At 42.1% G+C, this 72,089-nt stretch overlaps 1 protein-coding gene and 1 long non-coding RNA gene across 2 annotated transcripts; one reads left to right on the plus strand and one right to left on the minus strand.

Annotated features, from left to right (window-relative positions):
• Positions 1-9,875: 9,875 nt before the first annotated feature.
• LOC147152085 (uncharacterized) lies at positions 9,876-15,858 on the minus strand. Its single transcript, XR_015085734.1, has 3 exons — positions 15,651-15,858; positions 13,543-13,605; positions 9,876-10,612 (listed from the first exon to the last, which is right to left on the minus strand). It is a non-coding gene; the product is annotated as an uncharacterized LOC147152085 (long non-coding RNA).
• Positions 15,859-26,336: 10,478 nt separating this feature from the next.
• cysltr1 (cysteinyl leukotriene receptor 1) lies at positions 26,337-39,559 on the plus strand. Its single transcript, XM_086022511.1, has 3 exons — positions 26,337-26,421; positions 30,392-31,466; positions 39,080-39,559. The coding sequence occupies exon 2, from the start codon at positions 30,401-30,403 to the stop codon at positions 31,463-31,465; it is 1,065 nt and encodes a 354-aa protein (XP_085878637.1). The 5' UTR covers positions 26,337-26,421; positions 30,392-30,400; the 3' UTR covers position 31,466; positions 39,080-39,559.
• Positions 39,560-72,089: the final 32,530 nt, after the last annotated feature.

Raw genomic sequence — 72,089 nt, forward strand, 5'->3', positions numbered from 1 at the left:
GAGCTTCACCGTTTGGTCACACCCATCTGGAGAGAGCAATTGACTATGTTTAAAATGTGTTCCTCAAAGAATCCATAAAATGTCTTAAAAATAAATGTGGGAATTGGATCCAAAACGCAGGTTGTTGGATTTACCTGGGAGAAAACTCGACCAAGTGTCCTTGCGTCAACCAGAGCAAAACTTTCCAGTGTTTCCTCAGGTAAATGTGATTGTCCAGGTTTACTGAAACTTATGGTTTGACGGGCTAAAAAAACGGATCTTATGTTATTGATTTTACTTCTGAAGTGGTCTGCAAAGTCCTCACAGAGAGCGCTTGTTGGTCTCCGATTCCCCAGGACCAGCTGTGGGCGGTGGGGTGGCTCCCCGCCCTCCTTGCCGCGGGACACTACTTCGACCCAGCTTGCACCAAGAAGCGGCGTCGAGCAGGATGGCCCCGGGCAAGCAACCGGGTCCCACCTCACCGTGTCTGAAGATCCAGCCGCCTCAGCCGTCATTGTCGCCGTCAGGAGCCCACTAACACGCCTCTTCATGACCACGGCGGAGAGCTGTGGGAAACAGGTCGTGAAACAGCCGATGACCGACTCCTTTTCCTGGAGTTCATCTGATAGACAGTGAACAGCCTCCCGCAGGTCAGAGATCGTTTTATTTGCCTTTTCCAGCATGGTTTCTTGTTCGTCGCTGTTGTCTGTCGGCATTTTAATATGCCTGTCTTAGCCCCAAGCTAGGCTATTGCCGGCGGCGTAAGCTAGCTGTATACGAGCTAGCCCGTGAGTCCATATGCAGTTTACTATATTCAAAAAGTTAAAAAACAAGATAAAATTGTCTCAAAAAAGTAAAAACGCACCACGTAGGTGAGGACAACTCCAAGGGAAAAAGTGCAAGAGTGCAAGATCCAAAATAGTTTGCGACGATTAATGGACAATGTGGAGGCGTGAACCGACGTGCAGCGGAGTCCAAGTAAGTGATGCTACACAGCCCCTCATCATCATTTAAAATGATCCGCTCATCACCAAGCTTTGCAAAAGCCTGATAATGATTGTGATCATTTGTATCAAGTGTGTTCAGGTAGGGAGAGATGGAAAACAGGCTGGATAGACCTGAATAAAATCCTTCGAGTATTCGCCAACAGAAGGAGACTTTGAAGGGCCTGTATACAGACCAATAACAAACACATCATATCTTGGAACTTCTTTTATCTTGGCCAAAATTGTCCACAACTCATTTTTTGAGTTTTTGATAGGGATAAACAGTCAATGTTGACCCGGAGAGTCAGAGTGTTGACAACAGGGCATGATTCATGAGACATCTCTGAACAAATAGCATTTGCAATTCCAAAATAGTAGTAACTTCCATCTCCCATTTATTTGACCTCAAAGCTTTTTAAGGTTGACAGAAGGGTTCTCTGGTCTTTTGGCAAATCCAGGCCAAACTGCCTTAAAATTGTTAATAGATCTGACAAAGCACTATGTGAAATGTTGCATTTTGCTGCCCAATCAGACAATTTCTCTTTAAGGTCACTACACAGATCAGATCCTTCAACAATGTTTGCATTAGATTGGCAATGTCTTGCTTCACTGTCACCATCAAGAACCATCTCAGTATCTGATTCTTGGTCACTTTCCTCGGAATGTGATATTTGGTGCCTTTCCTCAGAATCGGATTCTTGGTCCTTTTCTGGATGACATTCCACATCTTCATTAAGATTCCCAAAGACTTGGCTGTCCGTTGTGTTCATTATGATTCTTGAAATTTGAGATAAATGTTCAAACTTGACTGCAAACTACTAGTTTATGTTGAATGTCGATCGGACATGGCACGGCGCACGACTGGTTAGCACATCTGCCTCACAGTTCTGATGACCCGGGTTCAAATCTGGCCTAGCCTTTGTGGCGTTTGCATGTTCTACCTGTGCCTGTGTAGCTTTTTACCAGGTTGGCTACTCTCAACCAAAATTTGGCAATTTTGCCATTTAAAATGATATAAAACGTCAGTTATGTAGTAGTAAAGTAAAACTCGTCTCGGTCTTTCAGTCGATGGGGTGGGCAATTCCGGCCCCTGAAGGCCGGTGTCCTGCCTGTTTTCTATCTGTCACTGCTGCAACACACCTGATTCAAATGATCCTAAAAGGAGCAAGGTCTGCAGAAGTTGGATAACAATCCTGATCATTTGAATCAGGTGGGTTGCACCAAGGTGACATATAAAACATGCATGATACCGGCCCTCAACTGCCGGTATTGCCCACCCCTGCCCTACGCACTCGCACCCCCCGCGGGAACGCGCAAGTGAAGGGCACAAGTGTGCAAGTGTGGCTATTGGGATTGGGCCTTTGTTCTGACCAGTTAGCATAGTAACTGAAACAGCTAGCAAAAACTAGCTTTTAAAAACCTTTGAGCAAAAACTCTTGAGCACAAATTAGCACTTGTGCTGCAAAGTTGTTCCTGTAAATAGAGTAGGCTAATACTGAAATGTAAGTATTCATGTTGGTCTATTAGCTGTTTTTCTTGAAACAATATCAAAACAATATAATTATAAAATAAATAGTCCCGTTTTCAAAAATATTGGTGCCTAAATAGTCTTCCAATTTTGGAATGACTTAAATATGAAACAACTTGAGTTTAGGAACCATAGGTTCATGTTATGACTTCCAGTCGAGAAAAAAAAGGTTATTGGAGAGAAGCTAGTCTGCTACAGTTGACTAGTGCAAGGCACCCCCCCCCCACGCACACACACTTCTCCAGCTCAAGAGGTGCATCACCGTATGCGTGCCTCTTCACTCTGAAAACTCTCCTTGCATGCATGCACGTATATGATCTGGTTGTCTTTGTGGTTTGCAACACATACAGTATATACAACAGATTGTTGCTGCTTAGAGTGTTTGTAAGAAATCCATACGACACATTCAATTCATCCATCCATCCATTATCGATACCGCTTATCCTCACAAGGGTCGCGGGGCGTGCTGGAGCCTATCCCAGCTGTCTTCGGGCAGTAGGCGGGGGACACCCTGAATTGGTTGCCAGCCAATCGCAGGGCACACAGAGACAAACATCCGCACTCACAATCACACCTAGGGGCCATTTAGAGAATCCAATCAACTTACCATGCATGTTTTTTTAATGTGGGAGGAAACCGGAGTACCCGGAGAAAACCTATCATAATATATAAATAGTAATATTGTTTGGTTACGTGTTGATGCGCCACTGATGTGTCTCTGAGTAACGTCACAGTGATTTACCACACGCGCTTTTCTATATTATTAAAGTCTGTGTCCCGGTTGGGATTAAGCAGATAAAGTGTGTCCTCGTGTGAATATAGAACGAATTTAAACAGTTGTCAGGCCGGAGGATCGCAACAATGCAAGAATCAGCATAAAGACGCCGGACCCACTGTGTCTTTATTCAGTTAGCATGTCTCTTTTGGACCTGCCAGGGAGATCAAACTCAAAGTGACGTGCCCGAGAGGTGCCCCCGCCAGTTCTAATATACACCCAACAACCGAACCACACATTACTTGGGCAAGATCCCTAGTGGCAAGTGTGAAGATGGAATTGCCAGCGCCTGCAGTTGGAAACTAGTTAAAACTGTTTTAATGTGTGTTCAATGTGTTCCTGTTTGATTTGATACACAGGTTGCATGTTTCATGAAAACAGCATCCAACACATACTGATTGCCCCATATTGCATTTTGTTGTGTTCGATGCGAACACTTGTGCTGATGCAATTACAAAAACAAATTATGCGTTCCATCACTTGCGAACGGAGCTCACATGCTCTTCAGATGAAAACTACAAAATTAGGGAACCCCTTTTCCCGCTTAGTCAGGCAACGCCTAGACGATGGGGGAAAGTCAGCCGACCTCATTAACATGCCCGGCCTCTATAAAAGGCTGTGCCCTCCCTCTCTTGAAAAGTCCGCTCTTGAAAACTCACTGTCTTGAAAAAAACTCATTCTTGGAAAACTCACTCTCTTGAAAAGCTCTCTTGAACAACCATTTTTTTTAACTTGGCTTTCTAACTCCTCTCCGAAATCAGCCGTGTTCTGACCCGTCCTGGGTTCCTGAATGTTTTCTCTTTTTTTTGTTACGCTTCCCTTTTCGTTTTTGAGGGTCGCCCAGAGCCCAAGACCAATCACGGTGGCTGTGGCGATCTCCATTTTTTCGTCCCGATCCGGTTGGTTCTAGCGCCCACCAGCTTAGCCAGAAAGCAACGCGTCTGCACCCAAAACAGGTACGCCACCCCCAAACAGTGGCCATGGCCATTGGGTGCGGCGCGGCAAAGCCGACCCGCTGTCACGACCAAGTGTCCGCGCGCCTGGAAGGGGTAGCCCAATTTGGTCTGAACCACACCGCATGCTGAGCCGCTGAACCTCTGGAGCCTTTCCAATAATTTTTGTTAATAGGAGCTTCCCTGAATTTCTCAGTCATTAACAAGCAAAGATGGGGCGAAGTTCACCTCTTTGTGAACAGCTGCGTGAGAACATTTCAAAGGTTTAAAAGGGAAGTCAACGCAAGTGGACATGTATCACTTTATTGTTTAGTTATTTTAATGTCGTTCTATATGTAATCAGTGTAAAGTAATTCAATGTCTGCACAAGTACTTGAAGCTGTCAACGAAGCTTTACTTGTCGCTCGGGAAAACAGTACAGTCTAGCATAAACGGAAACATATATATAGTATAAGCAGGAGCCTGTTCGCGGGTGTTGCCCCAGTAACCTGTTAGCAGCTGTTTACGGCATGTTGGATTATTGTCGTAGTCGAGTGCATATTGTCCTTATATGACATCCCACCCTGAGTTTTTTTTTCCTTACACATTTCAGAACTAAACAAAAATTAAATTTCTCAGTGCAAAAAAAATACTTTTCATTAGCAAAAATTCTGAATACATGAACAGCTGTATAACCAGTACAAGAGATCACATTCACTTCAACTATTTTTTTTTCTCACAATTTCCATTTTTTTTTATTGTATTTTATTTTATTTTTTTAATTTTAACAACGCACTTAAATTGTGTCTGTTTTTGGCAGCGTTCTTCGTACACAATTACAGGTTCAGTCTGTCCACCGGCCTGCTCAGCCTGCCGGACCGCGTGAATATCTGTCCATCTTGCGCTCGAGGTAAACACGTCTGGCTAGGTGCCAAGAGGGTGTCCGGTGGGGTTTCAGCCTGTTGGACAGTAGCTTCTGGCTGAGGATGTTGAAGCGGTGGGGTTGGAGTATTTCCAGAAGAAACAGGCACGCACAGCAGGTGACAACGGTTGCGTCTCAGAGTCACCCCCTCGTGCGTCTCGATTACATAGGATCGTGGGGTAGTGCTGTCACAAGTAACGACAGCGGGAGTCCCCCAAGCATTCTGATGATCCAGCTTCGAGAGAACAGAATCTCCAGCTTTCAAAAGAGGTAAAGGTTTTGTGCCATGATGTTGATTGAAGTAGAAAGCTTGTTTTTGTTTCTCCCTTGCATCCTTACTCCTTACTGCATGCAGATCTGGCCATTGGGGTAGGAGGTTCGACTCAAATGTTGGGAGTGTTGTTTTGATCTTTATCCCCATAAGCAATTCTGCTGGGCTTACGCCTGTGGTCACGCACGGGGTGGCACGGTAGGACATGAGAGCGGGTAAAGGATCTTTCTGTTTCAGAATCCTCTTTGTAATTTGTACACCCCTTTCAGCATGCCCGTTGGTTTGTGGACAATGCGGGCTTGAGGTAATGTGCTGGAAGTCAAAGTCACGAGAAAACTCTGGAACTCCTTACATCTGAATGGGGTCCGTTGTCCGAAACAACCTGGTCCGGGCACCCATAGCGAGCAAAGAGTGATTCCAGCTTCAGCACGACCTGTGAGTCAGTAGTTGTTGGCATGTGGAGTATCTCAATGAATCTGGTGAAGTAATCTGACACTACCAGGTAGGTGTGCTTATCATAATCGCAAATGTCGATTGCAAGTCTTTGCCAAGGTCTGCCCCTTAAGAGGAATTGGAGCTCCTTACGCTATGAATGCGTCATCTCACGGCGATTCCGGGCCACCACACGGATGCATTGGCCCAATCTCTGCATTTAGTTAGGCCCTGATGCCCATCATGGATCCAATCCAAGATGTCACCTCTCAAAGGGGCTGTAATTGTGACAATCCCTTTGTAATCTGACAGTTCACTTGTACTCCCTAAAAGCAGATTTTAGTCTGCACTCGGATTCCCCCCCAACGCAAATGAATGAGTACCACACCCCCTAATTTCTTTCCATTATATTCCTAAGTACCCTTTCAATGACTCACCTACTAGCTGCTCCCCATCCCCAAGACACAGTTGTTCCTTGTGTGGAAAAGTACAGCACACTAAGTCAGATTTCACCCAGAAGTCACCATGGCACACAATTGTGAGATTTGCAGAATACAATTTCATTGTTGGTGTTTATCCTACAATCAAATTCCCATTCACAAAGGATTTTCATTAGAAATACTAGTTCTTATCCAAGTATGCCCTTCGTAAAATGACTGGCCATTATAAAAGTGCAGGGCTGAGCATGCACACTTTGCAAAACAATGGAGACAAAGAGTACCTTGAGTGGACTTGAGTGGAAGTTCTGTTTCCAGAGGAGTGGCGGGGGCATGGAGCAGAAGTGGAAAATGTGGGACTATTAGTGTTAGCTGGATAGTAGTCTCTGATGGCAATAGGGACATTTCCTACATAATTTGGCCAACCTGACTTGAGATATTGTAGTAGCATCTTCAAGGTACTGTCAGCTTCAGTGGCTAGCTTTATGGCCTCAAGCTTTTGTGGTGTGGCTGGCATGCTGGTGATGACGGCTGCAATGTAACACTCTACATCTGAATGAGTGTCACTTACCTCTGTTGTGCACTGTAATGGACTATGGGATAGTGCATCAGCTACAGTGAGAGTCTTGCCTGGTGCATATTCGGCAGTTGGCTTGAACCTCATAAGTCTCATCAAGAGTCTTTGGCAACATGTAGAAACATTATCCAGATCCTTTTTGTTCATCAGCAGAACCAGTCAAGTGCTCCAGCCCGACCAGGTACTTCTCAAACCTTTCGCACGCCCAAACACTTGCCAGACATGTCATGTCATGTCATCTTCCAAACCGCTTAGCCTGTACAGGGTCGCGGGGAGTTGCTGGAGCCCATCCCAGCTGACTGTGGGCAAAAGGCAGACTACACCCCAAACTGGTCGCCAGCCAGTCGCAGGGCACACACACAGACACCGTGCGGGAACCGATCCCACACTGCCCGCACACAATTCAGGCGTGTGTACCACTACACCATCAGTGACTCACTTGCCAGACATTCTTTTTCTATTTGGGCATATCTGGTTTTGGCGTCTGACAAGCCGCGAGAGCAGTAAGCGACCGGTTTCCAGTCCCCGTCATGTTGTTGTAGCAGCACGCCTCCAATGCCATAGCTGCTTGCAACTGCTGATACAGCAGTTGGTCGGTTCACATCGTAGAACTTGAGTACAGGAGATGTAGACAGAATGTCTTTGATACGCTCGAATGCCTCCTTCTGCGGGTGGGCCCACGTCCATGTGGTCTTGGAGCTCAACAGTACGTATAAGGGCTGGCCCACTGTTGACAAATGAGGGATATATACTTCCCCAAGTATGTGAACGTGCCTAGGACACGTTTCAGATCCTGGACGTTCTGTGGCTCTGGCAACTCTTTGATGGCTTTCACATTGTCAGGATCAGGTTTTACTCCGGATCTGTCAATCACCTGATCCAGGAAGTGGAGTTGTTTTTTCCTGATCACGCACTTGTCTCTGTTCAACTTCAAACCTGTCGACTTGATTCTCTCCATTACTATGCTTAGGCGCTTATCATGTTGTTCTGGTGTGTCGCCGTACACAAGTATGTCATCCATGTAGATGGCCACTCCGTCGAGATCACTCAGCGTTTCTGTCATTTTCCTCTGGAAGATTTCCGGAGTGCTGGTGATGCCGAAAGGCAGATGCTTGAATGCGTAACTCCCGAAATGCGTAATGAATGTGGTTAACTCGCTGCTTTGTGGATGGAGAGGTATCTGCCAAAAACCAGAGACATACCTCTCTCTCTCTCCACAGCCTCATTTAACTTTTTCGCCAAATGTGGATCGACTTCATGTTTCGCCATGCTCGCCAAATGCATTGTGCACTTCCTCAATGCGTTTCACTAGTCCCAGTGCACACGCTGTCTCGCCTAGCAAGTAGTTAGACGTCTGGCTGTGGATCACATACACTGGAAATGAGTATTACTTTTTCTTGTACTTTGCATTTGCTTGGAATTTTCCAACACAGGGCTGTTCATGGGCAGAATATTGGACTGCACAAGTTTCTGCTCAGGGTCTCTTTGGCACTGATTCCCACCACCATGCGATCTCTGATGTGTTCCTTTCTGTGTGTCCCAAAGTCACAATGTTCTGATAGTTCATATAGAGCTCGAATAAACATTTTGACTTTCTCACAAGGTTGCTGTACCCTGTGGTGGAAACGCTTGCTGTGACCTCATTCAGCAGATTGCCCAATCACAGGTGAAAAAAATAATACATAATGTGTTCTCTAAATGTGCTTTGTCTTATACTTTATGTAATTGAGTGCCTGATATCTTGTCTACAATTTATTACACAGGGAAAGACCATATATCTTGCGGACCTTTATGTTGTTCCAACATGGAGTCCAACATCATGTGACCCCATGATTTCCAAGTCTTGGATGCTGCCTATAATTTCACCATTTTAAGTTAACAATTTAAACAAATATATTATTATTATTATTATTATTATTATTATTATTATTATTATTATTATTATTATTATTAGGGCGGCACGGTGGTCGACTGGTTAGCACGTCCACCTCACAGTTCAGAGGTCGTGGGTTCGATCCCGGCTCCGGCCTCCCTGTGTGGAGTTTGCATGTTCTCCCCGTACCTGCGAGTGTTTTCTCCGGGTACTCCGGTTTCCTCCCACATTCCAAAAACATGCATGGTAAGTTGATTGGACACTCTAAATTGCCAGTCGGTGTGATTGTGAGTGCGGATGTTTGTTTGTCTCTGTGTGCCCTGCGATTGGCTGGCAACCAATCCAGGGTGTCCCCCGCCTACTTCCCGAAGACAGCTGGGATAGGCTCCAGCACGCCCCGCGACCCCTGTGAGGATAAGCGGTATTGATAATGGATGGATGGATGGGTTCTGGTTCTTATTCAAGGTACTTGACGTACTATCAAGAAAGAGGAAACAAACTTAAGGGTTATGCTCATACTGATCTCAGGAGCAGATGTCTACCAGCCTATGGAGTTACTCTAAGTTTTAAACATAATCACGTTACTGTCACACTGGTTACGCTGACTGATCATCACAAAAAAAGGGGCGTGGGGTGCCAATAGTAAGCGCCGTTAATGCGCATTTTACAAGATGGTGTGAAAATGTAATCACTTTTATTTTCATTACTTTTATTTTTAAATCTTTATTACCACCACTTCCTGTCGAAAATGTAAACACTTTTATTTGCAAGTCCCCCCTGCCTGACAGTACCCCTCCAACGGCCAGATCCCCTTGGGCGTTTGAGGATGAGCAATCGATTGCAGACCTCCAATCAGCATCTTCGTTTTGAGCATGTGACACAAGCTCTCTGGAAAAGGGGTTACCTTCTAATCTCTTAACATTTACAACACATTTCTTTAACCTTTGTGGTACAAGCCATCAGGTCATGGAGGGATGAAAAGGTGCTTCCTTTCAAATTTAAGAAACGACAGTGTACATTCAGCAACGTATCAAAACAAAGCCCCGTAGTCAGTACGTCTCAATTATCAGGTTATTTTATTTATTTTTCCAAACCACAGCTCCAGCATTGAACTCCATGCCTTATGCATTAGTGATACCTAGAAGTAGAATCAGCGCACAGCATGTATCCATAGACAGGGGGGGGCACTTTTGGCATCCTGAGCATCTGGCTCGGATATGTATTAATGCTCCACATAAATCATGCCAACAACGTTCTCTTCTCTTCTCCACTCATCAAACACCTGGATCGCCTCAGATAAGTTTGAAATATTGCTTTCCGAGTCGATTTCTGACTGGTTTTGTACACTTTCCATGTTGCGCACTGCTGTTGTTTTCTTGAAATGACGTTACACTTCCGCGTCGTCGCTCGTCAGGATCACACTTCAGAAAAACTATTACTTTGTCAAATACTGTATACGAATAAGAAATTATTTTTTTCATGGTTTATTTTTTTTGTATGATGTTTAATTAATTTACTTAGATTTATTTTGGCGTTTTCTGAAATGACCTCATGCTTTATGCATCTCCCTCACCATGGAATGACTCATTTATCTACATAGATTGTTGCATTTCACAGTGAAGAAAATGCATCCAATTTTGTTTAATTATGCAAATCAAATGTAGAACACATAAATTAACTTCAGTATTTGCCAAATCTATTGCAAAGTAGTAAATATAGTTTGGTGAGATGGAGGCTCATCAAACATGCAGTCTTGTGGTAGCATGTCTTTGAAGGCCCTCTTCTGTCCTTTTCCCTCCCAGTTAAAGGGGCAGGCAAGACTGTTTATCATGGTGGAGGACAGCATTCAACGGATCATCATGTCTGAGTTGGTCTCTCCGACTTATGCCAGGCGGGTAATCTAAAAAGATAATGGGAAAATGGTCGGTGTGCAAATGTAAAGTGTACCATGTCAAATGGACAAGGGATCTGCTTATTTTACAAATGTCATGAATTTTACATGCCCGCGACCCTTGTGAGGATAAGCGGTATAGATAATGGATGGATGGATGGATGGATGAATTTTAAGACCTTTTTATTTAATCTAAAGAAACAATAAAACCATTATTGTGTCAAAACCAAACAACAAACAATGTCATCAAACAAATTAACAATCATTAGTGAAAAAAATAGACAATTACCAATTAACAAAGAAATATCCCGCATCGTTCTAAGCATTTACTGTAGATCAGATTCAACTTTCTATCATTTAGAAATACACTAAGCAACTCACCGAGTATTTGCACTCCTTACTTCTAGTAACCATTAAACGTAGGTGTAGTGTAAGTGAAGGTACACGGACACACTTGTGTCAGCTAGAATGCTAGTGCTAGCTCATGCTAACGACGGTAATAAGCAACAACCTCATTACAATTATTGAGTAATAATTAATATCTCATCATCATTCTTTCTCATATCGACACAATATGAGACAAACTTATTAGACACCCTCATTTTTTGGGACAAATGTATTTATTCAATGAATGAATGAATGAGTGAATCGCGGAATTGACTATGAGCTATTTCTCCACAAATGCAGAAAAATAAATGAACACATTTCGGCTTTTAAACTTCCCACTTTATGTGACTAGTTTGGGAGAAACTTCAAAGCACGATCCATAAATCTGTGGGTGGGGTTGAAGTGTTAGAGTTTGAAAGCAACCCAGACCTTTCGAAAGGTACTTTTGGATGAATGAATAGAAATTGCCACTAATAAGCTCCAAAATGTTTTAAGAAGAGTGAAAGCTGTTATATCCACAAAAAAGAGTGCTATACTATATTCACTTCCTTTAGGTGTAAGGGTCATGTGTCTTAAAACTTTTGTCTCAAGTATATTTTCAACCTAGCAAAACAGAAACATAAAGACAATCGGGCCGTTTTTGTCCCTATTTGCTACTTACCGACCAAAGACGTCAAACACCTGACAATCTTATGTCTCATAAGATTTTCTTAGTTATAAGATTATCCTTATTTCTGAAGTGTGTTAAGAGTGAATTTGTCCCGATAATAGGGTCCGAAACTAGTCGGGCCAACAATCTTCAATATTAAACGTCAATATTCAAGAAGAAAAATCTTTGTGGAGTGAGCCGATTACTCTTGAGCTTTTTGACTTGACATGAACGCAATGCTGCTAATCAAAGAAGCGCCCTGAATGACCAACAATGATGCAGTGTTAAATAAAAGAAAACATGCCCTACCCAATGTATTTTTTTGTATAAACATGGGTTCCCCAGACGGCAGGAAAGATTTGCAGAACCCTCTCAACGCTCCCGCCTCCGGTCCACTTCAAAAACACTAAGCAACCATCGGCAAATACCTGGAAGTGCCTGCGAGTCTTCACGTTTAAGAGATCATGTGTGATCAGGACAGGATTCTAGACCAATGTTGGAGCATCATTTTTATGTGTGGTGTTCTTTGTTAAGATAACCGTAGGAGATCACACACAAAAGGAATAAAGTAAGACAAAATGGCAATGGCTCATAACTCTCCTTATTTGCGTTTTCTTTTGTGCCCTTTCCTCTTTAATTATACTTTTACCTTCGCTGCTGCATACTATAATCGCTTGGACTTATTCGGCATTTGTTTACATAAATAAATTGACTATTTCCAGTGACTTCCATCACACTTGCGACATCCCAGACAAGATAATGCAACTCCATGGATTGTTGCAGGGTCTGGCAGGCGGCGGAGGGAATGTAAACATAAGCTAGGCTGCCAAGCTGGGCTAATGGCTAAACTAAAGAAATAACCACTCAAACCTCTGCTGCGGAGCTTCTACCTCTCTAACACCAACACAAGCAGGGTCGTGATGGCGCACCCTGAGCCACATTGACGAATAGGTTACAGCGCATGTTGGCCGCCATGCGCACCCACTTGCAGACAAATATTCTCAGGCAGAATTTAGGCCCCACTACGTCCGTGAAATCAGGTGATTTGGAACTACAGCTAGTGGGAAACCTGGCTACACGCACAGATTCCCAATGCTTCAATGCAACTTGCGGGCCGCATTCTATAGTGCTGGGAAAGGAACAGGGACGCTGGTAAGAGCTCGTAAGTTCGTCTGGTGCCAACAGTGGCTGATGCATAGCGCTCTCCTTGACGTCTCCAACATGGTTGGCGGCCATAATTTCTGCTCAACCTGAATCGACTTTCATCAGAGGACAGCGCTGAGGCCCACGGTCCCTCGTCCATCGTAAATGCTCCCAGGCCCGTGCAAGACGATGACGCCTGTGCCTGGTGGTGTGGTCAGGTACCCTTGCTGGTTGTCTAGCACGCAGACCCAGCTGACGTAAACGGCTTTGAAAGGTCTGACGTGACACTTGGGTGCCTCTCACCTCCCTTAAACGTGCCTGGAGTTGAGTGGCATTCATCATCCGGTTTCTCAAGGCATTGTTCACAATGTACTGGTCATCAGCATGGGATGTGGCGAAAGGACGCCCACCTCTACATCTTTCTGTGAATCTCCAATTCTCTCTGTAGCGCCATGGTCTCATGATGTCTAAATGTGAACAGCATGATGAGGACAACTGTTTAACACCAGTTCCATTTGAACCAGCCACATTTATTGGTGGACTGAAGGATCAAACACCTGTTGTGAATTTTGCCATTAACAGCAACTTGTGCACAAAGCACTGAAACATTTAACAGTTGGACATGTGCATTCAAATAATTGAATAATGAAGGGCAAGCGTAGACCATTTTAGACTGGCCATTAATAATAATATAATAATATCTTCTATGATGTTTTCTCTGGCAGCATATATATGTACATTTTAGTTTTGTCTTTCCAACCTCAGTCCTGCTGTCATCTTGAAGATCATCTCCATTTCCAGCGTCGTCTTCCATACCTCCCAGCTGTGCGATGCCAGAAAACACCAAGACAGAGAGTGTTCGAATGAGATGGATGAAAAAACATGATCCACACTGTCATATTGTGTAACCTGTGCTTGAGGATTGGTTGGCCATTCATGGGTTCTATTGTGAAATCAATGCATCGTTATAATTGGTTTAATTGTTAATACGTTTTTGACTTTAACTGCAAATGTGGTGTCTTTTTTATAGAAGGTCTGTAGTAATATTGTACCGTTTGTAGGAAAGAATTGGGAGTTCAAATTGACACTGTAGTTTTTTTACTCTCTACCAGAGTTAAATACTGGGTTAATATTAACATTTCTAGTGCTACTGAAAGCCACTAGTTTTGAGTGTTAAAAAGTAAAAGACTAGATGCGTAATATTTTAACACTACACTAGTGTAATGTAAAATCAACACTGACCAGTGCTGAATCATGTAAATTTCAACTACCATCAGAGTTGTTTTAACCCCATCTCAGTGTGAAAATGTAACACTTTCAAAAGTGTCATTTTAACTATATTTAGTGTCGACCAATATACACTTTTGAAGTGTTAAATTTAATTCTGTAGGCGTTCAATTAACACTGCCGTTTTTGCTGTGTGAACGCTGCCAAAACCAATGAGCTCATCATCGACTTCAGGAAAAACAGAGCTCCCCCTGCATCGCGGTTTATCAACGGAGAATGTGTAGTGAGTAGTGAGGTGGAGTCTTTCAGATTTCTCTGCGTCCTCCACCAAGGCATCCGGACCTCTCTTGAACTAAGAACACCATGTTGGTAGTGAAGATGGCCCAGTAGGAGCTTCACTTCCTGAGGGTTCAGGGCTCAGGAGAGAAAACCTGAACACCTACTATAGCTGCTGGTGAACTTCTACCGCTCTCTATTCTGAAAACTGTTCATTGCCTGATTTGTTTTAATCTTTATTTATCTGTCACAGATAAAAAAATCTTTCAAGATTTGAAAAATCCTCATGTGTACCACGACATACTCACCCCCAGATCCTGCTTGCCACATCCATTATCTACACCGCTTATCCTTACAAGGGTCGCGGGCGTGCTGGAGCCTATCCCAGCTGTCTTCGGGCAGTAGGCGGGGGACACCCTGAATTGGTTGCCAGCCAATTGCAGGGCACACAAAGACAAACACTCACAATCACACCTAGGGGCAATTTAGAGAGTCCAATCAACTTACCATGCATGTTTTTGGAATGTGGGAGGAAACCGGAGTACCCGGAGAAAACCCACGCAGGCACGGGGAGAACATGCAAACTCCACACAGGAAGGCCGGAGCCGGGATCGAACCCACGACCTCTGAACTGTGAGGCGGACATGCTAACCAGTCGACCACCGCACGCTCATTGCCTTTTCAAATAAATTGAATAATATTTTAACAGTTTTTAGAAGGTCACTGATAGCGTAGTGGTACACACGCCTGAGTGTGCGGGCAGCGTGGGATCGGTTCCCGCTCAGTGACGGTGTCTTTGTGTGCCCTGCGACTGGCTGGCGACCAGTTCGGGGTGTAGTCTTCCTTCGCCCATTGACGCCAGGGATAGGCTCCAGCACCTCCCTGCGACCCTATATAGGATAAGCGGTTTGGAAGATGCCATGCCATGGCAGTTTTTAGAAGCCTCTGATTTCAAAAGTAGTCATTTAACAATTTGTTGTGATATGTAACAGGTGATCACACATTTAATTGAGTTCACAGTCATAACAGCCCTTTGAAGGAAAGCATAACAACGATGTGGCCCGTGGCAAAAATGAGTTTGAAACAGTTGATGTAAGATGAGACATGGATGATATACTCATTGGTATTGTTAGTTTAAGTTTTCAAAATGAATACAGTAATAGAATATGACATATTGGATAAAATCAAAAATAGTGCATCTTTGATATGCATATGATGTTCAGGGTCAAGGATGTGCTGTAACATACAATATAAGATGACCTATGATGGGTGATCCCAATGCAACACGCACAATTTTCTTATTTTTACAAACTCTTGCATTTTACAGTAAAACCGCCAATAACCCTTTTTGATTTCACAACTCACCTTAAAATGAGCAGAATGTTGATAGTGAAAGTCATCTTTGTATTTTTTCAGTGAATTCCAGAGCCTCTCATCTTTCCAGGAAGCTCTTGTCTTTATCTTCTCTTCTCTTTCTCATAACAGCTTGCTCCAATTCTGATGCCATCATGACTGCTCTGGAAAAGATCCACTCTGTGTCTGAGTCATGCTGGAGGGGAATCAGAGCCAGAGGGGTTTCCCTTCATCACTGGACATTGGGAGTTTAAACCTGTGTCTTTTCCCACTCCACTTTTTGCCAAAAAAGGAACTCTGTTTGAAGAGAGTGCTTTGCAAAAATGCAGACCAGGATTTATCTACTGGTGAGTAATCTCACTCCAGTAAGTGCAGCGCCTGAGCTCCAAATTCAATTGTCAGGAATGAAGACAGTTTATTATGTCATAACTTAAGAACAGGTTTCAGTATCGGCATACGAGCTTGTCAGTTTTGAAAAAGTTGCTGCTGTGTTGTTGTTTAATCGTTTTAGGGTGTGCGCACAGTGTGAAATGTGGTCTGTGCGTTGATGATTCCGTATGAATCAGTATGGTTCTCTTCAATGCTGATTATCGGTAATCGCTCGGTTCATCAGGCACTACTTGCTCCAGTTATTTCTGCTGATAGTTAACAGGAAACACTTTTTTTTGCTTGACGTGTGTGAATGAGTGCATATTACACAACAAACAACACAGAGCCAAAATATCTCCAAATGTAGGCATCTGGAATAACCCAACAGTTTTTTAAAACACCAAAAAGGGGACATCACAAGAATATTTAAGACTGAATTATAACGCAATACTTTGCAATATAATGCAATCATTATTGCAAAAAAACGTCTGAGTTTAAGGGCTTCCGAGGATCTCAACAACAATAACGTGAACTTTGAACCTGTTTGGGAGCGCTGCCTGTTTATTGTTTCGCTAAACACATTTTTCTGTCGCCAGCCTGTGACGTCACCACCAAATAGGCACAACAAACAGAGACCAGAGCAAATGAACCGCTCCTACTCCTACACTATTACTCTTATATTGCGTTACTATTGCGTTTTATTGCAAAATGTTTGCGTTTACAAGGAGTTTTCAGTTTTTATTGCGTTATTTCACAATAAAAATAATACGCAATTATTATTATACGTTATTTCACGAGGAGATCGAAAGACTTCCACTTCCGCCGTGTATGGCGGTACTTGCATGACCATGAATGATGGTTTGGAGAGAGTTTTATGATCTAGAGATGTCCCAGACAAGGATATATTTTGCATACAAAGGGTTAAAGTATGTACTACATGTTAACAGTTGGTTAACAAGGCAAAATTGTTATCCACCTTTTTCCTACGTCCCTGTATCATTTGCTTATTGACCAACAAAAACTTTATATTGGATGAACAATGACCATCCATTGAGCTACATTGTAACCAGTTATCCACTTAACTCCGAGACAGGTTGTTTGGCCAACTAGTTTGAAACCGGGTGAAGACTCCACTACCGGCGTTGTTTTCCACACGTGAAAAAAACGTGATCCTGCAACAAAATGTACATTTTTTTATTAATGTGTCTGTGATGTGATTGTGTTTTTTTCTGTACAGCAATGGATTACCCTTTTTGTTTTTATCATCCTGAATGCGTTACGTCACGTTCCTCTTACAGCCCGCAGCTTGGTATTTATTCTTCATTTTGCATTTTTAAAATTAAATTTGTTGTATTACAAGTATTTAGAAGGGTGGGAACCATGTCGGAGGGTTTGCAATTGCGTAACAGAGGCATAAATCCCCCCAAAATAAAACTTTAAAAGAAATATAATATAAAATAATAATAATAATAATGATGATAATAATAAGAAGAATATTAGTGTTTTTTTCTGTAACAGCAATGAATTACCCTTTTTGTTTTTATCATCCTGAATGCGTAACGTCCGGACAAAACCATGTTGTATGTATTCATGTGTAGAAAACTCCAAAGCTGGGCATTCCGTCCCCGGGACTGAACGGTCCGTGGATGTTCCATTTTGTAGATGGTCGGACGGAGTGCGAAAACTCTTTTAAAAAGGACGGACTAAGCAAAGATGGAGGTAGTTTTTCGTCCGTCCCTCAAATCATCCCTAACCGGGTCAAGTACTGGCTGACGTGTTGTGTTGGGTTCTTTAGAACGACCGCCTGCTAAGCCTGCACAACACGGCAGGTTTCTTTTTCATGTGCATTCCCTCCCTGCAGTATTGTTCTCACAGGCATAGTCTGTCCTCTAGTGGATGCCCATTTCACTGACGAGAAAAAAAAACACTGAAAGCTATGACTATTAGCTAATAATAAACTAATACTAAAACTAAAAAAAACTAATAACTTGCAATAATTATTTTTATACATATTTGGAAATTTGTGTGACATCACCAGTGTAGGAACGGAACTCGTTCGTAAAATGAGAACTCCCTGTAATGTCATGCACAGACACTTATTGGGGGCGGGTTAGGGTTAGGGATGGGATTGGTGGACCAAGGACCAAGGACGGAACCACTTTAAAAGGACGAGGATGGATGGGTCGGAGGATGATAATTTTTATGTATAAGGACGGAGGGACGAGGACGGAAGGGTACTCAGGTCGCAGCCGGAGAACGGCCCAGCAAAAAGGGTAAAGTGCCCAGCTCTGGAAAACTCATTAGGCCCATGAAATTGAGAAATCTATAAACTAGTGACTTGACATTATCAGATCAGTGGGGACTTGTCTGATTAAATTGTGCTTGTGTGCATGATGGTTTTGGTTTTTGAGCGCTGAGTTTAATCGAGTCTAGATGGCTTTGGGTCCATGTGTGAGCCAGACCTCAATCTATCTTCAGTGAGAGTGCACCATGACAAATTTACTGTGCATATGGAAATACAGTCACTGTAATATATTTTCTCCCAACATATAACAGATGATGTCATGTTGATGGTCATGGTGTGTGTTTGATTACTGATGCAGTCTTCACCATATACAAGAAAGTGTTTCATAACTTACCCTTGTTTTACCGGAAGCATCCATCTGTACCTAGCACACTGTGTGGTCCAAGAAAACAGGTTAGTAGCTAAGAAATCGTAAATGTTTCAATATATGTGTGGTCGGGTTACTGTGTTTTATTTATCGTATCATTAAACTGTTGAGCCAAGAGCATTTCACAAGATGACCTATATAAGATATAGATAACATGACCGATATAAACATCTTCATCTGCAGATTATTGCTTACATGTTCTGCACATTCAAAATGTTTCACTGTCAGCAGTCCACCCACCAGTCATTTATGGGGCTTCACTCAAAAAAATTAAAAAACAATATATCAATTTGGACTCACCAATTCTGTGTGAATGTGATATACTAACGGAACATATAATAACATTTTGCAACTAAAGCAGTGTCTATGAGTGAAAGAAGTCCCAACAGATGCATCAGAGGTTGCTCTCACTTCCATGTATGGAGCTGCTGCTGCTGGCTTAAATATGCTCACTAACATCAAGTAAACACAAGACATCCAGAGCACATTCCTCACCAAATATATAAAACCCGCATATGTAAGGTGTGTTGAAATCTTAAAAGATCTCATTGCATATGGCTGTTGGACTGGTTAGAGTAAACTGCAGCTTGAAGACCAGTGCACTGTGGCCAAGACAAAAGCAAAAACAGCCCTTCCACCGATGTGCTCACCTTCCATATGGAGCTCATTAACAACTCAGCCCATAAAAAAAGAATTACATATTACCTATAAAGCAAGAGCTTGATACATTTGATGCTGATGCTGCTTTCAAAATAGTTTAAAAAAAATTATCTTTGACATCTTTGCCATTGCACAACACTGAACCAGAAATACTTTAATTACTTCATTAATGTAAATTGGAACCTCCAAAAGTTGAACTCCATAGAAATTGAAATGTTTTGAATTCCAACCACATTTATTAGCAGAAATATGACTCTGAAGCTGGTGTGGGCAAAGTACGGCCCTGGGCCACACACGGCTTTTTTTGTTCTTGAATCTCGCTCACCTTAACTTTGACCTTTTTACCTTACCTTTATTTGTCCAAATAATTTAGCTTTTACTAATCCAGAAATGGGCGGCACGGTGGTCGACTGGTTAGCACGTCCGCCTCACAGTTCAGAGGTCGTGGGTTCGATCCCGGCTCCGGCCTCCCTGTGTGGAGTTTGCATGTTCTGCCCGTGCCTGCGTGGGTTTTCTCCGGGTACTCTGGTTTCCTCCCACATTCCAAAAACATGCATGGTAAATTGATTGGACTCTCTAAATTGCCCCTAGGTGTGATTGTGAGTGCGGATGTTTGTCTTTGTGTGCCCTGCGATTGGCTGGCAACCAATCGAGGGTGTCCCCCGCTCACTGCCCAAAGACAGCTGGGATAGGCTCCAGCACGCCCCGCGACCCTTGTGAGGATAAGCGGTATCGATAATGGATGGATGGATGGATAATCCAGAAATGTTTGGGTTGATGATGATTAAATTACAAAAAAACACTTCTGAACACTTTTTTAAATTCTTTGTTTATTAAAGTAAAAAAACAAACTTTTGAAATTGAATGAACGCTCACATCTCTTTTAGGCAAACGTGATGATGAATGCACATGAATGAGGTATTTCTCTGTCTATGCATTACAGTGAAACAATGTGTGAGCTCATGTTAAGCAGCCCCGGTATAACTAAAAATTAAATAACTCTTAAATAAAGTCCAATGAGGAGCACCCTCCACAAATGCAATGGGCCACCTGTCCTGGACAATCCTTTTAAGAATACTTTGTGTGAGTTTTGATGCTCTTTCTGGTGTGCATTCCCGTTTTTTGTGTGTGTGTGGGGTGGGGGGTGGGCGTGTGACATCAGTTTGCTTTAATCTTAAAAATAGACAGACAAAGCTGAGCACATACTGAAATACTATCACAATGATTTTGAAAAGGCAGACATTATATATTAGTGCAGTCACGGACTATGGTAAGCAGTGTTTACTCTTGTTTTTTTTTTTTTGTTTTTTTTTATGGCAGCGGGAGCAGGACATCATCCCAAATACGATGGGCATGCTGTGCTGCACCTGGGGTCTACGGGGTCTTTCTAGAATGCTGGGGGGTCTAAACAGATGTCGCGTATTACCGTTTGTGGGTACTTAAAACAGTTACGTTAGCTTGTAAGCGCCAAGACAATTTGACTGGAGTGAAATAGATAACTTTAGCCCCATAATGCACTTTAATTTTGACTGCAACCCGCTGCTTCGAGAAATGAAACTTAACGATGCACGTTAATAATACTGTATGTCGCACATAAGGGCAACTTCAGTAAAACCGGGTCATATTAGTTAGTAGATAGTTTGATGAACTTATGATTCTCTAGCTTTTTGCTTTCTGTCGTCTTCCAGCAGCACCTGGGTGACGTCGCTTCAGGTGTTCGGCTTTCCAAAGGCTCATACGACCAACTCGATTGACTTTTTGTTGAAATATGTCCATACTCTGGACTTTCTTGTCCGCTATTCAACTGCTTCGTGGTGCCGCTGTCCTCTTTGCCGCCCTGAACGCACGAACCGGCGCCGCCGCCATTTCTGCTGTTCTCCTTTCTTTTCTGCTGTGCGCACTTGTTTACAACTGACCGCATGCACGTGTTGACGTGTTTACATCATCGACATTCGAAGGTATTTGCGGGCGGACGTATTTACGTAATCGGTGACGTTGACTATAGTCGACCAGTCGGGACAGCCCTATTTTATTCCCTTTCTTATTAAAGTTTTGGTTAAATTATTTTTCTTCAATGGTACAATCATTAGTAACAAAAGAATTACATGTAACATTTAATAGTGAAAAATAGAAATCCAAAAGGTGGATTAAAAGTATTTTAGCATTAACATAACTGTTACATCACTTTCGACATTTTTTCCATACAATAAGTAAATTAATATATGTATTAGTATTTTTGTATCCATTCCTCATTGAATCAATTCATAATTTAGTTGTTTTGAATGAAATAGAAATTGCCAAATAATGTATAAGTGAATGTTTAACGTTATTTCATATTTATTAGATAATTGTAGAATTAATTCAAACAAATTATTCATAAATAATATATTTAAATTGTTAGCAAAGTCTTTATTAATATTAATATTAAAATTGTAGACAATAATCTACAAGATTACCACGATAACATTCTAGTTAATAACCTAGAATCTAGGTCAGTCAATTTTATAATAAAAATGAAAACTTTAACATAGTTATTAGTGAATGTTCCGTTTTAATCGTCCGCTGCCGCGATTGAAGCTCACGTTCCTCTTAAAGCCCGCAGCTTGGTATTTATTCTTCATTTTGCATTTTTAAAATTAAATTTGTTGTATTACAAGTATTTAGAAGGGTGGGAACCATGTCGGAGGGTTTGCAACTGCGTAACAGAGGCATAAATCCCCCCAAAATAAAACTTTAAAATAATAATAATAATAATAATAATAATAATAATAATAATAATAATAATAATAATAATAATAATAATAATAATAATAATAATAATAATAATAATAAGAGGGCGGCACGGTGGTCGACTGGTTAGCACGTCCGCCTCACAGTTCAGAGGTCGTGGGTTCGATCCCGGCCCCGGCCTCCCTGTGTGGAGTTTGCATGTTCTCCCCGTGCCTGCGTGGGTTTTCTCCGGGCACTCCGGTTTCCTCCCACATTCCAAAAACATGCATGGTAAGTTGATTGGATACTCTAAATTGCCCCTAGGTGTGATTGTGAGTGCGGATGTTTGTCTCTGTGTGCCCTGCGATTGGCTGGCAACCAGTTCAGGGTGTCCCCCGCCTACTGCCCAAAGACAGCTGGGATAGGCTCCAGCACGCCCCGCGACCCTTGTGAGGAGAAGCGGTACAGATAATGGATGGATGGATGATAATAATAATAATAATAATAAGAAGAAGAAGTCAACCTCTCCTTCATGGGGGATTCTGGTCCCCATTAACCGCGACAAACAAGGGATTACTGTATACACATTTTAACAAACTGATCTGTGAATGACCTTGCCATGTCATTGTGATTTTACGATAAAATGTGGCTGGATAGCACAAACGTTTCCCTAAAGGAATACAAACAACTCTCGTCAGCAGGCCAATTTCACAAGACTTCAGTATTAACACCACAAGTATATTTTAACATGTCAGCGCAGCAAGGGAGAGTCACCAACATTTTCTAATGTGGAGGGTCACATGTGTGTTCGCACAGCAACCACTTGTTGTTGTTGAAACTGGAGCATTTCCTGCCTCATGCAAGTTACACAACTTTAACATTCTTTAGTGGTGATGGGTGGACACACCGAAAAGCAAATTATAAACTTCAATTAATGTGACATTCAAAGTTTTTATTGAATGAGTTAAAACTCACAAATGCATAACCCAACGGAGATTTAATGAACTGTAATTAAAACGCCAAATGATAAGTAATTACAAGATTTACAAATATTGCACATTTGTTCACAAAGTTTAGTACAATACTACTGAGCCACTGGGTTATGTTCTTTCAACAAATGTCTCTGACTGCAATATAAAATTTTGGTTAAATATTCTGTGAATATTTGATCACTTTACATGGTTTCTTGATATAAAGAGTTGGTTCCATGTTCATTTTTGCTAGTGCGTAATGGCTAAACGAGTTACAGCAGAATTGGCCCGCCCTAACCACTCAGGCCTTTCAACTGTGAAAATGAGTTTGTTCATTTCCACCAAGGCATCCGGACTTGATTTGCCAACCACAAGGAAAGCTCATTATCAACTTCCAAAGGAAATGCTGTGGAATAAGCAAACATCCTCTATAATCATTTACAAGGAATCACTTCATTTGATCTGGTCTTTACCTTTTGTGTTTTTTTAATTCACAACATCTGACTTTCGGACCGCTGAATAAAAACAACTCAGTTGAATGAGGCACATGTAAACAGTAGTTGCAATGTTTTAGATCTGGTCGTTCCTAGATGTACCCCATCCTGAAAAAAGAGGGAAAAATTATGCCACCTTATGGCAATCATTTTACCCAGTGCTTTAAGTGGAAAAAGTACATCCCTTATTTGACTGTTGCCAGGTAAAACAGGCGGTGGGTAACAGGAGGTCATTAAGTTGATTAATTAATGAATAAATCAATTATTAATCGATATATAAAAAATAAACAAATACACACATACTGTACATGCATACATACATAAACACATACTTTAATTGGACGTTTGACCAGCAGTCTGACAATTCTTGTTCTTTGCAATTACTGTTGACATCACTGGCAACAAGTGAATCAGAAGCGCTGTTACTGTTAGCTGGCTGTCCTTCACTTGCATGATTAACGTGACATCCTACATCATTGCCAATCGCTCCAGCACCAGTCCGGATTCTTTTTGAGCCCTTTTGGAACCACTGCAACGTTTATGGTTTCCAACCAATAACCAGAGGCATTCCGTTAGTACTGACGGAAGGTTTGTCAGTCCGTCATTAAAGGATGCCCGTTTTGTTGACGACTGACAGAAACACACCCTACCTGTTTTGTATGTTTGTTGGCGGGGCTGACTACAAGCAAGGTTGCTTCCACTGAATATATAGAGGAAGTGCTCTGCACTTCCATTCTTTGCTGGAACTGAACGTTATGAAGACGTCATCGCTGACCGTGGTGGTAGTCTCAAAGAGCTATACTCTGCCACTGAACCAAGAAGAAGAAGAAAAGAAGAAAAAGGAGAACAAGAAGCAGACGACGAGCATTTATCGACACGAGTAGAAGTGCGAGCTACTTGTATTGGATTTCACTTGGGGAGTAACGGTACATCTATTTAATCAATGTGTCTGCCCCACGATCTGGCTACATCGGTAGGCATTAGACAAATGCACATCGATGCTGGCCACACGTCGACACAACATGATTTTTATAAATTATTGATTGATTGAATCGATATAATTAACAAAATAAATTTAAAGTCCAAATTCCCAATGCACTTTTATTTTTTATTCAGGTTTGCATGTTATTTTTAATCAACTTAATATAATAAACATTTGTTTCTCGCTTGTGCATGCCATCGCCAGTCAGTGCTGGAGATTTACGTACGTCATGCTCGCAACATAGACTATAATAGATCAACATAGATCAGGGGTCTTCAATCCTGTTCCTCGAGGGCCACTGTCCTGCCTGTTTTCCATCTCTCCCTGCTACAACACTCCTGATTCAAATGATCAGGATCGTTATCCAGCTTCTGCAGAAGCTCAAACTGGCCCAAGTTTATTAATCATTACGGTTTCAATCGAAGATGTAAAAATAAGAGAAGCACTATTTTAATTTTAAAAAATTAAGTGAAAAATACCAACCTCCATTCTGTTACAAAGACGTCGATATTGTCATTGTCTACAAACATTTATCTTAGCCGTATATCACGTTCGACTAGTTCCACTGGTTCAAAGTCCACAGTCTTTTTCACTTCGACGGTGTCCACCATTACTGGCGGATATTACTGATATCCTCCGAGGAGTCACAACACCGTCACGTGTATATTCCGATGCATTTTATTGGCTAGGAGACCGAGAATTGGATTAGACAAAAGAGAATGACGTATTCGCTCTCCCGGCTTTAAAGGTAGAAAGTTAAAAAACTTCTCGTCCTCCGTCTTCCATCCACAAAATGGGCGTCTGTCCGGGACGTTTAACATCCATCCATTATCGATACCGCTTATCCTCACAAGGGTCGCGGGGCGTGCTGGAGCCTATCCCAGCTGTCTTTGGGCAGTAGGCGGGGGACACCCTGAACTGGTTGCCAGCCAATCGCAGGGCACACAAAGACAAACATCCGCACTCACAATCACACCTAGGGGCAATTTAGAGAGTCCAATCAACTTACCATGCATGTTTTTGGAATGTGGGAGGAAACCGGAGTACCCGGAGAAAACCCACGCAGGCACGGAGAGAACATGCAAACTCCACACAGGGAGGCCGGAGCCGGGATTGAACCCACGACCTCTGAACTGTGAGGCAGACGTGCTAACCAGTCGACCACCGTGCCGCCCGTTTAACATACAATGCTTCACAAAAATAACGTGTTTTATAATCTGGAGCACCTTGTATATGAACAAATTTTAAAATAGACCCGTTCACAGATATAGTGCCTAATAATGCTGGCCAATGGCCCGAAAAGTGTGGTACAGTGTTAGTAATTTTTCATGTGGATCATGCTATCAAAGCTGAAACAATGTTTCCCTGTCCCCGTAAAACTCATCTAAGACAGCAATAGGCTACAACTTACCTGTTAACTCACACAAAATAGTATTGAAAGTTTATATACTTTTTATCCCTAAGCTGACCACTCAAAAATGATCGTTCTCTGGATGTAAGGTAAACTTGTAATGTATTTTTATGGCTCAAATTTGACTAAAAAAGCAACTTTCCTTCAGGATAGTAATACATTTGGGTTCAGTTGTGGAAAATATATCCCTGTGTTTTGTGTATGTTGTGGTAGAATATATAATATACAATAACTGGCTTGTTAGATATCATCATTGGTGAGTGAGTAAAGTTAAACCACTGGAGGTCAGCATCGATATTTTCCTACAGATGATGACATCATCAGGCATGAGGCACAGTGGCAGTGAAGAAGAAGTCCCACCTTCAAGAGATTCAAATTAGATGACGCTGTGCAGAAGCAGCCACCTGCAGGAGCGTCTTCCTTCAAGCAGTTTTGACATCAGGCAGAGAGGATCAGCCATTCGCAGACAGTGCATCAAACAGAAGTGAAGATCAAGCCCTGTAAGGAAATTATTGGTGAGCATTCAGATTTAACCAAGATTCAAATCTGCTTTGGCAAGTATTGTTTTGTTACAGGAAAGTGAGAGTCGAAAATGCCCAGGAAAAATGTTATTATACAAGAGATTGCTCTTTTACACATTTTTGTATGTTAAATGCAATCATGAATGTGTAAGTCGTAGCGTGATGGGGCTACAGCTGTATGAAAATAAAAATGATTTCAATTTGGGGTACTTAAATGTTGTGTACTATTATACTGCATTCTATGAGAGAAAACAATTCTGTTGATTTATGAGCAATTTTAGCTGGACGAAGCTCCCTTCAATAGGATGTGCTGTGCCTTTCTACACTCCAAAAACAGTTGGGTTAAAAATAAGACAATTTGGGGTAAAAAATGGACCGATACACAAATTGGGTCCATTTGACCCACTTTCTTGCATTGTTTTCTACAAAACAGCCCATTTATTGGGGTTGTTTTGTACAAAATTACCCAGTTTTTGGGTTGTTTTCTGCAAAAACAACCAAGAAAGTGGATCAAGCTGACCCAAGTTGTGGATCTGTCCATTTTTTTTTACCCCAAATTGTGTTATTTTTAATCCAACTGTTTTTAGAGTGCACACGAGTGCAAACTATAACTACAAAGAACTGTTGCCTGCTCATATGGATCTCATTATTATGTGCACATTTAGTAAATCTACATGGAGTTTTCCATACATTAAGTTTTCCATGTAGTGATTAGCTTTTGGTTAAAAGACACATTGCAAGACATTTTAGTTATAACAGGTTCTAGTAACTCAGGCTCAAGGTTGCTCTGGAGAGCTTCACTTGAGTAGAGTTTGCAATCCCCAATTTAAGATATTAGAAAAGTAGTCTTTGTAGTGGGACAATTACAATGCAATAGGCAGGGGGGCACATCATTTTTTTCATGGGTTACTCACATGAGTACCAGGGGATTGTCTTTGGTACGCACTAGTGGTTCAATGGATCACATAAGTCACAATTCGGATCGGTCACAGATTTTGAGTCACGGATCAGATAGTTTTTCAGATCAGAAAAACAAAAAAGCTAAATAGAACTTTTTCTTCATTTATTTTATAAAATACTTTTGCCCATGAAAAAAAATCAACTCCTAATATCTAATATGTCCGTTTATGATTTAAAGCAACACTGTGCCATATGTCAGTTTTAGTTGATTATGGCGGCGCCATGTGGACAAAAGTGGTCATGTTTAGACAAAAGTCAACCACATTTCCCATGCACGTCAGCGCGTAGTATTGTGAAATACTGAGTTCTGGCTGGCCTGCAAGTTGGACTAAATTGCATTTCTATTTCCAGTGGCTGGGTGAAAGATGAATAGCAATGATGTAATTAATCTAATTTTGTTCAAACAATACAGTAAGTATTCTCCAGTAAGGAATCATATTTGCGTTGTCCAATCTTTCCTTAAAACAGAATTTCCTATGTGAGAAACGCTCACGGTACATGTCGTGTATGAATGTGCAAGTATTGTAACAAAATACTATACTTTTGTTTTTTTGTTTGTTTTGGGGCTTCTGCCATGACACCAGTAATAGCGTGTAGACGTTCGAGTTCCTTATAGTGAAAGGAGGAAGTGAGTATGCCACAAAGCAATTCAGGACATTTGTATTTTTTTGTGTGCCAGGGTTGCTTCCATCCTCCTCAAAGTTGCTTAGTGCGAGTAAAAACGATACAGACCCCCCCAGGGCATGACAAAAGTCCCATTCAACTACTTGTAAGTCAATGTTTTATCAAAAGAGTTGTGGAAAAAAATGTATTAAGGTCGATTTCCTGCCTAGTGCTGCTTTAAGAATGCAACTTAACGCAATACAAGGCAGGATACATTCTTATTTTATACTTGGTACAGTGTATGAAATAAAAAGGTATCAGAGCAACCCTCCACCCTTGACCTGGGTACCCTTCCAGCCGCGACCCTCCGGCCACATTCCTAAACATTGTCGGCCCCCGCCACGTTCTGCCCCCCCAAAAAAAGTGTCCGTGATTTACGCCGCCGCGGGAGATGTGCTAATGGCAGAAGCTTTTTAAGGATCATTAGCTGGCTAATTTACGATTCGAACCCGCTGTGGACACGCTTCAAAATGCGCCACTAGTACCTTACTACTTACCCAACTGCGTGTGCTTACTTCCATTGCGAGCCCCGCGGTTGGTTTTGTCGTATTGCATAATTATTTGGGTCCAACAGACGGCCAGAAGTCGCATTCAACAAGTTATTTATTTTCCACACTTCCCTTTGTTCACGGCCTTCAAAATAAAAGCATACCAGCAAACCACTATAGACAGCAGGTTTGCTACGGCGTATTTCTGGAAGTAGAAGACGCCAGAAGAAGTGGATGATCTCCACCTTGATGTGCCAGCGTCATACTTGAGTGCTGCGCGCAGCTTAATACACTCCCGGACACAAGTTGTTTTGAAAGTTAAGTTCCAAGTTGGGGGGCGTCGCTTCAAAAAGACAGCGACAACAATGGGTATCGTACCTGCTACAACCATAAAGGGACCGAGATGACTAGACTATGCATTTAATTGTATTGCCAAACAGCAACGAGCTGCGTGCTGCATCCTCTCTCTCCTCTCCGTGTGGGAAACTGTATGTCATCTCAACATGTGACATAATGGACCGATCAGAGCAGCAACAATTCCTGATGTGTGCATGGCATGTGTTGCTGACCTGTCCCCAATAGCACAATGCGTCGGTCACGTGGATCAATGCGGCAGTTGTCGCTCGCGCCGACGCGGGAGTAGAAAGAAGCCTAAAAAGAAGCCTTTCACCGAGTAGGTTGAGAGGAAATTTGGCCGCCTCGCCACCACGTCAAATGCATGAGGGTTGATTAGTGGACTAAAATCCACTTCCGGCCATGCTTTTAAAAATTTGTCGCCCAACGCCCCCCCGCCCCAAAAATGGGCATCCGGCCGGGCCACAGTGTCCGACCGGTCTGGCCCAGGGACGGACTGCCCAGCTCTGCAAGGTATCCTGCCAGACGTTTTGAGCAGAATGTTTTCTTAAAATTATGGAATGAGCAAAAGGGTTTTTATAAAACAAAATGGAGACAGAGTTTTATTTTTATTTTATCATAATGAAAAAGACCTTTAAGTGCAATTTAAGGCACCTTCCTTTAAACATGGACAGTGCATTACAAAGTCATCTGGATCCACACTGCAGTATTAAAATGAAGTTAAAAAAAAAAAAGTAAGCCACGGAACAGCAGTTGCACTACCAGCCGGGCACTTGTTGCTAATGATAACAGCTGCCAGCCACTAACGCCGGAGACTTGTGCTGTATCATATACAATGACAGCGTAATGAATTAGCGCGTTACTAGCGTCCTAAATTAGCGACTGAATATTATTTCGGGAAGTCAAGGTAGCCATTATGCCACCATGTGGGTCACTTCAAAGTAAGAGTCTATTAAGGCTATCGCATTGGCATCAATGACTCAATGATGTTTTTTGGGAAGCTGTATTTTGAAGTTAGCCTTTGCGGAGGTGGCGTGTTCGTTGAATAAATTTGGAAAATCCTCCCATACATGCGACTTACATGATCCATAAGGGTTTTTCAACAGCTATTACAGTGAATGCGGACTAATCGCGTTGGCTTAAAGTGAACGCGCACAGTTTTTTTAACCAACCAATCTGCGGAATGTGCCCGGCCCGAACCGTGATTCCTGATCTGTATCGATCGCGGGCAAAGATAATCCCTTGCACCACTCGTGTGTACAAGTACGCAAAGGCGCGTCATGACGCACATGACGTTACGCATCAGTGATTTCTGTTGCGCATGCGTAGCTGCATACCAGTTATGTGCACCGCTGGTAATAGGATAAATGTTAATGCTAATCAGATTTCTGTGTTTTCACCTGTCGGCACTGCAGGTGAAAATCGGTAAACTAATCTGTCAACTGTGATTTTTTCTTTTGGGTTATTACATTCAATTTCATGAAATGTTCTCGTCTCAGGAGCTGCAGATGGAACCAGTCAATGAGATGGGCAGCGTAGACGACAACTCTACTCGCTGTCCCTCCATCGATGACTTCCGTAATCAGGTTTACTCCACATCCTACTCTCTCATCACGGTGTTAGGCCTGGCTGGAAATGGCTTCGCCTTGGTGGTGCTGATCCGAACGTACCGCTCCGGTTCCCCTTTCCAAGTCTACATGCTCAATCTGGCTGTGTCCGACCTGCTTTGTGTCAGCACTCTGCCAATGCGGGTTGTTTATTACGTCAACAAGGGACAGTGGAACCAGGGAGATTTCCTGTGCCGCATCACCTCCTGCGCCCTCTATGTCAACCTCTACTGCAGCATTTACTTCATGACAGCCATGTCCGTGACGCGTTTCTTGGCCATTGTCTTCCCTGTGCAGAACCGACTCATGGTGACAGTGAAACATGCACGCCTGGTGTGTGTGGGAATTTGGATTTTTATCTGTCTAGCATCATCACCCTTCCTGATGTTGGGCCAGAAGTATGATCCCGTCACCAACAAAACAAAGTGCTTTGAACCTCCGATAGGTCAAGATGTGTCAAAAGTAGTCATGTTGAACAATTTGTCTTTGGTGCTGGGTTTTCTCCTCCCCTTCCTTATCATACTGCTTTGCTACGCTGGCATTATCCACACGCTACTGTCCCGCATTCCGGGGACTAGACGTCAGCAGGATACAGGCCCGAAAGCCATTCGAATGATCGTCATTGTCCTACTGACCTTCTTTGTTAGCTTCATGCCATATCATGTGCAACGCTCCATCCACATACACTCCCTGTCCCGGACTAACACGCCCTGTTCTGAAAAGGTTGTTATGCAAAAGTCAGTGGTTGTGACGCTGTGTCTTGCCGCAGCCAATTCATGCTTTGACCCTTTGCTTTACTTTTTCTCTGGGGAGGCTTTTATCAACCGTCTTTCCTCTATGCGCCTGTCACGATCAACTAGCACCTATAATAATTCTGCTAGGCTAAATGTTGCTAGTACAGAGACTGGCGTCAACCAACATCTCCATGCCGCTTCATTTGTACCCAACACGAGCGCTGTTCAATAAGGTAAATGACATGTTGAAAAACCTTGATTACTCACAAGAATGTTGTATTTGTCAAACTAAATTTAAAGCACTGTAATTAGTAGACACCCTATTAAATATTTCGCTTACTGTGTCATTAAAGTGGAAGTCAATCCTAATTATTTCTTTACTATAAAATGTTCTGTGCAGCCCCACTAGTCTAAACATGGCATTCTGATTAATATTTAAGTTTGGGGAATATGAGTTAAGCAGCAAAATCCACCCGTTTTTGTCCATCTCAGGGGGCGGCCATTTTTGCCACTTGTTGTTGACTGAAAATGACAACACAGTTGCTCAGGGCTTACGTAATAACCAATCATGGCTCATATTAAAAAAACAGGTGAGCCGTGATTGGTTGTTAGGGTAAAAGAGGGTCTGAAAATGCCTGCGGGTGAATAAGTTAAGAAAAAATCCATCCATCCATCTTATTTCCTGCACTAATTTACAGTGTCAATGGTGAGAAGTGGGTACACCTGAACTCGGTCGAAAGTCAATCCCAGGGCAAATGCTGTGCACTTAAAAAAAACACACAAAAAAATACACGCTTATGCCATGATCTGTGTTCTTTGGTTGGTTTTGATTAGATTTCATTTTGTCATGCTCCCCCTGTTCCTCTTTTTTCATGTCTATCTAGTAAGATTTTTGTGTCCACCTGCTCCCTCTTCCCATCAGTTTCCTCATCTACTCATGTCTTGTTCAGTTGTTGCTCAGTTTCTTGTCAGTTTACTTGTATTTAGTTCCCTGGTTTCTTTCTGTGTTTCTTGGTTGAGTGTTTGTTTTTCCCGATTGTCGGTGTGTTACTTTGAATGATTGTTTTGGACTTTCATTAATTTAGTTTTTTGGATTATTCAAAGTGCCTTGTTTTCCCTTTTCCCAATTTTTTTTTTTAACATTTTGAAATTAAATACTTTTTGAGAGCACTCCTGTCTTGCTTCCCTGCACTTGATTCCTCAACCTTGGAAAACCATAACAGTTTATTTCCCTCCTATTGACTAGATGGACATTGTATTTGCAGGCTTCTTCTGTTACTGAACAAAAAAGTGAATCATAAAGAATTCACATATATATATATATATATATATATATATATATTAGTGCTGTCAAGCGATTAAAATATTTAATCGTCGTTAATTGCACATTTTATTTATTGTAAAAAAATACCTTAATTTTTCTGTCACATTATTTTGGGGAATTTTAATAAACTTAACATGAATAAGAGGATTTGATTTTCCTATGAAAATACTTTATTAAAGCGAAGTCAACCCAAACATATTATTTTTTAAGAATATGCTACATACAAGCCCACTAGTTGAAACAAGGCATTCTGATAAATATTGCATTTGTGGAATAAGAGTTAATCCACCTGTTTTTAGTCACTGGGGGCGGCCATTTTGTCACGTCTTTCAACTGAAAATGATATCACAGTCGCTCACGTAACGATTACAGCTCACCTGTTTTCTGAAATTGAGCCATGATTGGTCATTATTTGAGCCCTCAGGGCATCTGTGATGTCATTTTCAGTCGAAAGAAGTTATAAAATGGCCGACCTTTAGATGGCCAAAAATGGGTGGATTATACAATTGAACTCATATTCCACAAACAAAATAGTAATCAGAGTGCCTTTTTTAACTAGGGGGGCTGCATAGAACATATTCTGGAAAAAAATAAGTTTGGGTTGACCTTCCCTTCAATTGAAAAAAAACAAGCATTGGATTCAACTCACGCAAACAGCCACCAGCCCTTTCAAACACACACACGTACACACACACACACACGCACGCCCACGCACACAATCGGGTGACTTGTTGCTCAAGCTCTGCTTGGTTTTAGAACGACTAAAAAGATTAATACTCGCTACTCGAGTGTCTAATAAACATATTTTGTTTATTGAAATTCTGCTGTGGGTATATTTTAATGTAAATGGTGTCAAATAAATGAATGAGAAACAGTTAGTGTACCGCTGAGATTGTCCCGTGCAGCTCTCGCGCCGCGTGTTGTCGTGCTGTTATAACATACATACATATTATTTAGTATCTATTATTTTTCTAAAATTCTGCAATATTGTTTTGTGAGTATACATTCATTTATGTATATTGTGCTTAAGTATTTATTCCTTTTTTATTTGGTTTGGTACGGCGCATTTCTTGTGCGAAGGAAATACGAGAGAGAGAGAGAGAGAGCGAGAGAGAGAGAGAGAGAGAGAGAGAGAGAGAGAGAGACAGAGAGAGAGAGAGAGAGAGAGAGAGAGAGGTGAATTAGAGCGCTGCTGTTCACGTCTCAGATACAACAAAACACTGTCCTGCCGTGTCGGTTCTCTTTAGCAAGGAAGACGCCAGAAAAAATACATAAAGTGAAACCTGTTGTAACCCGCCATACCACGGCCTCCGAAGATAAGGAAGAACAACTTTTGAGCGTTGCACTTCCAACAACGTACTTCACGACTATCATCAGGCGGACTCAGCCGTGCATGTGTCAGCTGAGCAATGTATCCTCATTGTCAATATTTTGAAGCAGATGTAATGCCTCCTCTACTCTAAAGCTTTTTTTTAAATATACATGTATGGATCGTGGTGGCCAGCAGCATTGATCAATGCAGCCGCAGGCGTCAAAAGGGGGTTGGATTCCAAATTGCAACCGCTCAGGTCCCATTTCAGAGGCTCAAAAGCATTTCTTGTATTTTGACCTAACTGTATCATACCTGTATCACCTGACTGTATGTGGGAATGTTGTGAGTGTCGCAATGCACACTTGCTTATCTTTTTTCTCTTTCTTGTGCTAAATCCCGCAAAACCTTCAGTCTCATGTACTGTATGTATTCATGTCATGGGACTTATAATAAAGCTCAAACTATGACACTTAAAATACTGTAGTGAATACAAGCATTTAATTGTGAATCTGTATCACTGCAATGTTGCTTTTGTTAGGCACGCATAAAGCAAGGAAAGGTATAAACCTGCTGACTACCCCATGCCTGTACTTGTGGTGAGTGTGCATGCATCCCCAGGATCTGAGTCACACAGCTGAATGTATAGTGCAAAGGTCACTAATGGTGCCCATAGGCAGCAGGTAGCCCATAGGACCACATGAGTTTCCTGGAACCTACTTCTAAAAGATTCACCATTGGTGGGAAATAGTGATTTCTGAGAAATGTTATAGAAGTGATCATTTGAAAATGAAACGCTTCCTGGGATTTACTGAATTGGTGTTTCAAATTGATCTGTTTCCAATGAACATGAACATGGTCAGTGTTTTCTCTTAGGTTAATATCATTATTTGTCATGTCTCGTCATTTACCATGTTGTCAGTTTTTAGTCCTGTCTTTTATGTTGTCATATCTGCATTTATTTTGTAGTAATTGTTTCCTCTTGTTTTAGAAGCTGTACTTCCTGCTCTCGTATTTCCTCATCATGGTGACTGTCTGGCACTTTGTCCAAATTCACTTGTTGGATCCTCCGAAGGCCACTGGACTAATTTTTATGAATAAGGCCGGATGGTCCAGGCTGGAAGGGTAGCCAGGTTGCGGCCGGAGGGCTGGGGTCTGACCAGAAAAAAGGTCAAGTGCCCAGCTCTGTGTATTTCATTCTTTAGTAGTCGTAGTAGTAATAGATTGTTTATTCTGTCATCAGTCATCATTACAATCCATAATATATGCACAACATAACAGTTACAATCATGTGTCCCACGACAGAATGGCACAGGCAGAAGCTAAAGCTTATTTAAGCCTGGCCTTTCCTCCCCCTTAAGGCATCCTGATTGTTGACAAGTTACAGCTTGTGTCCACTAGGTGTTACACCAGCACAGATATTGTCCTTGCTCTTCAATATTCCATCGTGATTATTTTCCATCCATACATCCATCATCTATACTGCTTTATCCTCACGAGGGTTGCGGGGGTGCTGGAGCCTATCCCAGCTGCCTTTGGGCAGAAGGTGGGGTACACCCTGAACTGGTTGCCAGCCAATCGCAGAGCACACAGAGACAAACAAACATGCTCATAATCACACCTAGGGGCAATTTAGAGTGTTCAATTAACCTACCATGCATGTTTTTGGAATGTGGGAGGAAACCGGAATACCCGGAAAAAACCCACGCAGGCACGGGGAGAACATGCAAACTCCACGCAGGAAGGCCGGAGCCGGAATCGATAACACGACCTCTGAACTATGAGGTGGACATGCTAACCAGTTGACCAACGTGCTGCCCTGATTATTTTCTAACATTGCTGAATTCTATTAAAAATGACATTCCATACAGTATTAGTCCAAGGAGAATTCATCATTTTCTGTTGTCACTGGTATAATCGATCAAACCTTAAGCACAATGGAGAAAGAAAACCCATGGACTAACAGGAACTTTAGATGCCAGGGCTCCATACAAACAATTGATTAAGTAGTTGTGTTTTCAGTGGTAGTTGCTAAAGGGGATTTAATAAGGTGAAAAGGAACCTGGGAACCTTCTTTTTATTCATTGCTTAACATATAGGCAAAGGAGTGCCTTGTAGATCTCCATCTGTAACAATGAGGGTTGTTGGCGCTAATGTTAAACGCAAGAAAAAGTTTCCTCTCACGTGTATAAAAAGACCACATTTAAACATACATTTAGACAACAGATTACTAAGAACATAAATGACCCTGAGATCTGACTGCTGAGACTGACTGCTGATGAGCTCATAGAAGGCCACTGTATTAGTGGTTCATAAACAGATTACATAGAGCACATGATCAACTCCCTCTTCCGTTTGCACAAAAAGATGTTTGTTTCTGTCAGAAAGCAATGATGGTTACATGGTTACATTGTTAGTTTGGCTAATCTTCTAGCATTTAAAATGCGAGGAAAGTACCCTGAAAACTGTTCTGCATTGTAAATGGGCTGTCACTTGTACAATGCTTTTCTAACTTTGGTACTCAAAGCGCTTCACACTGTAGGCCTACCTCATTTACCTACTGATGACATAGCATGAGGGTGATTCAGTATCTTGCTTAAGGATACTTTGACACGGCCACAGTGGGCGGGGATTGAACCCACAACCGCTAGGTTGGGAGATGACCACTCTATATCACTGAGCCATGACACCCCATTTGCATGCACTGCAAATCTGCTGATGTTAATAGCACAATAGGGTGTTAATTTTAAACCAGCTTTAACCAGCAAAGTGTCTATATGCATCCACGCTACCTGGCATTGAAGTAACATTTTACTAAAGTGTTAGATGTTCAACACCCAATAGAGTGTTACAGCAACAAATTGTAGTGTTGACACTAACACTAACTAAAGGGTATTCATGCCAACAATCTACTGTACATGCTTCACTATCTTAAATAAAACACATTGGAAAATTTGAATTCAAAACACTTTTTTTTTAAATCAGTTTCCGACAACTCATAAAGCAGCAGTTTGGCACAATGTAAAGTATGTTCTTTCATCATTTTCCTGTGAAAACTGCCATCATGCCAATAATAAAATCAAGTCATACACACAAATAACAGTGAACAAATCCTATAGTAACAAAATCTGTGGTAAAAAGAAGGGCCTTATCGTCAGAGTTTGGCATTTTACAAAACTTTGCTGGTCTGTCGTTCGTCATCCGTCAGCGGCCTGGGTACCCGTCGGTCATTCGTCAGTCCCTCATTTTTCATGACAAACCAAATTGTAATTGTCAGTTGGTCAGTCCATCAGTTAAGTCTGTCAGTTATTCCGCCAGATGTCCGTTGGTCCATCAGTTGGTCCCCCCCAAAAAACTTCAGCAAAACGGGCGTCCGTCAGTGACGGACCAATATACCTGGTTAGTGAATATTACTATGCCGGATGAGAATCCATTTCCGTCAGTGCTTAGTCCGTCATTTTTAAAAAGTGTCCCGTCATGCGTTAATCGTCAGCACACCGGGTGTCTGTCAGCCATGCACTGACAGTCCGGCCCGTCAGTCTGACGGAATACCCACCGCTGCTTATCGTAAGGAAGATGTTAATTTTTTTCCTGAAAGTAGGGGTTCAATTTCAGTACGCACACATACAAACATTCCATTCTGGCATTCAGTTCTGCAACACTAGACATTACATATTTGACAAGGCCTTTTCACCTGGTCTGGATAGCGCAGCATCTCTCTGTGTGTGAATGTTGCCTTCATTTTAACACTGACTGGTTGGTTCGACAAACATTTCATCTTGGGCAAGCTTTAATCACCTGATGGCTGTTCAGATGTTGAGTGGTCTTGCAGAGTCTTAGGGTCACCTTCAAAATGCTGGGCGATATGACTAAAAAGTATATCACGATATAAGTGTTTTGTATTGGTGGATATTGATATATATTGATTTTTTTTTCTTTTTTTAACTATTGAAAATAATGACCGGGAGAAAAATGAATTTAGGTTATTTTATTTTAACATAATACTTAACCTTTAAGAGGTCAACGTAACTATGAAAGAATGAATTAAACTGGTCAATATAAAGATTTAATAAACTCGCCTCGGTGGTTGCTACCAGAGTGCGCGGGCAGAGGATGGCATGGGATGGCCAGCCTCACCACGGCCTTACTAGGAGGGCGTTAAAAATGTGGCGCTCGCCGGAAGGCCCGTCACAGATTTATGGGACATCCCACCTCCGTCGCCACAGGCGGGCGAGGAGGGGATGCCGTTGTCGGGCGTCTTGCTGAATGTGGGCGAAGTGGGCGGCGATGATGCAGTCGCTCACTCAAAGCCTCCCCGACGCAGGAGAGCAAGCCGCGGGCCATGGAGCTTTCTGCTCCAACACCAGCGCTATGCCTAGCAATAAGCTTTCTCCACGGCCAAAATTATGTTGTTTGCATTTAGTGCAGGGCATTTGTGGGATGCATGACGCCAAGGTCCGGAGCTTTGTACTTTAGTACTTTTTACATCCTATTTTGATCTGAGTAGCTGAAGTATTGAAGACACAAGAGTACACTATGTGTTCTATTTTGCTTGAGTGTAGTTGTTATATCAGTGCAATACTATAAAAATATTTTTTTTATTCATAGAGGTGATTGAAAAAATGAACTATTGGTTTATAAAAGGTGTAGTGTATGAACATTTTGATTTAGTGGATATTCTCTTTGTTAAAGTTGATGAATAGCATAAATATATGTGCTGATCTGTTTGTCAATGTTGAAAAATGATTTGCGCATCTCAGTTAGGGTTGGGGACGGGGGCCTATATTTCAGTCCCTCCAGGATTTCGCAGCAATTTTTTGTGATTTTTGTGGTCTAAAATGCCTGATTTCGCGGGCAGTTTTCCTAAAAGTTCCAATAAAAGGGTCATTGTTCTGCTTTCGCCCTTACTATGTTGCTCTGCAACCCCGTGCTTCTCCCCTTTCTCTGCACTCCTCCCTCTCTGCAGTGCTCGAGTGTGGCAAGAGGTGGGGCTGTTAATGCTTTTAATTTCCAAATTTTAGCAGCCAAAGGTGAGTGGGGGGACTCGGCACTGCAGGCAGTTTTCCGAAAGGGACGAGTTGGGGAGTGAGGGAGGAGTTTGGCTCACTCAATGAACTGATAAAGTTAGCCACGTGCATAGACAACAGGCTCAGGGAGAGGCGGAGGGAGAAGACGGACCAAGCTCACCGCTCTCCCACCTTCTCATCACTCAGCCCAGCCGAGGCGGGCAACTCCTCCTTCTCTTTGGCTGTCAACACTCCTGAGCCTCGATCCAGCACAATCCCCCATGTGGAACCCAAGCAGTTGGGGAGGGCCCGACTCCCCCTCACTGAGCGACAGTGCATGAAGAACAAACTCTGCCTCTACTGTGGCCAGGGAGGCCATGTCGTCGCCAGCTGTTTCGAGTTGCCAGAAGACAGGGCTCACCAGTAGGAAGGAAGGTATTGGTGAGCCGAAATTTCTTCCCCTTCCTCCTCCCAAACACATGTACCAGGTAAGATTCAAGCGTCTAAACGCTCATTGCCTGTCCAGGTGCTGATTGACTCAGGGGCCGATGACAATTTCATAGACATTGACTATGTTCTAAGTAACAACCTATCACTGACCCCGCTATCTTCCCCAAAGAAGGTGGGAGCAGTAGATGGAAGCCTCCTAAAAGAGATAACACACCGTACCACTCCCCTTAACCTGGTTCTCTCCACTAAACACCAACAAATAGTTGAATTTTATGTAATAACTGCCCCACTCACGCCTGTGATTTTAGGGATACCCTGGTTAAAGTTACACAATCCTCACATAGACTGGTCTACAGGTACTATTCGGAACTGGAGCAACCATCGCCAGTCCCACTGTCTAAAGTCAGCGGTACCCATCAGAGTCCCTGGTCCCACCCGTGCCTCAGAAGTCATTGATTTGAGTAACGTCCCCAGCGAATACCATGACCTAAAGGCGCTTTTTAGTAAGGACTCAGCACATTCCCTCCCACCGTACAGGCCCTACGACTGCAGTATAGACTTGCATCCCGGGGTTCAGCTTCTGACTCACAGACTATACAATCTGACCAAACCAGAACAGGAAGAAATAGAGAAATACATTAATGAATCGCAAGCTGTAGGACTCATAAGACCTTCCTCATCTCCAGTGGGTGCAGGGTTTTTCTTTGTAAAGAAGAAAGACAGAATCCTGTGCCCCAGCATTGACAGATCACAGTAAGGGTAAACAAGTAACCTCTGCCACTTGACTCAGCATTCAGCCCTCTTCATGACGCAACCGTGTTCTCCAAATTAGACTTGCGTAACGCCTACCACCAGGTGAGACTCCATGAGGGCGATGAATGGAAAACTGCCTTCGATAACCATTTAGGCCACTTCGAGTATCTGGTCATGCCTTTTGGGCTCACAATCACTCCAGCAGTTTTCCAGTCTTTGAATGACATACTGAGAGACTTGCGAAATAAGATTGTGTTTGTATAACTAGATGACATCCTCGTGTTTTCTCGATCGCAGAAGGAGCATGTGGACCACGTGAGGGATGTTCTCAGGTGTCTGCTGGAAAATACGTTGTTTAGGCCGAGAAATGTGAGTTTAAGGTTTCCATTGTTAAATTCTTGTGCTAAGTAGTGAAAAAAGGGCAACTCAGGGCCTACCGCGCCAAAATCGAACCAGTCAAGGGATGGCCAGTTCCCAACAGTCGTAAGCGACTACAGCATTTTCTTGGGTTTATGCATTTCTACTGGCGAGTCATTCGCAACTACAGCAGTATCGCAGCACCTCTTACACAATTGACCGCGAGCAAACTTCACTTCACGCGGTTCACTGAAGCTCAATGTGCTTCTGCTTGTGGCTGAGAGATCTCTTTGTAAACGCAGTTTTTTCCATTTACCCAGAACCCAAACAGCATTTTGTGGTAGAGGTGGACGCGTCGGATTCAGGAAATGGGGGCTGTGCTCTCAGCGCATGCCTGCGGACCAAAATCTGCACCCCTGCGCTTACTTCTCCCGACGCCTCTCCCCGGCTGAACGCAACTGGGAAAGTGTGAACTGCTGGTTCTTCAGGAGTGGCGGCATTGGCTGAAGAGAGCGGCTCAGCCTTTTTGTGGACGGACCATAAAAACCTGTCCTACCTCCGCTCTGCCAAAAGGCTGAACTCCTGCCAGAGTCGTTGGGCCCTCTTCCTTAGGCATTTTGACTTCACCCTCACCTACCACCCCAGGTCCTGGAACGTAAGCCAGATGCCCTCTCCTGGCAGTTTGGCTCTGAGGAGGGGTAGAACGACACTGGGACCACCCTCAACTCCCGGCCCGTTGGTCGGTGGAGCAGGAAGTGCTTGACACGCTCAAGAATCCGCCAAGAGATGTCCGCCAAGGAGACTGTTTGTTCCACCTTCCCCCCAGGATACCTGTGCTCCTCTGCGGGCACACGTCACGAATCGCATGCCACCCTGGCGTTCATCAAACGCTCTCCCTTTTCCAGCAGCGCTTCTGGTCGCCGTCCATGGCTGCGTATGTTCGTGCCTTCGTCGCCTCCCGCTCAGTCTGCGGATTTCTATGCCCGCCACCCAGGTAAACTCGGTAGAACGCCAGGTGGTGTTCTATGTGGGTACTGTCATGGTTCTGTGTTTGCCCTTACTATGTTCCTCTGAAAACTCCTGCTTCTCCCCTTTCTCTGTCCTCCTCCCCTGCAGTGCTAGAGTGTGGCAGGAGGTCGGGCTGAACTCAGAGGCGGAGACTCACCCACTCACCTGAGCCACATCAGGCTGATTAGATGCCAGCCTATTCAGATTCTTCCCTTGCTTCTGTGCCAGAAGATTCCTCGACCTCCATACTGTCTTGCCACATTTCTGCCCATTCCCTCCTGCCACGTGTCCCAGACTCAAGAGTCGCCTATGTCCGGTGATCTAATTACTTTTTAAGTTTTGGATTGAGAAGGTTTCTTCTTTTTTCATCAGTGAGTACAATCTCTGTGTTTGTTTGAATACTGTTGATTTAATTCATACGACCTTTTTATTTCTACTTATTATTTACTACTGATTGAGCTGCGATTCACCCACTTTTGTTATTCCTACATTTTAGCTATTAAAGCTCATTCATAAAATTCAAACAATCTATCCCCTGTTTATTTCTTGATTCCATTAATTTCTTTTAGTGAATGAACAGCAATACTATTAACGCCATCTTGTCATCAGAAACATTTTTAGAGTTACTCCGGCTTATTTAGACAATAAAATAACTGAGTCCGCACGGTCTTAACAAGGGCAGCTAAAATTATTTAGGTGAGTACCAAGTGCACCAGATAATTAAGGGAAAGAGCTGCTGTAAAAAAGGAGTGGCCTTTCCTTATATCCAGTTATTCGGCAAAGATGCGCGGGCCGATGTAGGCAGGACAGACGTCTTAAAATCGAGGCAGTGAGAACCTAAACAAATCTTTACTGACACCGGCTTGAGCAGCTTCCGTCTCTCTGCGCCATTGCGTTACAGCGAGCGGGGAAGATTAACCCTTTAAATGGAGAGCTGGTCAGGACTCTTTAAGGGCCTGTAAAACATTATAGGTTCTATAAAATAGTCCTGCGATAAGTGGGATCCGACACACTCCTGCGCCTTCTTCTCTTGTAGACTCAGCTTCCCCAGAGTCCAACCGAGAACTATTGGCAATCATCTTGGCCTTCCAGGAATGAAGACACTGGCTCGAGGGACCAAGGAGCCATTCATTGTCTACACAATCACAAGAACCTGTCATACATCCGTACTGCCAAAAGACTGAACATTGCTACTAACCCGCAACAACTTCACACTCACCTACCGCCGGGGTTCCAAGAACGTGAAACCTGATACCCTGTCCCGGATCCATGACCCTGAGGAAGAATAACCAAACCTGAGAACATTGTACTTGAGGGTTGCATCGTGGAGGTGGTCAGATGGGAGGTGGAGTGGAAGATCCAGGAGGCTCTGAGAGAGATCCTGGTAACTGCTGGATGCCCCACGGGAAGACTGTTCATGCCCCCACCACTGAGGTCCGAGGTGTTACAATGGGGGCACTCATCCAAGGTAGCATGTCATCCCGGAGTGAACCGTACAATTAATCTCATCTCCCAAACGGTTCTGTTGGCCAGAACTCAGGACCAATATCATCGACTTTATCAAAGCCTGTTCCTTTTAGCCTGCACATATAGTAAGGCTGACCACCAGCAGGGTAGCTTCAGCCTCAACCGGTTCCACCTCAAATTACCTTCTGGCCTCAAGACCACAATCCGCATCATTCAGCACGTCTTCTGGTTCCATGGGATCTCGGTGGATATTGTGTCCGACCGGGGTCCCCAGTTCATCTCCCTGGTGTGGAAATGGTTTTGCCGGGCCCTAGGAGCCACCGCAAGCCCATCATCCGGTTATCACCTTCAAGCAAATGGACAATCAGAGTGCAGGAACCAGGACTTTGGGGGCTTGCTGTCATTACCCTGGTTCTGTGTTGGTGTTTTTTTTTTCCCAGCTGGAGTGGTGGGCGGTTACCTCCATCAGCACACCTGCGTCTCATGATAATCAGTCGAGTATAAAAGGGCTGCCAAGCTGTTTGCTCCTCGTTTGATTATTCTTCTGCTTGCTCTAGACCTTAGTCACAAGTATCGAGTTCTTTAGACCAGTGTTTTTTAAACTTTTTTGAGTCAAGGCTCATTTCTTTCATTGTAAAAATCCCGCGGCACACCACCAGCTGAAATTGTGGTAAAAAAGCTCATTTTAACAATATAAGTATTGTATTATTTATATAAGCATTTTTAACATAGAAGAATGACGTTATATTATAACATCTTGAATAGGAATTAAATAAACACAGAAAAAAGTATTTTAAAATGTTTCATATTGAAACATGGGCCTGTTTGGTAAACATGCATCACTAATTCGCTTGTCTCTAAACAAGGACAATTAGCTACCTGCAGCTGATACTGGTATGGAAGAGTACTACAATGTAGTAGCTACATGATTACGTGCCACACGCTAGACCGCGCAGGCACACAATTTAGACAATTTCCCACGGCACACCTGACAATATCTTGCGGCACACTGGTGTGCCACGGCACATTGTTTGAAAAACACTGCTCTAGATGTCGCTTCTTGTCATCAGCAAGTATTTTTTGCTCTTTTCTGCATTTTTGCCACAGTAAGTACTGTATTTTCTGGACTATAAGTCGCTTTTTTTTTTTTTTCATAGTTTGGCCGGGGGTGCGACGTATACTCCAGAGCTCATGTGTAATTGGAACGATACAGTCGTGTAGTGCTTGTCAATGGATGACTTTCTTTTATAATTTATTACACAGCATTTAGAACAAAATAGTTTACCCTTGCTTTCATGCAGGAGGTTCGGATATTGATTTGTCCAGTCCTATGTCGTTTTTAGTTGGTAAATGCTTTCGTTCCTGATCGTCTGAAATAAAATGTGATGTAGGGTTTTCTTTTTTGTGAATTCAGCTACCCCTCTATTTCCAGGAAGGTGCCCGCACTGCCATTTGAGACACAATAACCCCCAAACTTTTTTAAAACGCAGTTGTTGCGGGAAAGTTTAAGTGCAGTGAGCAGCAGAGCGGACGGCCCTCTGGGTGGGGAATTCATATTCTTAAAAAATATTTGACCCATTTGCACTCATTGCAAACGGTGACGTACAGTTTCCTTCAGCTCGCGGATGTCGCCAAAAGCATCTCTAAAGAAGAGGGCATCTTTAAATCTCAGAAATGTGAATGAATTGGTTTGCCTCAGTGACTGAGGATGAGTAGAGAAGAGGGCTGTCTTGTTTTGTGTGGATTAAGTCAGTTAATCTAAAACACGACGTGCTGATAACTTTACTGCTTCTCACTCACTCTTATAGTAGAAACGGAACATAACACTCACCCGTCAGGGACCACTCGGAAAACATAAACTCTCAGAATATTACAAGGGCCATATATAAATGTGTACATTTTACACACACACACACGCCTACGCATGTACACGCACACACACTTTTTTTGCACACATTTGAAATATTTATGTCACTGTTCTGAGGCCCTTTTGCGTTTTTGTTTTTGTAATGAATAAAAAATACTGTCTACTACAGAATGTTAATAATTTTAATTTAAAAATTTCAATTTCATCTCATGAGGATTTATTTTCATAATAAAAAAATACATTATATCTGGACAGTATGTTGAATGTATATATCCGTCTTGTGTCTTTTATCTTTCCATCCCAACAACAATTTACAGAAAAATATGGCATATTTTTTAAGCTGTGATTCACTCGATTAAAATTTTTAATCGTTTGACAGCCCTAGTATATTGCAAAACAAAAGGTTAGTCTGTCGTTTAAAACAACCTCTGCATCAGAGTCAGATATTAACAAATGTCATGCCGCATGATTCGAATGTACGTCACTGAACAAAACCTCCATTGTCCTGTTGTTATGTCATAAATGTGGACACAACACAGACATTGGATGCCACTGATAACAGAGTTTATTGTAGTAGAGCAAGTAAATGTGAATTTTGGGTAGAATTGTGGACTTTGTGATACAAGCATGGTATTTGGCATGAACTTTTTCAGAATAAAAGTGCTAGCCACAAAGAAAATGCAATATAGCGGCAACTTTATCAAGATAGCTGCCATATGGGCATCTGTTATTTCATTTTTCTCAGAAACTATGGTGCACATTGTGACATAAGCATGAAATTTGCCAATTTCAGTTTCAATATGACAGCCGTTTTTTAAAAACTTTAAGGTCTCTGTTGTAATTTTGCTCCGATAGCAGTGAAAAAGAAATATGTTTGATTAATTGACATGATAATACTGAATTTGCGGTAGAACTATCCATTACCCTTACTTGCACTGTTTTTGGCAAGATATAGGGCTCATTCGCTACAATTGAAAATGCATGAGTCCTTTCATTTTTGTGCTTTTTTAAAAAAAGGAATACCCCATATATTGTCTTGTTTTGTTTAATGGACTGCTTTAGTTCCAAGAGCTGTTCATCTCTGATTCAGTCAAAAAATAAGTGATTTCACTGAGTAGTTTTAATAGGGGTGTCAAATTAGTGCATTAATTGAGATCGATTAATGACTTAAAGCATTACCTATTGTAGGCGGTAAGGCAAGTTCAGGTGCAGAGATAAGACGTGAAAATGGAGGAGCATGTGAGAGTTGTTGGTCTGATGAATGGTAAATAAAAGGAAAAAAACGCCCCGACGGCACTATAAAGACAGAGTGATAGGCCTTCTTTGTAATAAGGACAATGCTTACCAAAGGAGTTCAAGCCTACCACATAAATGCAAAGTAACCAGCCGCGACTAAAGCCAAAGCTAATGATAGCAACAAAGACGCTAATGTAGCGAGCCATTGCAAAGCTCTTCACCAAACTAAACTTGAGAACAGCCGGTGTGTGCGCAAGTCTGCGACCGACGGGCTGACGAATGTTCTTGTTGAAGACAAGTGATTCATTGAGGTGCAAACGTCAAATGACCCATCATACAAACCACCGTGCAGGGCTGCAGTGATGACTAAAATCAGCAAGATGTATGACGGTGAAAAGCAAGCTTGACATTTTGGTGGGGGATTCGGACCTCAACTTGCAACCACGGTTATTTGGAGGTGACGGACACTTTATTGATGGTGAGTGGAACTTCAACTCATTTTGCTCTGATTATCGTGAAAACAGAAACCAGGGACTTGACTGGTAAATGTGAAAAACAGTTCCTCAAGGTGGCAAATGACTGGGTAATTGAAAAAAAGATATACTGTACACCAGATAAATACAGATAGCTACATGCATACAGACAATGGGGGGCTTTTCTCAGCAATTTTTAAGTGACATTAAAAAGTAGCTGAGCGACGTGCCTGTTTTTCATACATGACAAACGCCCATGCAATAATGTGAGGCACACATACACCTACTGTTATTTGCACTAGTACATTCACTATTATTTTTTAGCTCACATATTCCTCTGTCCTTTACTAGCCACATCACTTGCTTATTTCAGCGATCATTCCCAGGACTCTCACAGGACAAATGAGAACATTTGATGCATGTATGAAGTACAGTAATTGAAATAAGATCTAATAGAGGGACTTTTATTTATTTATTTTTAACAAATTGCATGTTACAGGTGTTCATGCAGTGGAAGATGCTTTTCCGAGAAGGTGGACTGCATCACTCAACACACTGGATTCTCTACAGTCTGCTTAGACACATATGTACTGGAAGCAGAGCACTCCCAGTACAATGCACAGTAAGGCGGAGAGTCGTGAAGCCTGAAAACATGAGTAAGTTTGTCTTTTTTTTTTTTTTTTTCAATAAATATGCATATATACTGTAACCTGATCTTACATTTGTCTGGAATAGCGACAGCCAAAATAGTTTTCTGAAGTTCACCAAGATGCACATATTAACTTAGAAAAAAAACATTAATATGATATTGGGATGAGTTTTCATGTTGTCATTTTTATCACTTACGAACCCAACATGTAATAAGTACTGTCCTGTATTACAAAATCAAATGTTATTATCCCTCCACTTAAAAATGGTCTATTCTTAGGCTTCCCCTGTTCTTTAAGGAGGAATAGGCACGTCGCCTATAGATGGCTAGTGAGATGATGCTGGTAATTCCTGGAGTGCTCAATTTGTGTACCCCTTCCATCCTGCACCGTGACCAAGATCAGGGAGGACTTTCCATCGTGGGTTTCAGGAGCCAAAGAACATTGTTTCCTCATGTCTTCTGTATGAAACCTTTCCTTTAGTGTGTTTCTATAATGAAAACGTATTTTCGAAATAATTGTAAACACTCCCATGAACATCCAGGAACACATCACTTTTTACTTGTGTCACACTTAATGTACACAATAAATACAGCGATAAAACAATGAGGACATGATGAAAGTTTGAGGTCTTATCATGACTTGGCTGGCTTGTTTGGATTGAAGCAGCCTCCGTGTTGCTCGACAAGTTCTTCCTTGCTGGGGTCAGGTATAATTAATTACAATGAATAGAATATTTTTTCTGTCTACAATATGGCACCAAGGCGTAGTAGTCTATTGTGATGAACAATGTTAACTCTGAATTTGGTTTCATTTAAGGGCTTTAACGTGAGGTCATTAGGCTGTGAGTTGCCGGTGTGTAAACAGTGAAGCATTAATGGTTTTGCACAGGGCCCGGGAGAAAGAGAAGACGTGAAACAGTATATGGACAGATTTCAGTTATATTGAAGTGGAGGAAAAAGTGAAGGGAAGGAATGTGGGCACACGATAGTGAGGAAAACCACAGCAAAATTGAAAAGACACATTGCAGTTCACCACAAAGACATTGTGGTAAGTTAACAACAAATTTGGTGGTGCTTGTGTTTAACCTAACATTAAATCAACAGCTATAACGTTCTTACAATAATGTCGAACAGACCACAAACTAATGCTGGCTAACTTACAGCTTGTAGCATGGAGCGATAGGAGCCACTTGTTGATCTCTTGCAATTGTGTCAAGTTGAATTTGTACTAACTGAGCTGCACATGGATGCATACTAATGAAAACAAACTAAAACAATTAATCGACATAAAATAAAAATACAATAATCTGCCACACTTAATAAAAGCAACTTTAACCAATATTTTCATACATGAAACAGCCTAATTTACTTTAATTAAAGTAAAATTGTGTGTGTTTTGAATGTCTGGGGTTGCCAGAGTTTTGTGATGTCAAAATGTCAAAAAAAAAAAAAAGTTTGGGAACCACTCCTGTTGTAGTTTGAATCCCAATTCCCAATGTATTTCTTTGGTGCATAAAATGATTGTCTTCACAGAACCCTCACAAAGACATTTGATTTGAATTGACATCAATATTAATATAATGCATGCAAGCACACAAAATATCTGCAATTATTTCTGCATGAAATAGAATAGTGATGTTTTTTAATAGGAGTTTGAAATGTATTTTAATTGTACACATACTCAGTTTTTGTTTTGTAAAAAAAAATGTCCTGACTAAAACTAGACTAAAATGTTGACAACTTGTTGACTAAAACTAGATGAATAAAATTATGTTTTGTTGGACCAAAATAAAAACTAAAATGCTCAATTTATAGTCGACTAAACCTTGACATCATAAAAACGGGATGAGGTTGACTAAATGTGATAAAGACTAACAAGCATGATTTATACTGGACTAAAACTGAGACGAAATTTAAAAATGACTGATAAAATTAAGTGTGCAGTGAACAGTTTCGGGACAAGGAGTGATTTACAGTTGGAGATGAGACACGGCACACAGGTGACATTAAAAACAAACGCCGTGCCAAGTATTTTTAACGAGCAAGAAGTGGGAGATTAGCTTCACTGCCAGAGGGAGGATCCACTTTCTCTCAAATTTTCTGCCATTCCTGGCAGCACTGCATCATTCACATTAAAAGTGGAATCTCACTCAGTAGACTTATTTCATCGTATTGCCTGGAAATGATATGGCTTCATTCTTTTAGGATTAACACTATAGATGCAGCGTGTAGTGTGTGTATAATTGTGCAGTCATGTGACATTTATGTAGTGACATGTTTAATGAACATGGCGGCCAGCTATATCATTTTCAAAATAGCTGTTCTAAGTTATTGAATGCACATGAAAAACTAATGAAGTTATGAAATTAATTATAGACAAAATATTAACTTTTTACTGCTGCATTTGGCATACATATACTTTATGTAAAGTATCCCTTTAATATTCGCAACAGGCCATGCAAGTCAATTGTGTCACATATGAATTTAATAAAACAGTATTTTTATAAAACAGTAAAATTGATTGATTGTGGCTATTGTGTAGGCCTGGTATAATTAAGGTTGTTGTAATTAAGAAATAAAAACTGAAAAGAGAAGAAAACTGACAGAAAAAGTTTGTTCAGTTATATTAAAATGATAAACCTTGCCTAGATGTGCCATAAATCTTTCAGTTCATCCATGAGGTTGGTTGGGGAAAAAAGTGAGCACCAAACAACAACCTTTGGCCGGTCATTCCCGTTGAGCGAGATGTAATGATGTCGAAAGAGGAGACAATGAGCATGAGATAAAAAAAATAAATAAATAAATGGAGTCTGTTGGTTAGCTCCAAATGGTTTGAGTTACTGAGTTTATTTTCTTACTGTGAAGTCTTTCAACCGCAGAAGCGTTTGTTTGCTTATTCTGAAGTCCGTTTGCAAAAATGAACCTTTTGCAAGACCCTGCAAATATTTTGCGGGGGGTTTTTTTTTTTCAACCTTTTTTTTGTTCCATGTCCGCTTCGGTGCTCTATGTGTAACACTAGGCCAACATCATACCATTATTATTATTTTAAATATTTACATATGCCTTTAGATTCAATATATGCAATATTCTTGGCACATATTGTGTTAGACGTGATTTTTTTTTTTTTTTGACTGAGGAGGCCTTTCATATAGGCTGTTTGATCTGCAACGTAAATGCACCTTATAGACTAATTAAGTCACCTCCAAACTAGGAAGATGAAAGACACAAACCTAACACTTCTAGTTAACACAGACCGTGGTCTGTATTTGTGCATGCTTGTGTTAAATATACTTCAAATATGGTCACCGGACTTCAAAGGAACCATGCAGTTTGGATTTCTGTAATTGCAGTATGCAGGGTTAAAGGGCATAATAAGAGGTGATGGCCATTGTTCAGTTCCGACAAGAGGAAAGTGATGCAGACAAAATGGACAGCGGGAGGAGGTCTCAAGAGACTCCAGCTGGCTGGACAATATGGCTTCAATGAGCGAACCAATCCTCTGCACTGTTCCTTTGAATGATACAATCCTAAAGGTATTCACAGTATATGTTACCTGTCTTTGGAGAGGCGTAGAAACCTGTCAGATTCACAGCGACTTTTTCTCTTCGATCTTAAGATCAGGGGATGTCATTAATATTTGTCAAATATGGGCATGTGAAGGCCTTTGAGATTTTCTTGTGATTAAGGGCTTAATACATAAATTCGACTGGACTTGACGTTAATGGGGTGTCCATAACATGGACACCCCATTAACATAAAAAAGGTCTAAAAATGAAAAGAAATAGACATAAGTGTTTTCACAGGACAGCGGCGATAAGTAAGAGTGTCCTTTTGGTCAGCAGTAACAGATAGCTAAGCAGCTAGCTAGCTTCTACTCCTGAAAGAAAGCTAACATTTGTCCGGATTTGCAACCCTGGTTCCTGCAATCCTGTTGCTGTGATTTGAGTGACAGTGTTGCGCAACGTTAACATGGTTGCATCTACTGGTACTCCTTTACTCCGACTTCCTACCATCCATTATCTGATCCGCTTATCCTCACGAGGATCAGAGGCGTGTTGCAGCCATTCCAGACGCCTTTGGGCAGTAGGTGGGGTACACTTTGAACTAGTCGCCAGCCAATTGCAGTTACTCAGACTTAAAGTGAAAGTCAACACAAATATTTTTTTTCAAGAATATGTTCTATGCAAGCCCGCTAGTTGAAACAGGGCATTCTGATAAATATTGCGTTTGTGGAATAAGTGTTAATCCACTAGTTTTTAGCCATCTCCGGGGGTGGCCATTTTGTCTTCTGTCGACTGAAAATGACATCACAACTGCTCACAACAACCAATCACGGCTCAGATTCTGAAAACAGGTCAGCCATGATTGGTCGTTGTGAGCAGTTTTGTTATTATTCCCACTTATAGACATGGCCCGAGAAAACGACACCCCTCCCTTTATTTGTTTTTGCACTTGTTTCCAGACATTCAATGTATGTTCAACCCATAAATGTTCAATTTTTATCTGTTTCTGAGACTGCAGACTTAAAAAAGGAACAGCTGAAAGGGAAATACTTGGCAATGAATGCTCCTCCAACGAAACCCAGTACACTTCCGGATCTTGTATTATCCAGGCCGCCATTGCTTTTATTTTGGCAGCCCAATAGTACAGTTTAATATTAGGAAGTCCCAACCCTCCATGTTGTTTAGCCGCCATCAAGATTTTAAGGCGAACTCTTGGTCTTTTGTTCTGCCAAATAAATTTTGATATTGAATTATCCAGTGATCTAAATGCAGAGTGGGGTGTAAAAATAGGGAGGCTTTGAAACAAAAACAGTAACCTTGGAAGGACATTCATTCTAATACATTCAATTCTTCCCTTGAGAGACAGTGGGAGTATATCTCATTTATTCAAGTCAATTTTAAATTCCTTAAACAATTTGTCATAATTTGATGAAAACAACTGTGCCATCTTCGGCGTCAAAGTTACACCCAGATATCTAAAGGGATGGAGTTCTCCAAAAATAATAAGACGTCATCAGCAGAAAGACACAATTTATGATAGGTATCAGTTTCATCCCTTATTCCCTGTATGTCCAGATTTGATCCAATGAACTCAGCAAGTGGCTCGATGCTAATAGCAAATAATGAGGGCGAAAGTACTTCACCCTGTCTAGTCCCGCGTCCCAGTGGAAAAAAATCTGAGCAGTAGCCATTAACTCTCACCCTCGACTTGGGGTGTTTATAAAAGATTTGGAGACATTTAATAAATGTATCATTGAAGCCCATATATTGTAGAGAGAATACCAATCAACCCGATCGAACGCTTTCTCAGCGTCCAAACTCAGAAATAATGATGGGATAATCCTTTTCTGTGCTAATAATTGAAGATTTAAAGCCCTTCTAACATTGTCTACCCCTTGTCTACGAGCTATAAAGCCTGTCTGATCAGGTTTCACAAGTTTTCGGATATAGCACTGAATCCTATTTGCAATAATGGCGGTAAGTATTTTCATAACAACACACAGGAGGCTGATGGGGCGGTAGGATGTGCAAAAGGTTGGGTCCTTCCCATCTTTATGAATAACACAAATAATCGCTTCAGGCCATGACTGAGGCGGCTCACCTGTCGTAAGTACATAATTATACACCTTATGCAAAAGTGGTGTCAATTCCTTTTCAAAAGCTTTCTAGTACTCTCCCGAGATGCCGTCACCGCCTAGGGTTTTATTATTTTTTTAGTTTTAAGATACTGTCTCTAATCTCTTCTTTTGTAATTGGACATGTTATCTGATCTGCCTCCTCCTCAGTCATTTTATCAAGATTAATTGAATTAAGAAAGTTTCTAGTTTTCTCCTTCTTATCTGGGTAACTTTCTGCTTTATACAATTCCTGGTAATAAGAGGCAAATGCATTCGCAATGTCTTTGGGCTGAAGCATCATACCTCCAGTATTCAGGCATCTAATCTTACGCACTAGTCTACTTGATTGCGCTTTACGCATCTGAAATGCCAAGAGATGGCTAGCCCTGTTACTGAATTTGTAATACTTCTTATTCAAGAATCTAAGCTGTCCTTCCGCTTTATAGGTTAATAAATCATTTAATTCCTGTCTTTTCTCCTTTATCGTGTTAAGTGTGCTTTCTTCATGCAATGTTTGATAATCTCGCTCTAATTTACGGATATCATCTTCCAACTGTATTTGTTTCGCAAGGCTTTCTATACTCCAGTAGGCAATTTTGCAATTCCTGTTTAATTTTCTGATTATTTAGGATAGACATATTGGCTTGCCAATATTTGAAGTTTCTATTTTGACTCATCTTTAATTTTAAACATACTGGGGTGTGATCTGATATAGTAATTGCTTCAATATTACATTGAATAGCTCTGAAAGAATCCACCGCAGACATCAAGAACATATCTAGCTGCGAATGGGTGCCATGCACGTGTGAGAAAAAGGTAAAGTCTTTTTCCTTGGCATGTAAATGGCGCCAAACATCAACCAAGCCTAATTCCTCCATCAAAGTTGTTAAAGCCAAAGATTTTTGGTAGTTGGGTAGTTTATCAATATATCCTCTCAAAACACAGTTAAAATCAATGTTGGCTTCCACATACCACACTGGATCAGTCAGAGTCCACAGACCTGAGTAACCCAATCCCGATGTATCCTGGGCGGAGGTTGGCGACAGATCCTCCGTGGGGAAAAAAAAAAGAAAAACGTTGTGTCGCTGTCATCCTTTGCGACTTCAGACATGGATAGTTGATAAACCACTCGCTTTACATCACGTCCCGTCCCATGTTCAACACTTTTTGTTCCTCATCCTAACTAATATTATTCAAAAATATCAAAAATGAAGGGCGGCACGGTGTTCGACTGGTTAGCACGTCCCGATCCCGGCTCCGGCCTCCCTGTGTGGAGTTTGCATGTTCTCCCCGTGCCTGCGTGGGTTTTCTCCGGGCACTCCGGTTTCCTCCCACATTCCAAAAACATGCATGGTAAGTTGATTGGATACTCTAAATTGGCCCTAGGTGTGATTGTGAGTGCGGATGTTTGTCTCTGTGTGCCCTGCGATTGGCTGGCAACCAGTTCAGGGTGTCCCCCGCCTACTGCCCAAAGACAGCTGGGATAGGCTCCAGCACGCCCCGCGACCCTTGTGAGGAGAAGCGGTACAGATAATGGATGGATGGATGGATCAAAAATGAACTCGGCTATGATAAAAGAGAAAAAAGATGAAAAAAAATGTCACTCCTTTGTATTGAAGAAGGATTTAATCCCTGCATAGGAAAAAGTTGTGCGCCCTCTCCTCGGTCCCGCTCCGGCAGTGCTCCATCCGATCCGTGACAGCTCTGCCTCCAACCGCTCCCTCTCATCCACTCGCACCTGCGCACCCAACTCTTTAAGTGCCGGGAGCGCATCTGACAACGTCGGATAGGTTTTCTCACCGTCATTAGTGAGCATTTTCAGCTGTGCAGGGAAAATACATTTCGCCCTTATGTTCTTAATCTTTAATTGCTTAACAGCTGAACCCTCGACTTGGGGTATGAGAAGTGCTTACTATTACAAATTTAGACTATTTTTTATTTGAGAGAATGTGCATTCTTTTCTTCTGTAACTCAGGTGAGAAGTCATATTCAAAGTAAATAAGTAAATCTGGACTACGTTATACATTACGGTCCTCTCCTCCCATGCTTTTCGTATTATGGTGTCCTTAACAGAATAATCAAGAAATTTAACAACCAGAGAGCGCGGGGCAGCTTTGGGATCCTTTGGCTTGGCGGAGAGGGCTCTGTGGACCCTCTCACTGGCAATGTCGCGCTCCGGGGAAAGTTGAATAGCAGATTTAAGCGACTCCTGTACAAAGAGCTTCACATCTCTCCCCTCGCTCCCTTCTGGCACACGGTAAATTCTGATGTTATTTCGCCATCTATTCTGCATTTCTTCACAGTGCGCCGTCAAATGCATTTCTCTGTGCAGCAAGTAGCAAAGGGCCGTGAACGAAGGGAAGTGCGGAAAATAAATAACTTGTTGAATGCGACTTCTGGCCGTCTGTTGGACCCAAATAATTATACAATACGACAAAACCAACCCCGGGGCTCGCAATGGAAGTAAGCACACGCAGTTGGGTAAGTAGTAAAGTAATAGTGGCGCATTTTGAAGCGTGTCCACAGCGGGCTCGAATAGTAAATTAGCCAGCTAATGATCCTTAAAAAGCTTCTGCCGTTAGAATCTCTCCCGCGGCGGCGTCAATCACGGACACTTTTTTTCACAATGTTTATGAATGAGGGTGGGGGGGTCGCGGTCGGAGGGGTACCCAGGTCAAGGGTGGAGAGTCGCGGCCGGACCGGCAAAAAAGCGTCAAGTGCCCAGCTCTGTATATGCGCAATGCATTCTGGGATTATGTCTCGGTATGGTTGCTGCCCACATTGTTGTCCTCTGCCGAGCAAAGCAAAACAATTGTGAACTATTACTGCCATCAGCGAAAATGAGTCAAAGTGCCACACTGTGCTGCTTTTGCATGTAATCTTCAATCTAAGGGGAAAAAAGAAAGCGAGGGAGGCCTCCAAACCTTTCCGAAAGGAAGAAAGATGAGAAAACAGTCGGAGGATGTCATTGGAAGAGTCTGCCTGCCCAAAAACACACAGCTGTGCTCTTGTCTCATGAGAGAGCTCACTGATGTGTGTGGCTATGAACGACGGATAACACCAAATGCAGTGCCGACCATTTTTCCTCACTTGGAGCCTCACGAGTGAAAATCATGCTAAATGATGCCAAACAGTATACAGTATGTTTCATATTTTGTTTTCATTGTTATTGTAATTATTGTTTGTTCAAATAAATCATTCATTCATATGTTAGCATTAACCTTTTAGACTTTCATAAGACAATATAAAGGATGCGGTGACAAACAGCTTAGTCCAACACGCATTGCTCTTATTTTGGAAAACTTGTTTTCTAGTTTCCTCATAGTGATGATGTAAGCTCCCATTTTTTAAAAAAAAATATAAATGCAACACCTGTTTTTGAGGGGAGGTCTGGGGACTCAGAAAACCTGTCAATACTGCCTGTCAGTACTGAACGTCAGTAGCTCCCCCCAATAAAACAAAACTGCACCTTTCAGAGTGGCATTTTACTGTGGGCAGTCTAAGGCACACCTGTGCATTAATCATGGTGTCTAATCAGCATCTTGATATGGCACATCAGTGGGGTGGGATGGATTATCTCGGCAAAGGAGAAGTGCTCACTATTACAAATTTAGACTATTTTTTATTTGAGAGAAATGGTGGAAAAATGTTTAGACCTTTGAGTTCATATCATAAAAATTGGGGGCAAAATCAAAAGTGTTGCGTTTATATTTTTGTTGAGTATATATCAAAGTGTGTTTTAATCATTTGAAATATGTTTTGATGAATGTGAGTTTGTTCAACATGTGGGAAGAAATGATATGGTCTGTCTATATGGTATGTGACTCTGGAATGTACGCCCCATGATAAACAAGGGTTTACTTGCATTCGGACACTTTGATAAATAGATTCCATATTACTAGACAGCCCTAGTGCGCTCGAGCAAGTAAACTGCCTTGTTAAGCGTGTTTGGAAATTTGGCAGATGGCTCTGCGTCATGCACGCCGTTTTCTTAGAATGCCCTGGCACATTTGGTGGCTGAAAATAGACTAAATTTTAGGCCTGCTTGCAGTTCTTTGCAGTACTTTGCATGCTTCAATCTGCTGCATGGACAAAAGCAAATAAGTTTCTGCTTCTGTCATATCAAAGACTGCAACACTCGCTCGTCGATAACAATAATTACAATAATAATAATAACAATGCATTCAATTAATTGTTCCATGCAGGCTGTTGTCATATTTCTGAATGAAATACGGTGACATCTACCATACAAATCCACTGAGCTCACTATCTGTCTGCATACACCTCGTTCATCCATCCATCCATCCATTATCTTTACCGCTTATCCTCACAGGGGTCGCGGGCGTGTTGGAGCCTATCCCAAGTGTCTTCGGGGCAATATGCGGGGTACACCCCGAACTGGTTGCCAGCCAATCGCACAGCACACGGAGACAAACAAACATCCAAACTCACAATTACACCTCGGGGCAGTTTAGAGTGTCCAATCAACTTACCATGCATGTTTTTGGAATGTGGGAGAAAACCTACGCAGGCACGGGGAGAACATGCAAACTCCACACATGGAGGCCGAAGCCGGGATCGAACCCACGATCTCTGAACTGTGAGGCGGACGTGCACCTCGATCAAATTCCCCGAAATCATGTTACACCACCTGCGCCACGATACCGACCTGCTTTCAGCAGCCGTAAAGTTTAGTCTACTTTCAGCCACCGCTGGCAATTTGTCAGGTGCGGAGGAAGGATGTAAAAGAAAACACCCTCGGTCCGCCGGAATGCTCAACAGTCTGCCAAATTTCCATACAGCCAACCGAGGCTTGCACATGTATGAAAATCAATATGTGGCAGTTTTTACGCCCAGTTTGCCAATGTGTTTGAATCATTATCGTGCAACATGTTGAAGGTTCCTTGTACTGAAGGGTCTACAACATATGTGGGAGTTTTTTATAATTCCCCATATTTCATATTCCGTTCATATAAATAGGTTCTAGTTCATTTTTATATTCTGCCTGTAATGCGCCTGTTTGTATACTAGGTTCTAGTTTATTCTGCAGATGGTTAAGTGATTGTGTTTAAGTGTTACGTCATGCGACTGAACAGTGTATAGCATTGGTACAGCATTGGTACGCCCGTGGCGAGCGCGTATAGAGTTGGACATTTTTTCCCTACCGAACGGAGCATGTTCTTGAAGCCGAGTGAGTCGAAGGAAAGTAACAGTCAGCGAAGTTCCTAGCTGGAGAGTGCCTCCAGCTTTCGCAAAAGACTTGAGGAGTTGTCCACCACAGCGGAGAGAACGCACATCCGCCGTTCGAAGCACGTTCTCAGCCCGGCGGACACCAGATACGATCGCGAGCTAGCAAGCAGCTAGCTCACATCACGGACACAAGAAGACAGCCGCAGCCGTTCGTGGTGCGTCACAGTCTGCAGGGGCAGGCTGTGAGCATCGGCTGGACTGGGAAGCGTCTTCAGAGTCCACTGTCGTCACAGCGGTCGGACGCCCTCGACAGCGGAGCTCTTCCCCGACGTTCGGCAGCAGGTGCACTCGCTCACTCGCCGGCCGAGAAAAGTTTCCGCGCCTCTCTCCTCCATTAACAGCGGCGATGTTGGCCAGAACATTTTATTATTAGTATTAATTTGGGCGCCCAACTAAATTGTTTGTCATTAATAATCAATTGTCAATAAATTATAATTGTTGATTTGGTTCATTCTCTCTCTCTCTCTACACCCCAATTGAGTTTAGTACAAGTAATTAAGTAGTTAAGGCATCCGCCAAACCCCTAAAGTGAAATTCCTCTAAGCTCCGGCACATTCGTCCATTCAATTTGGTTGTATTTTTCTTTCAATTTGCATACAAACTGTCAGAAGACATCTGATTCCATTTTGTGACCATCATATGTTACGGCATCAAAGAAGATCAGTGAACCGCAGCCAAAGGCTCTTGCTGATGTCACTAAGTTGTTTTTGTGCCTTTGTATCACCTCTCACAATGTTTCAACTGCTGCAGTTTTCCTTGATCAGTGGTTCTCAAGCGTTTAATACAAATTAATAATGCTTCCCTCAGATACAGGAAGATAACAATATGAAGCCCCCTGTGATTTGGCTATTCACGTGACATAGGATACAATTGTGGACTTTGACTGCTTCAGTTCATTATATTTACTGTACCTAAAAATTGCCTTGCGTTTGATTGTAAGATAGCATTTGAGAAGTGATGTTTCATGCATTCAATAAATTCGATGTAGTTGGTGTCATATTTTCTCACTGGTTAATGCAATTTGCTGCTGCTACCAAAGTCACACTGCAAACAGGCTGATACCAAATATCAATAACATTGATATTGATGTTGGTATTGATATTAATTAATATTAACTTCACAATCGTATTTTTGCTCTTGGAGAGCTCTCTAACTTTTTATGTTGGATACACCTGTAACATGTATTAATAAGTATACGCATTCAGCGCTGTTTAGTGTTTGATTAAACACACCAGTAAGTCTCATGCTGACATGAAAAATGGCTGAATCAAACAAAAGGTGCTACCTTCTGGAAAAGACATGGAAATAAAATCTGAAATGTTAATACTTGGTTTCATATTCATATTTTGATGTCAAGCCGTATTTACGAGACAGTGATCGACTGCAGCTATTTTTCTTTGTCAGTACAAAATCTTTTTATTTATTTATTTATTTTTTTTACAAGCACTCATTGGATAGATCGATATTCAGAACAACAGAACAGTCTAGGGAACTTAATGAGTAAGAAAGAAAATTAAATGCAGGTTATCTGAGTGTGTCAGCCAAGATCTGGAAGCCTTCCATCTTCCAACTCTGCCGGATGCTGTCCAGTGCACCGTGTACCTGCAATTGTGTTGTGAGCAGTTTATAACCTGGTAGGAGAGAGAAGCCTTTTTTATTTTTGCCTGTTTTCTCATGTTTATTATTAGGAGGTAGGTGAAGAGTTTGTCTTTGATTTGTCTCATTTTGTAGACAGAATATACCGTATTGGGCAGTGGTGTTACGAAGATGCCAGGTGTGGGGGGCATTAGTCTTACCGGGGGGTGCAAAAAAGTGCTACAATGCTCAAGTAGGTCGAAATCCAGCGTAGGGCTACTGCACCTTAAAACGTGTTTTTCATCCTTAATTGAGATAACTGTTGTGATTTGGGCTTAACAAATAAAAGTTGATTTGATTTGATTTGACTTAGAAGACATCCATAACTGAACACTATGGACGTGCAGGTGACAATGTTTTTTTTTTTTTAAGGTGAAAGAGGATGTAACAACACGAACAAAGGTTAAAACTTAGAACACAACCAATACTACAGAACTACATCCAATTTTCTTTGGGTGGGCAGAGTGTGTCCGTGGGTGGGCACTGCCCCCCCTCTGCCCCTGGTCCTTAGATTGATGTTGATTGTTGTGTTGGCATATTTCTCCCTCCGACGTCGAAAAAATAAACCACAAAAATATACTTCTCGTGCACACTGGCCTGCTTGGGAGTGGGAGGATGAAGGGGGAGCGTTTAATGTGGTTATGTTTCGGGTTCCCCTAGGCCAGGAACATAACTGTCACCCAAACATTCGCGCAATTCGCAAGAGAAAATAGTTTTCTTTTTGACAAATGGTGTCAGGCTTGTAAAGTTCAGACATTTGCCGATTTGCGTGAACCCGTTCTGTTGGAGGAGTTTAAGAATAAACTTTCCGAAAAAATTGTACTACATTTAAATGAACAAAAAGTTGCAACATTGTCTCAAGCTGCTGTTCTCGCGGATAAGTTCTTGTAGACACATAAGGTTGTTTTTCCTTCGACTGGTAGTCAGGAACCAGTAGCACCTGCAGACCAAAAGGTTAGATCTCCAGGAAGGTCACCTAAATTGAGCCGACAAAGTGCTGTGATGGACATGGCCACCGCTGAAATGCGTAAATGTTTCTACTGTCACGAGCAGGGACATCTTATCAATGCATGTTGATGTGGACTTCCAGCCATTTGTATCACATGGTACTATCTCTCTCCTTGGTGAGGAAAAGGAAGTACCAATCATCATTCTGCGGGACACTGGCAGCATGATTCGTAGTGATGTGCTACCTTTCTCAGGTCAGTCATATTGTGGTTCTGATGTTTTGACATGGGGGGTTAAGTTGAGTGTAATACGTGCCCCTTTACATTTTGTTCATTTGACTTCCTTATTGGTGACTGGGACCTATCAAGTTGCTGTGCGACCTCAGCTGCCCATCAATGGTGTTGATTTTATTCTCAGGGACGATATTGCTGGTGGGGAGGTTTTCCCGACGCCTGAGGTCATTGACGACCCTACAGCTAGTGCCCATGCTCATGATATTGACATTGTTGGGCCAGATTCGCTTCCATTTTTTTCCCTGTGTGTGCTGTGACCCGTGCTCAGACACCTAAGATAGGAGATTTAGTGGATCCCGTTGACTCTTTCCTGAGTCCTCGTGAGCCAACTTGTTCACCACCAGAGTGTTCAACAGGTGGCCTTGTTGTGGCTGAGTTTCATCCTGATAACGATTTGGGTACGATTTCAGTGGACAAGGAATGTCTTATTGCAGCCCAAAAAAATGACAGTACTTTGTTCCCTTGTTTTTCTTTGGTGAACAAAGCAGTAGGTGACAAAACAATGTACTATATGGAGGAGGGAGTTTTAATGCGCCATTAGTCCCCTGGTGCTGGCTTCGCTCAGGAGTCTGTGCACCAGATTGTATTACCACAATTGTTCTGAGTTTGGCACATGATCACTACATGCCAGGCCACTTCATGTCGGGTTCTCCATTATTATTTCTTCTGGCCAGGGCTTTGAGCGGATGTAGTAAAATTTTGTCGTTCATGCCACACTTCATCATGTTTGTACTCACACATGTCATGTGCCTCGCTTTCCATTGCCCAGAACAAAATGAAAACGCAGTTTGATAAAAAATCTGTTGCACGAGTTTTTCAGGTTGGTGATCAGGTGCTGGTTTTGTTGCCTATCGTTGGTTCAGCCCTACAAGCAAAGTTTTCAGGGCCGTATCGCGTTGATCGTAAGCTTAGTGAAACAGACTATGTAATTCAAAGTCCAGATCAGAATAAAAATGAAAGAGTGTGCCATATCAACATGCTTAAAAAATATGTTAGTCGTGAAGGGAGTGATGAATTGTCCTCTATTGTTGCCCCTGTAGTATCCGTGGCTGTTGTCAGCCCGCCACACACATATTATGCCTGTGACAATGGGCTTGATAACAAGCATAGTCCTGTGTCCTGTACTTGCTTGCGTAATTCTAAAACTTTGGCAAATTTACATGTACACTTGGAGCATCTTTCGAAGTCGGCTAGGGCTGACATATGCAGCCTTATTAAAGACTATCTACCCCTTTTTGGTGATATTCTCACAGTTCTCATCTGTATGAATACTGTACTGTATGTTAACTTAGCTCGATCTTGCTTTGAAATAGCAGGTGTGCTGTCCAATTCCACTGCAAAGTATTTGGAGGCTTTGAGCTGGGCACAAATTTGAACAAAAACACATTCTGATTCAGAAAAATTCATTGTGAGTGCACCAGGACAGAGATCAAGTGTTTTTTTAGGCAGCCTTTCTAAGATGCTCCGCCAGTGAGACATCATGCCGTGCTATGACCTCAAAGATACCCAGAAAATTAGCAATTTTAGAATTTCATAAATGTGCTTTTTTTTCCCCCTCAGTGGCAAGATTCTTTCTGCAAGGAAGAGTATGCAGTCGATCACTTGAGTCAACACACTTTTCTAGCTTGCCTTTTCAGCAGCCATGGCTCTCTGTACTTCACTGTCAATAGTTTTACCTACGGTATATGTATGATTCCAATTCTTTCTGCATCAGATAAACATGTATGTGATAGCGACTGGTTTCATGGTGGTTCGGGGTTTTTGAAAGACACCGCCAGCTATTATACCCCACCATAAGGTGTGTGTCAGCACTCGCTTCACCAAAAAGCTTACATAAAAAACTATGAAAAACTCTGTTAGCACGTCTGGAGTACAATAACAAATCCCGTTCCACTTTCTCGCCATTGCACAGAAACAGTATGCTTTGGAAAAACACATTTCTTGTCTGCTCTTGGATGTGGCCCATCAGGACATTTCTGTGGGCCATTCTCAACTACAGTATGTACTGCTTCAATGAGTCCCCCATTTCATGTGGTGAAGGCCATACAGATGGATGTTCTGTGCAAGACCTTGTGCCAATCTTCTCCTCCGCACCGCTCACTTCCTGTCCCTCATCTGCGCCTCTCTGTTCCAGTTCCTCTTCAGCAAAATACGGCTACCCTGCGTGATCACAATGGAAAGCACTTTGTGCTCCAACTGCTTGTATGAAAAGTGCTGTATAAATAACACTTGATTGTTTGATGAAGATTTATGTTCCCGCTACATAAAAGGAATATTACATTGACAATTATATCAGACCAGTATGTCACAGTCACCACTGCTTATTGTACGTGTCCTTGTGTTCAGCCATTTTCCCTGTAATTCTCTACATAAAACAACATTTACTTCATCAATGGTGAGAACCGATGATGTCAAAGGAGGAAATTTTTCACAGCCCGTGACTCAGCAGTTGGTGCTTTCCATAATGTTCCATACAATACGGACTTCATGACTGAGCCGTTAGAAATGTTAGCTATGTGGGGCCCATGGTAGTTGTTGTTGGACAATGTTGGGTACATAAGTTGATGACATCCATGCTCCTCACCCATATTTTATTTTTTTATTATTGTTTTGGTAAAATAATTTTCAACACGTGTATGCGCAAGTACAACAGTGTTTTATTAGTGGCTAACTAAATAAGATTTGTACAGTTACTTAAGGCACCTGAGACAGCTACGGGGTCCTTTTGACCCGGAAGTCAGTAGACAGTGTGCAGATCGTTGCGTCATGTCTGGCTGTAACTGTCGCTGATGTGCTGTGTGTTGCAGAAATAAAGATACACTTTTTCAAACCCCCCGCATTATGGAATTATTGGTGTCCATGCGTGCGACAGGTAGGTAATCATTTCCTCACTACATGTTTTTTGAAGTGACATCTATGGCTGAAAGGTGCCATGTTGCAAAAGTAACACTAGCAGTTGTGAGGTGACCTTAAAGACAATTTAGTATGCGGAGAACATTTTCAAAATTACAGTAGAGAGTTATAAAACACACCACAAGCAATTAATGAACGTATTTGTGAGTTTGGCAGGTGTTACTCAACTGTGAGTGAGAAAAAGCTCACATCACGGGTCTAGATCTGTTGGGGTCATGCGATTGCAGCTTCACAGCCGTCTTGTGTGGAGGCAGATTGTATAATAGAATGGCAATACAGTTCCGGTCCGCTGATAGTGTAGTGGTACACACGCCTGAGTTGTGTGCGGGCAGCGTGGGATCGATTCCCGCTCAGTGACAGTGTCTATGTGTGCCCTGCGACTGGCTGGCGACCAGTTCGGGGTGTAGTCTGCCTTCGCCCATTGACAGCTGGGATAGGCTCTAGCAACTCCCCGCGACCGTGTATAGGATAAGCGGTTTGGAAGATGACATGATGACAATACAGTTCCACAAAAAAAAAAAAAAAACTGTTTCAAGGACCCCGTTGCCCTCCCTCCTCTGTGCCTCTCTGTTCCCAGAAGTTGGTGGTTAGAAATGCTAACGGAAGCCCGTTTAAAATGATAGGCGGACTAGCCTATAGGAGATTACTATTTTTTCCGTCCGGACAAAAAGGTGGATAGACGGACGGCGGAAGGGTACCCCGGTTGTAGACGGTAGGTGATAAGCAGACTTTGATTTTTTTAGTTAAATGCCCAGCTCTGAAATTACACATCTAACTAATGCATTTTTTTTTAATTAAAATAATATTTAGAAATTAATAATTTGGTATCAAGAGGGGGCGGCACGGTGATCGACTGGTTAGCACGTCCGCCTCACAGTTCAGAGGTCGTGGGTTCGATCCCGGCTCCGGCCTCCCGGTGTAGAGTTTGCATGTTCTCCCTGTGTGGGTTTTCTCCGGGTACTCCGGTTTCCTCCCACATTCCAAAAACATGCATGGTAAGTTGATTGGACACTCTAAATTGCCCCTAAGCGTGATTATGAGTGTGACTGTTTGCCTCTGTGTGCCCTGCGATTGGCTGGCAACCAATTCAGGGTGTCCCCCGCCTACTGCCCAAAGACAGCTGGGATAGGTTCCAGCACGCCCCGCGACCCATGTGAGGATAAGCGGTACAGATAATGAATGGATGGGTATCAAGAGGCTGATCCTACACTAAAACCAAACCATAGACCAACCTGTTACCTTTCCCCGTCTCTACTTTTCCTCTCTCTTTCTCTCCATTCTCACACCTGATTGACATGAAGTTAGTGGTAAGGGTTTTTCAAAAATACAAGTGAAACCACAAACAAAAAAATTTAATTTTAAATGATATCCTTATTGGAGCGGCACGGTGGTCTACTGCTTAGCATGTCCACCTCACAATTCAGTAGGGGTGTAACGGTAAATCACATTTCGGTTCGTTTTTTGGAAACTTCGGTTCGGTATATTTTCAGTACAAAAAAAAGTTTTTTTTAAAAATATGTTTATTTTGAAAAGATAACAAGTAAATGGTACATTTTATAGAAAAAAATAAATAAAAGTGAACCATTCGAGTGATATTCTAAGAAATTACACCAGAATAAAAAATACACTAACAATAAAGATCTCTTAATTTAGTAAATTATTAAGACACTGAAATCTTTAAACACTCAGCAGCAAAAGCCTATGACAAGTATTCAAGTTAAAGCCAAGTTGTCATTACAGAACATGTATACACTTTTTGTGATTTGAAAAAAAATACATACAATAACAGTTACAATTATTGCTAACTATATTAAAACTCTTTTTGGAATGAAATACAGTAACTTTAAAGTCTTTATGAAATTATTTACACGTTTTATGCATTGAAATCCTTGAATGTTCAACAGCATATTGTAACGAATTGGGTTATCTGTGTTGTGGTCGGATTTGTGTGTTGCTGAGTTATGACGTTTCCGAGGTTCATGAATGCATCGTACGGCAAGCGAGTGGAGCAGCGGAGAAAGAAGAGCGCAAGCAGTTGTACTTGGATTAATAAAAACGTGATAATTAAACTACGTCTGATGGGTGTTCCTGGAAGATGCTACAATATGATAAATTTCTCTATTTAAGTTTGGCGTTTTGGGCTAAAAAGACTGCTCGTCTAAGAAACACTCACAGTCGGATGATGCCATGCACGTTAGACGTGCTAGCCGCAACATAGCCGCCAATTTCATGTAGCAATGTCGGCACACAACTTTCAGACTTATCCACGCACCTTTCCCCATCGGCGATAGGGAACAGGAAAGCCAGAATGTTCCCAAACAGGAGACCGCAGTGTACGCGGGGACCTTCGAGCTCTGGCGCTTTACTGGCTCTCACTGTTGTGCCGCCACTCTCATCTCCCGTACGCAACAGCCAGCGTCCGTGCATAAGCTCGCACTAATAAGTGGACCGAACCGAACGCAAGTGGACCGAACCGAACATGCCATACTGAAATGTATTAATACACCCGAGTGTACGTTACACCCCTACAATTCAGAGGTCGTGGGTTCGATCCCGGCTCCGGCCTGCCTGTGTGGATTTTGCATGTTCTCCCCATGCCTGCGTGGGTTTTCTCCGGGTACTCCGGTTTCCTCCCACATTCCGAAAACATGCATGGTAGGTTGATTGGATGCACTTAATTGCCCCTAGGTGTGATTGTGAGTGTGATTGTTTGTTTGTCTCCGTTTGCCCTGCAATTGCCTGGAAATCAATTCAGCGTGTCCCCCGCCTATTGCCCAAAGACAGCTGAGATACAGTTCCAGCACGCCCGCGACCCTTGTGAGGATAAGCGGTATAGATAATGGATGGATGGATCCTTATCGGATATCAATCAGTTCGTCTTTATTTTATTCATTTTTATAGCTCAATAGTAAGTTACTGATTGGGCACTGCATCTCATCAGACTTATCAGATACAGTGGTGGAAAAATGTTTCAGGATGCCCATATAAATGTACACAAATATTATCAGGAAGTATTTGTATTTGTGGGTATTTTACAGAGCACAGACACAGCCACTGACTTTATATCACGTCAGTTGCAATGGTTTCCTACCATCAAAATGTGAATGCAGCACATGCAAACCGCCACCCCACTTTTGCGCTGCTTCCGAAAGGTATACAAAACATTTTGTATACCTTGTATATCTTTGTATAGCTTGTGCTGCGCCTGCGTGTGACGTAGTATGTACATTCTCGACGCCGATTGGCTGTCGCCGATGACGACGGATGTACTGGGCCGGCCTGAAATAATGACGGAATGATGACTGACGGACTGACGTGGCCACCACTGGAAATCATAACAGACGGACGGGTAACTCGGCCGCTAATGAATGACTGACCAGCAACATTTATTGATGAGTCTATCTCTGGAAATTATTCCAATTAACTACCAAGACTAAAGCCTGCCAGGAAGTGCCAACTGCTGGAACACAAATGTTGCTGTTACAGTATAGCAAATCTTATATTGACTTACATCGACTGAGAGGGTGCCTCCCAAGAGAGTCCCCTGCTTCAAAAATGGATGACTGAAATTTGCAGCTCCTTAAATGGACAAGCGAAATGCCTTCCCAACAAAACTTAAGACAAAGGTTGACCTATTTGGCAATGACCATACGAGAAGTACGTTTGGAAGAATCAAGGAGAGGCTTTCTAACCAAACAACACTGCCTCCACTGTCAAACATGGGAGCCAGCTAGGGTTGCCAGTGGGGATGGTGCACTGCGTAGTGAATGGAATAATGAAAAAGGGAGGAACCTTAAATTATTGGGACTAGAACAGGACAATGATTCCACAACACATAGTCATGTACCCAGAAAAGTCAATACAAATAAATAATTACAAATCTTAATGACTATGAATTTCTTGCTATTCATGAATCTATGTAAACCTTGCTGTATGTGCGGTCACATTCATGTGGGTAAGCCCATCAGTTGGATTTTCACAAAACGTGAACATTTTTGGAAAAGGCTCTTATTCAACCACAGTCCTAATGAGGACAAGTGCTAAACAAAACGGGTGGTTGATCGAAACCACTTTTGAGCTACGCGCAGTGTTTGACTACACGCGGAGTGTCTGACTCTGTTAAAGATCACTGCTCAGGGCAGTTTAGTTTCTTCTTCAAATGGTCATTGTGTTTGTTTCTACCATCACATGATACCTGGTCACAGTTTCCTCATTAGCGTTGTCTTCAACTACTTCCACCATTCATCACAAAGAGACGCACACAGATAATTCAGATACTCACAATGGGCTGGTTGTTGCCATCATAAAGTGTATCGGGAGCTTCCTTTTCAAATTTGCTTGAGTGACTAAGGTCCTGATCATGATGCTCGCATGACACTAGGACCTACTTACTAAGATCCCAAATAATGTGCACTCAGTTCACTCTTAATATTGCCGCAGGCACGGCTCCAGGATTTTTTTTCTCCTGGGGATAGTGGGGGTCCTTCACCGATACATAGGGGGGCTGAGAAAATAATTTATAAATATATTTTAGAATACTAAATAAAATGCTGCAGGGGCTGAGGTGGCACAACACAAATTTCTCATGGGGCTAAAGCACCCCCCGAGCCCAGGTGTAGCGCCATCCCTGGATTGTAGGCTTTTGCTAAGATCGTCAAGAGCAGGCATTAAATTGCATGTTTACTCACTCTGACCAGCCTTTTCTCCTGAGTGGTAGGTGGATCTGTTCACTTCGACTGGACTACGCAAGGACTCCACCATTCAGACCTACTGGACAGCCCTCATTGCACTGTAGCTGGAAAATGTTGTGTTTCACTCCACCAATGCTGGATTATTGGTTGGCGTTATTTCGATCATGGGCCAAGGAAGAGCTGTGTAACGGCCTAAATACACCAATTCTACGTCGGAGGTCGTGAAGCGTCGTGGCGTCTGATTGCGCCGTCTGATTGGTGTAGTGACCACCGTCGTAGCGTCGTAACCTATCAGAAGCCGTTGGTCGGTGGAGCATCTTTGCTGCCTTAATCTTCTTACAAGTACAAGAGCGAGGGTTGACAATGTAAGTATTTCATGACACCGCGTCAAGAACGTGAGGGTTTACTTTGCGTGGGAGTTCATCGTGAGCGAAGAATATAGCTGAATGCATTGTTTACATTTTTATAATCCGCCCCCGGCCAATAGCTTTCCGGTCTGATTTTTCTAACCATGGGAAATTGTGACTACCGCCGCCGATGGTATGGAAGGGTAATATATCTCACGCGTTCGCAGAAGGTACTTTAATGGTCAGCGTCGCTGTCTGTCGTTGCGGTGTATTCCTCCAGCGTGACGTGCCGACAGCCGGCCCGACGCCACAGGGGCTAAGCGTCTGTCGCAGTTGGCCAACGTCGGATTGGTCTATCTAGGCCTTAAAAGGTGCACATCCAATCATCTGTTTTGAATTTTGGTAATGTTTTGGTGGAGTTCTGCAGTCTGTGACTTATTGATTTAACGAGTTCAGAAGCAGGTCTGTAACAACTAGAGAAATTATTAAATATTTTAATGTTAAGTACTAAAGAAGCAGAGTCTGAATGATTGTTGTTCTCCTTCCTGTCATCTGCAGCACAGAGAAAAGCAATTGTTTGTATACTAATTTATTTCCAGCATGTTTAATTGCAAAGAAAATTGAATTTTATATAAGTTCAGCAATTCTGTACACCAGGGGCGGAGCCTGAACATGGCTAATGGGTAGGCCTGGAAAAATCAGGGTGGTCCTGAATATTTCTCTCACTCAGCACAATCCTCCTGTCCCGACACATCGTATATTCAAATAAACTGAAAAATATGATCTTCCTAAGGAAGACCAAAATGATGCCATTCCGAATAATCAATTAAAATAAAAAACACAACGAAAAAAAAAGTAAAAATAATTTAATAATTTACAAAAAAATTAAAAGTATATATTTTTTCATCAGTTTCACTGGGTGGGCAGTCTGTCAATCTGGGTGGGCCTGTGCACACCGAGGCCTACCCATGGCTCCGCCCCTGCTGCACACCATTGGACTCCAACTGTAGGGCCTCCTTCACTTTGGCTCTGGTGATGACAACTCAGTTTACATGGCGGGGGAATGTGAAATATAAAGCAGATGTGCATATCATAGAATTTTGGAGTAAGTCAATTATGATGGGATTCTGGGATGAGCTCAAGGCATTTCTTTTGAGCTGGCTCTGTTGCGCAGGCTCTTTGGTGGAACAACTAACCTCACATTTGGAAAGCTTCCATTGAAAATGAAGATGTCAAAGCTTCAAATCCAGCTTTCAAATGCGTTACACAAAAAGGAATTTTCTGCTGTCAATTTGATATCCCAACAACAAATTACTGTATTATCCCTGGATGAAACGTGGCAAGCATTCAAAATGGATTTAGATTTAATACCTCTCATCAATATGGTGTAAAGCCAAACTCTCCTGTGACTTCAATATAGCATAAAATAATAAACCACAGCCAAATATCACGGCCACCGATGTACAAAATATGCTGATCAGAGAAAAAAAACAACAAGCTGCTTTGCGTCTTCAATTACACTGTCTGTCTACCAGTAACGTGGAACATGAGAAGTTCATTAGGAAGTCAGCGGTGAGCCTCCTCTTCTAAATGACCCAAAGATTTTGTGCACACAAGCACACTGCAAGCAAACAGAAGTGGACAAACTCATCCTCTCAAAACAAATACTCAACATTCCTAACAGGGGGCCACACACATCCTGGCATGTACCTCCCACCATGGTAGGCTATCATTCAGACACTATCTCTCAAATGGAGGATGGACAACATTGTTGTCTGTGAGTATGTGCAGAAAACGACCTTGAAAAACGCAACGTGACGTCAAATTGACCCCACATCAGATAACAGGTATCATGCTCTAACTTTCTAACGGTTTTCACTTTTACCTTTCCTCTAACTCACTTAACTTGAACTTTAACTTAAAAACAGTAGAAATCCTCTTAGCTTTAAGGGTATTTTTTGCACACGTCAGTTTGAAATAATACATACAGTACTTGTGTTAGCTGGTAAAGTCAGAGAAAATAAAGCTTATTATACCTACAGGAATTTTAAGGAATCAGTTGTCCCTAAATCATTTCTAATGTGTTTCTGTTATGGTTAATCTTTTCTGAGTCGACAGATGAAATTTGAGTAAAGATTTCAGTCCGTCACCGCTCGTAATGATATCAGCTTCCGCTCTTCTCTGAAGATGAAAAATTATGAGTGTGGGCATTTTTGGCAGATTATTTGTTTGGTCAGATGTGCTGAGCGTCTTAAGTTCTTCAACACCAAACTCATCTATGTATTTATGGACATCACACCATGACAGAAAAGGACCTTCCTGACACTTGGATCAACATTTAAGAAGTTGGATTCCTCAGGAGGGTTTCATTATAAACTTTATTTTTTCATTGAGAGAAAAGAATAACCTTGAGTAATTGCAGCAGATGCACCATGATGAAATTGGATGGACCCTGAAAGGCTCGCTGCAAAAAGCAGCTTGCTGTCCAGCCTGGTATTTTTCTTAAAGCAGAGCTAAGACAGACAACCACGGGGTTCACGCCCAACTGCAGAGCTGATACTTACCAGTGCACCCCTGTGAGGTTCTCTATAAACGCAATCATTAATATATATAAAGCATATGGTCAGCATTTGTCTGATTCCCTGTGTGTTTGAATTTATGGGGTCGAAGTGGAGCATGCAGTCTTCTGTGAAACCAGCAACGCACATGAATACAGAAGACCATGCTTGCAATTAGGGCTGAGCGATAGCCTTTATTGATAGCTTGATGAACATTCAATACGTTAACTTTGAAAACAAAGATGATATCAGCCATTGATAGGGCTGATCCGATCATGTGATTCAAGATGATCCGGTATCGGGTGAGAAAGATCGTTTTTTATTATTTTCTGAAGTTGAATCTGAATTTAAGGTCACAAAGCTACAAAATAATCCAAATGTGCAAATATATTGCCAAATATTACAGTAGTGTCTTAGTTTTATACAACACCTGATGTTCCACTTATTATAATTGGTGCGTTTGGATTATCATTGCTAACAAAAACCTATGCATTTGCATTGATGTACTGTAATCACGTCAGGCAATAGTCGTATTCGTGTTTGGTGATAATGCAGCGGACTTTCAAAAAAAAAAAAAACACTCAAATATTTAAAACCATTATCATAACCATTATAATCGTGGTTATAGTAACGGTGATAAATACTAACAACAACAATAATCACAGTAGACACTATGCCTACATATATAAACATTTGTTATTT

Source organism: Filicampus tigris, chromosome 2, assembly GCF_054856515.1.
Source record: "Filicampus tigris isolate MCC_2025a chromosome 2, RoL_Ftig_1.0, whole genome shotgun sequence".
Lineage (NCBI taxonomy): Eukaryota > Metazoa > Chordata > Actinopteri > Syngnathiformes > Syngnathidae > Filicampus > Filicampus tigris.

Coding starts and splice junctions, on each gene's coding strand:
- cysltr1 (XM_086022511.1), top strand. CDS start 30,401: ATGGAACCAGTCAATGAGATGGGCAGCGTAGACGACAACTCTACTCGC.